This window comes from Pleurodeles waltl, chromosome 9, assembly GCF_031143425.1.
Source record: "Pleurodeles waltl isolate 20211129_DDA chromosome 9, aPleWal1.hap1.20221129, whole genome shotgun sequence".
Classification (NCBI taxonomy): Eukaryota; Metazoa; Chordata; class Amphibia; order Caudata; family Salamandridae; genus Pleurodeles; species Pleurodeles waltl.
Window position 1 is genome coordinate 580,266,978 of NC_090448.1, and position 72,089 is coordinate 580,339,066.

Genomic DNA, 72,089 nt, shown 5'->3' on the forward strand with positions numbered 1-72,089 from the left:
CTGTACAATTCCTGTAGGTCAGCGCCCACTAGAAGAAGGACATTTGGCGTGCCATCGCCAAGGAAGTCCGGACCCTGGGGGTCTACCACAGACGGAGCACCCACTGCCGGAAAAGATGGGAAGACATTCGCTGATGGAGCAAGAAGATGGCTGAGGCCCAGCTGGAGGTGGCCTCCCTACCTGGGAGGGGTGCCCGTCGCACCATGACCCCCCTGATGTTCAGGATCCTTGCGGTGGCGTACCCGGAGTTGGATGGGCGCTTGAGGGCATCACAGCAGCAACAAGCGGGTGAGTACACTCTCATTCTGCTGATTCAGCGTGCATTGGAGGTGTCTGGGTGGGGGAGGTGGGCTGTGGGTTCCCCTAGGCCAGGGCAAGTTTAGTAGTTAAGGTCCCTTCTTCAGGCAGGCCCTGTGGCACCTAACCCCACCTGTATACAGTGCCAACTACACCTAGTCAGGCTCCTGTGACATCCATGTGTGCAGAAATCGGCCACAGCCTTGCAAGCCATGTCCCAGGGATTGAATAGTGGACTCCAAGTGTGCGGCGTAGTGCAGGGGCTTCTGTGTTTGTCGTGTCCGCCAACGGTAGCGGTATTGCATGCACTGAACATGTCTTTCTTTTGTCCCACCCCCTTTTTGTGGTCTCCCTGTTCTTGTGTGCATTAGCATCATCAGGTGGAAGAGCATTGGCACCAGAGCAGGAGGGAGCTGCATCCCACATGGCCCTGGAGGGCGACACAACAGAGTCTGAAGTCACCAGTGGGACGGAGGGCGAGGGGAGCTCCACGGTGGGTACAGGAGCTGACACCAGCGATATGGACTCCTCCTCTGATGGGAGCTCCCTTGTAGTGGCGGCCCCATCTGTGCCCCCCGCATCTACAGGTACAGCTGCCACTCCCCTACCAGCAGCGCCCTCCCAGCAGCCCCTCAGCGTTTGCCCCGTGCCAGCTCACCCAGGAGGGTGGGCATCACCTTCGCCCCAAGCATCTCAGGCCCTGCCCCAGTCATCCCTGCTGCCCTCAGTGAGAAGGCCATTGACCTCTTCAGGTCACTCACTGTTGGGCAGTCTACCATTTTGAATACAATCCAGGATGTAGAGAGGCAGGTGCAACAAACCAATGCATACCTGGAGGGCATTCACTCTGGTCAGGCAGCCCTTCAGCGAGCTTTTCAGACTCTGGCCTCCGCACTGATGGCAGCCATTGTCCCTATCTCTAGCCTCCCCCCTCCGGCTTCCTCCACCCAGACCCACACCCCTGTACCTCAGCCTATCCCAAGCACACCATCAGACCAGCATGCACACACCTCAACACACAACGGAAGTTGCGGCAAACATAAGCACCACACATCCCACAGGCACTCACGCAAGCATCAGACCCATGCAGACACACCAACATCCACTGCCTCCACTGTGTCCTCCTCCTCCTCATCTCCCTCCTCCCTCCCTGTCTCGTCTCCACTCACACCTGCATGCACTACATCCTCAGCCGCTACGTCCATCACCAGCACACCCACCACCCCACCCCGCTCACGTGCAGTCACCACCCCCACCACCATTCACACATCCCCTGTGTCCTCTCCCAGTGTGTCTGTGAGGCCACCTCCCAAGGTACACAAACGCAGCCACACACCCACCCAACAGCCATCCACCTCACGACAGCCTCCAGCCCATGCACCTTCACCCAAAGTCAGCAAACGTACACCTCCTACAACCACAACCTCTTCCTCCACTCGCAAATCCCCTCCAGCTACCCGTCCCAGTGTTCCTAAGAAACTTTTCCTGGCCAGCCTTGACCTCTTTCCCACACCTCCCCCACCCCTTCAGTCTCCTAGGGCCTGACTCTCCAGGTCCCAACCTAGCACCTCAGCCACAACATCGGCGGGACCAGTGGTACCAGTAGTCACCGGATTATGGAGTGCACCAGGCAGCAGGGCAGCCAGTGTGACAAGGAGCCAGAGCACGTACAGTCCCCCACCTGTCAAGCATAAAAAGTTGGCCAGTGCCCGGCAGGAGAGGGGAAAGAAATCAGCCACCATAGCCGCTCCCAGGGGTACAGTTGGGAGTGTGGAGACAGCTGCGACACCATCCAAGGTGGGGAAGGGGCACATTCAAACCGGGAAGTCTGGGAAGATCAGCACGGCGGACAAGACTGCCAGCAGCACCGCTGCCCAGGAGAAGACCGCCAGCAACAGCCCCGCTGCCCAAGACAGGACCGCCAGCAGCAGCCTCGCTGTCCAAGACAGGACCGCCAGCAGCATCGCTGCCCAGGAGAAGACCGCCAGCAGCAGCCCCGCTGCCCAAGACAGGACCGCCAGCAGCACCGCAGTCCAGGACAAGACCGCCACCAGCAGAACCGCTGCCCAGGACACCGCCACCAGCAGCACCGCAGGCCAGGACAAGACCGCCACCAGCAGAACCGCTGCCCAGGACACCGCCGCCAGCAGCACCGCAGGCCACTGAGCGCCAATGATTCTGACGCTACTGAGGCCGCCAAGGGCAGGATGAAGCACTCTGGGCACCAAGCCCCCTCCAGAACCAGTGGAGAGTTACATCCACTACCTCAATCCTTGGCAGGAAGATGCACTCTGGGCACAAAGCCCCCTCTAGAACCTGTGGAGAAAGGCATCCACTACCTCAGTCCTTGGCAGGATGAAGCACTCGGGGCACAAATCCCCCTCCAGAACCAGTGGAGTATCACATCCACTACCTCAGTCCTTGGCAGGATGAAGCACTCTGGGCACAAATCTCCCTCCAGAACCAGTGGAGTATCCCATCCACTACCTCACTCCTTGGCAGGATGAAGCACTCTGGGCACAATGCCCCCTCCAGAACCTGTAGTGAAAGGCATCCACTACCTGAGTCCTTGGCAGGATGAAGCACTCTGGGCACAAAGCCCCCTCCAGAACCTGTGGAGAAAGGCATCCACTACCTCAGTCCTTGGCAGGATGAAGCACTCTGGGCACAAAGTCCCCTCCAGAACCAGTGGAGACTGTTATCCACTTGAGAGACTGTGGCTTTGCACTCCCCAGGATTGAACAGTGGGCAAACCACCCACTGTAGAGACTTGAGAGACTGTGGCTTTGCACTCCCCAGGATTGAACAGTGGGCAAACCACCCACTGTAGAGACTTGAGAGACTGTGGCTTTGCACTCCCCAGGATTGAACAGTGGGCAAACCACCCACTGTAGAGGCTTGTGAGACTGTGGCTTTGCACTGCCCAGGATTGAACAGTGGGCATGGAGCCCCCTCGTGGATCTGGCGTCATGCACTCAACCGGCTGAGTTGCCCCCCCCTTCCCTTCCCCCTGAGGTGCCTGTTTTATTTCTATCCGATGCCCCTGCAGTGTTCTCTCCGTCTTGTTCGGGTATTGAGTGTGGGCCTTGCCCATGCCTTTTGGGCCCAGTGACCCACAGATTATGACAGTGGAATCCCTTGGACTTGTGTTATTGGTGTATATAATTGTATATAGTATAAATGTATATATTTGTAAATATTTTTGATTTATGTAATTGAATATATCACAATTATTCGACTCATTTCCTTTTGTCCTTGCATTCTTCCAGGGGGGGTTGTGGGGTGTAACTGTAATGTATCAATATGAATTAGTGTGTGTGTTGTAGTGGGTGATGGTGGGGGTGGGGGTGTTGCGTTCTGTGTGTGTGTGTCACTGTTTTTTCCTTTCCCCCTCGCCTGTGTCGTAGGTGCAGTACTCACCGTGGTCTTCGCCGCCGGCGTTCGTGCTCCTGGTAGAGGAGCAGGAAGATAAAGGCTAGGAGTATCTGAAGTTCCGGTTCCATGGCGTCTTGGTTCCTCGTGAGGTGTGTAGAGGTGAGCGTTTTCCCTTCGAAGTCCTGTTTCCGCTGTGTTTTTGTTCGCGGTGAATCCGCCTCGGAAAAGGTGGCGGATTGGTGGGTTGTAATAGTGTGGGCGGTACATTGTCCTCCGCCTGTCTGTTGGCGGTTACCGCCACGGTGTTTGTTTGTACTACCTTTGCGGTCGGAGTGTTAAAGTGGCTGTCTATGTTAGCGGTTTCCGCCACGGTCGTGATTCCATTTTTTTGTACCACCGGCCTGTTGGCGGTTTTACCGCCGCTTTAACACCGACCGCCAGGGTTGTAATAACCACCTATATGTTAATAGTGAATGGTTGGGAGAAACAAAGTAGGGATATAAAACATAATGTGGTGATTGTGGTCTGTGTGCTAACAAGACTTTATTATTTCCCATGGGAAGGCTTTTTGCACTGTTAGAATAACAAAAGATTGAGAAATTAAACAATAAAGATCTAAACCCAATCTAAACAGTTTGCAGGGAGCTCTTTGTTGTCGGTAAATAAATCACTGACCTATATTATGAACTGAAGTAACAAGCTGATCTCAGTGTCAGGAGCTGTAGCCCACTTCCCTATCTAAATAAAATACAAATCTGTGATGTGATTGTTACACGATATGCTTTGCAGGAGGTGCATTAACCCGCTATGCTACTTATTGAGTAAAAACTGGTACTGGACAAAACACAAAACTCTCCCAGAAGTGTGTTAACTGCTACAGTTATCTCATGCTATTATAAATCCCTCAAAATAGCTGGGCGCTCAATAATCTCTGAAGTAAATGCTAAAACTGCATTTTAAAATACAGCCTCTTTGTGACCAGTTAAGTAAGCTAGAACAGATTTACTATCACATTTGTTAATTTCTTTGCAGCACATTTATTGTTAAATAGATGTTCAAGTTAAATGTCAGACTCTCCTTTTCAAGCTCTACCCCTTGTGACTTTACCCTCTTTCCTTTGCCACACCTTGAACCCAATGTATGGGTTCCCAGAGTACATTATTTCGAACTCCAGAACTGTGAATAAATGCATACATGTATCAAACTAGAGAGATAAAACACAATGGCCCGAATTTAATAAAAGTGGTACTGCATCGAATGCAGTGCCACTTTCCTTGCACCCCTCAGCGCACCCTACTGCCACCATGTGTGCACTGTATTTAATCTACGGTACACCGTGGCGGAGGGTAAAGGCAATAGAGTTAACATTTCTTACGCTATTAATGTACTGTGCAGGATTAGCTCCAAAATGTTGTTTGCCGCTAATCCTGCAGAGTACATAGAGGCCAATTGAAAACAATGGTATGCCCCCTTTTAAACCCTGCTCTGTGCAGAGGTTAAAAAGAGCAGCTAAAAATGATGCAGTAGAATCTCTTAGATCCCACTGCACCATTTTCGTGGTCCCACAAACGGGGGAATGCCCTCCTTTCATACATTATGCATGGCACAGGCATAATATGGTGCAAAGGGTTACAAAGTGACACAATGTATGCTTTGCACCACTTTGTAAATATATTGCTGCAAATTTGGCCTCGTTGGGCCACAATAGCATCATAACAAATTATGCTGATGTGGCTAATGGAGGCGCAAGGCCTTCGTAAGTCTGGGCCAATATTCGTTAATAGTAAATAGTAAACAGAATAATAATAAAGTGGGTAACAATGTGGGTACAGTGGGGGTGAATGAAACAGTGGAGCAGTGCGCTACTAGGCCATACCCCACTACAACTTTGGGGTTGACCCCAGGAGGTAACTGGGCATGGGTGCTGCAACAAGGGAACGTTTTGAGAAAAGGGCTAATAGGCTGGTAAGTGTTTGGGGATTCTGACTATTGCATAGAAGTGTAAAATAAATTTCGACGGGCGCATGGGCCGGGAATGGGTGCAAATTCAATCTGTCTGGAGGAAGGGAGAAACTAACAGATAAACAGCTTGCACCTAATATAGAATGTGTATTATTCTTCTGTTTGGATGCTGCTTTGGCTTCCACTGACTACACTACTTTAGCAAGCTATCTGAAGTTTGAAAAATTGTGGTCTGTCATTGAGTGTGACACATGCAGTTGAAAAAATAACAGGCTGTACTAGTGGTTAGCAGTATGATTAAACAATCTGGCTCATCAAGTTCCTTTAGACAGGTTCCGTTTCTGGCCTGCTTTCAAGTTTTACAGATTACAATATCTGTTTTTTCTGTAAATGCAAACATACCCCTAATAATTCATTATTAGGTACCACCATAAATTCTTGACATACTAGTCAATGTCAGATCTTGACCATAGGCCTGTGAGCGATGAATGGATCTCGATTCCACCTGATCTGGTAGTGACACTGTGATAACATTGATTTTGTTACAGAATTTGTGGTAATGGAGTAAAGAGGTACCTGGGACTAGATCCTTCTAAGACTTAGTTGGGCAAAACTATTTTGTGACTGAAATCAGGAAATCTGGTTTAAAGCTGTTTTTCCCCCTAGGGACTGGTTGAGTAAGTCACCTATTGACACGCCCTCTTTGGCCCTTTTCCCAGGGAAGATAAGCTGTTGTGCCTCAGGTTGTAAACCAAAAAGATGTTGTTTTTATATCTACCACAAGCTGAAGTAAAACAATCTCAAAATAAAACAATATTAAAGTGTGCATTTTCATTAAAGCTTAACATAGGCACCACAAGCTTGGCACCCACAGAATCTCAAATTCAGTACTAGCACATAACATCATTAAAATCTTACTTGGAACTAGAAAATGTAAAATGAAAAAGATTGGAAGGATTCCAGAATTAACACTTGTTTGATTCATTTTACTAGAGGTTTTTGAAGATTCCCTTGGTTGGAAACACCAGTCTCTTTAAAAAATCCATGGGATTGATTTTGTCCTGTGTGCTCACAAGTCTGTCTTTCCTTTGTGTCTCTTAATAGAATCCCTCCCCCATAGAGCCATTTTGGAGAAGAGGTCAGGGTGCACTAGGTTTCATCAGGCTACTGCCTGATGTGCAATTCCTCTGCCAATTCGAAACCAGCCCCTTCTAAAATTCTCATTCTTCCCAGAAACCAGAGCTCAGCTCTCTTGCTACCTTTAATTCTTTGAGGATCTCTAAACTCCAAAATCTTTAATTAACAGTCAATGAAATCTCTTGTAAGGAAATGCATCTTTTTGCATATTCACCACCACGTTTTGGGACTAATGGTGATGGTTTTTTTACTTTGAGAGTGCACTGAGGCCTGCTAACCAGACCTCCGGGCCAGGGTTTTAACTATCCCCCATTGACAAGCACTGCTTTGCTTATAAGTCCATAGTGTATGGGACCCAGGTACCCAGGACATGTAAGGCAGAGTGTCCACACAGAGGTGCAGTACTGTCTGTGCCATCCTGCGGGTACAAACATTAAAGACACCTCAACCTGCCACTGCAGAATGAAACAGCAGTGTGCAACACTGCTAACTTGACTTTGCCATTACCCCTAATGGCAAAGGGACCACTTCCCTAAAGTCTAAATGTCAGACTGTCCTATAGTAGGCCTACCAAGTACTATCGCACAGAACAATATATTCTTATGCGAGACATGTGTTTCAATATGTCTTTCTAGCAACACTTCCAAGTTGTTGTTTTGCTGGGAAGATTATTAGTCCCATGGGATAACACAGGGTTAAATGGTTTACACTTAAACGTGTCTAACTTCTGAATGGGACCACCTAACCAGGCCAAGTAATGTATCAAATTAATGGGAAAATTAAACCCGATCCGATGGTCAGATTAGGTTTAATGTCACTATTAATTTTGAGTTACTTTTAGAAAGTTGCTATCCTGCACTACAGCTAGTACAGTGGCTTCACAGAGGCCATTCACACATAGACGTGTTTCTGACTGCCTGGGGAAATGTGTGAACATTAGCCCAGGAACGAGCTGTGACCTCCTCCCCCAGGAAGGCTGCAAAGGGTGTTGGTCCCAAAGGTGAGCTTCAAAGGGCCACCGACAAAAACACTCCTGAGCAGGATGCCTTTTATTTCTTGCTGACATCTAGGTGACAGGGCCAAGAGGGGGAAACCAGTGTTAGAACCAGTTTTCCCATTGGGTCTGTAGCCCACTGGTAGCCACACCTGACGGTGGGCCGCTTTGAACCTCATGACCAAGAAAGGGTTGTGCCATCTTGGAAGTGGCAAGAATAGGGCACTCTGGGATAGCCAGGTGCCACACATCACAGCAACTTTGTGACTGGGAAGGCAGAGACCCAGTAGCCCATTGGCTAGTGACTGTGTGGCTCCCTCCAGGCATGTGTCTGTGATAAAATGGGCATCCCTGGCACCCTGACCCGCAGTTCAGGTTTGGAGAAGAAGACAGGACCAAAGAAGTCTTGTCCTGCTGGTCATGGATTGCGCACAAAGAGGTTGCACCACAGAGAGGACTGCACATGATGCACTTCTGGGCTAGTGAGCTGGGACCCTGCCTGTGACACCTGATATTGGGAAAATTTGATTTCCCAACTTCACCAACACCAGTGATCTCTGCAGCAGGTGTCTTAACCCTGTAACTCTGCATTTTAAAATGAAGCCTCTTTGTGACCAGTTAAGTAAGCTAGAACAGATTTACTGTCATATTTGTACATTTCTTTGCAGCAGATTTATTTTTAAATAAATGTACAAGTTAACTGTCAGACTCTGTAAATAATTTTCAATTCCAGCACTGTGTATGCATGCATACATGTATCAAACTACAGAGATGTAACACAATATTCATAAACAGTAAATATTAAACAGAATACTAACAAAGTAGATAAAAAGTTGGTTAAGGTGGGGGTGAACAAAACAGCAGTACTTACTGCTCACACATAATATTTGCACATTCAAAGGTGAATTCACAAATGAAGGAATGTATGAGACTAACTTTAACCTCTTGTTGATACCTGGGATGAGGTAAAGAGATTTCAGGAGGAAGTGTCTGAGGAAGAACAACATAGATGGGTCAGAGCAGGTTGTGTTAAGAGGGATGATGACATTTGGGTTTCAATGGATGAACGACCAGTGTTACCAAATAGTCTTTTACCTCCTATGGCTAGACATTTCTATGGTCCAGGTCATATTGGTAGGGATGCCATGGTGAGATTGTTTAGATAGAATTTGTTAAATCCTAAATTCAGATTGATGGCTGAAGCATTGAGTCATAGATTTGTTGTGTGTCAGCAGAACAATGTGGGCAAAAATAATTGCAGTTACACTGAGTCATATAGGAAGATCAGGAGGACCTTTTATTAGGATACAAATAGATTTTATTGAGATGTTGGTGTGCAGTGGATTGAGATATGTTTGGGTGTAGTGTGTATTTTTTCCCTTTGGGTCGAGGCAAATCTTGCCCTGTGGTGAATGAGTCAGACTCAGAATGAGACCCCCAAAGAAGTGGTGGAAGAAAGTGAGTATAAGCTGTAGACCGTTTGTCCAGAAAGAAAGAAAGAGGGAAAGTGAGACTGGCCAAAGAACTTGTGCCACCAACGATTACCGAAGAAGAAGAATGCTCTGATCTGAGTGATAGTGACAACAAAGGTGTGGCACTGAGTAGATCAAAAAGAACAAGAGCGCCTAGTCGGAGGTATTCTTAGCCGGAATGGACCTACTTTGCAAATGACCCAGTCACAGATAAAGAGTTCTGGGAATGTTGAAGTGAATTTACTGGTTCAGCTGAACCTCCATGAACTGAACATCGTGGTTGCATTGTATTTTGAATTTTCGCTGCCCTCAACAGATTTGGTTTGTGTAGATGTTAGATACATTTTTGTTGATTGGGATAGAGAATTTGGAAGGTTTCCTAAGCCCCAGTAAAAGAAGAAAGAGCATTGCCATTTAGAAGAACACAGAGTAGGGCTAGGGAGGTCTCATTAAGATTTATACGCTGTTGCTCAATGAGCTTTGAACTCTGTTGCTGCTCGCATTTGTGAAATCAATGAAGATATATTTTGCTGCTGCAGCTTTTACTTTGATAATAAATCTGTTTTGAAACATGTGATGGAGCTAAACAAGGAAAATAAAAGTTGATAGCTAATAGGTGCTTTTCTGCTTATTTCCCTTGTAGTATTAGTATTGTTGCTAATAGGTGTGTGTCCCTCTACACACACTGAGGAGAAGAAGTTACCTCCCAGTATTTCCCCAAAAACTCTTAGTCCTAATGATAATAGTGTTTACATTTTTGATGATAGAGTATTACACCTAGACAAATCCAGAGGAGATTGCTCAAATAACGTATACTTTAAGCTGTTGTATGAGTATATAAATACCATGAATTCAAGCGACTGTATGTCTGCACACAGTTACCTGTTTCCATGTCAGAAGGCATCACATAGCATCACATCCCACTGTCACATGGTATTTCTTGTAATTAGCTTTTAAGTATATTACACAATGAGGAATGTTTGCAATATTATTTTTCAAATTATGATTAGTGTTGCCAGAGCTTCCTCTGTTTAAGCACCTGAATAAGAATCCATATTTTAAAGGTGCGGAGACTGCAGGAATATATTTTGTGTCATTAAATCTTATAGACACTGCATATGCACATAGACACAATTTGATCTGTTCCGTGAATGAAATAGAAAATACATTTTTAAATTTAGTAGAAGATCAAAGGAGGAAATTAGAACCTAAATCCAAAACAGATATAAAGATCTTTCAACACAACAGATGGAAGAAGGAAGAAATAGAACAACAGGGCTTATATTTATCCTTTGGTTGTGCCGAATTTGCATCACTTTTTGACGCAAAAGCAGCGCAAACGTACAAAATTTAATTAGATTTTGTAAGTTTGCGCCACTTTTGCATAAAAAAATTACGCAAATGTGGTGCAAAAAAAGAATAAATATGGTCCCAAGTGCAAGGGAATTTGCCAGTTTTAACTTTCGAGTGGCAACATAAAGGGAAATTGTGCATACACATTGATCAGAGCTATATAGATCCATTGCTTATAGGGAAGAGCGAGTGTGAACATGTTTCTGACGTAACAAGAAAGAGTGAATTATTTTTGGATAGAAAGGATCCAGTGATTCCCAGAGTGTATTTTATTTGTGGAAAGTATGCATATTTTAAGTTGCCGAAAGGATGGCATGGTACATGTTATCTAGTATTTCCAAAACTCTATCATGTAGAACATCTTGAACTAAATGAGGAGCTAGTGCTGCAGAATTAGTGGGAGACGTTTTTGGTGCATTGATTTAATCAGTGGTAGTGATTTGAATGATCTGAAGATTAGAAAGCTGTCAGCAATAGGGAATGAACTGGCTACTAACACAGCAAATTTGTTGTTGTTTGTAAATACTGAGATGGTTCTGATAAGATCAATGGTTTTCCAAAATCGGCTTGCGCTAGATTTGTTGCTTGCAAAAGAGGGCAGAGTCTGTTGGATGCGGTAGGTTCAACATTGTTGTACCTTTATTCTGGATAAAAGTAAGGATTTGGAAAAGTATGCCCGGAATATTTTAGGGTTGGCGAAGGATTTGAAGAAGTTGGAAGCAACTCTGCATGGAAAGCAATTGGAAATTGATTTTCTGCTATAGACAGGTGGTTTGGGAATTTGGGAAGTGGAATTGTAGGTTTTGTGTTGAGACCATTGTTGATCATTTCAATAGTGGGAATAGTTTTGTTGATTGTATACAAGGTCTTTCAGAGAAGAAAGGTCCTGAGAGGTCAGAGGAGAAAAAAGTCTGAAGTTGAATTTGAAGACAGTCAGTGTAGATTATGATGATTTGAAGCATTTGGAGGAGTCAAGGCGAAAACTGTTTAAAACAAGCAGGTCTTAGGGAGTCTCATTCAAGACTGAAAGGGATTTATGATGAATATAAAAGTCATCAGAAGGAGGGTTGAGGCAGCGTAACCTGGCTGTGCCATTATGCCTCTTTAATCATGAAATGGAAGAGTGGTTCTTTTTCCGCTGAACACAAAGTAATGTTTCTTCATCGTGGTGCATGTTGAAATATACGAGTCAAGTGCACAGAAGTATACAATTTTTCATGTATGCCCTATTTTATCATCGTATGAAAGAATGTTTATGTTATCATATTTTAGAAATCATATTCTTGATAATCTTTATATGTTTGACATAAAAGACGTATAGAATTTATTTCACTGGAATGTGTATTCATGTTTAATTAGTTTGGCCAGAGTGAAGGCCCATACATTTTTCTGTGTTTTAACCTTCAATGTGCAGGTTGCTCTTGAATGTTTTTCTAAAGTTGCAGGTGTTAGGATCTGAGATCGAGTTAATAGGGAGCTTATTGTTTGAGATGATAAAAAAAGTCCAGTGGAGTGCATATCGAGGATGTGAGGAGTATCCTGAGCGGAAAGCTGTAACTCTTGTGAAATTCTAAAGCATGAGTGTGTACCAAGGTCGACGCCAAAAACCAAGAAGGCCGAAGTTCCAAATAAGCAAACTATAATTTGGGGTTCTGTTTTTGAACTAAGGAAGGTATTTGCCTATGAGATCATCCTTGGACGAAAAAGGATTTAAGTGTGGTTTAGTTACCGGTGAAATTGAGATTCCCTCTGCCCTTAGCTGAGAGGGGACCTAATTACATACTTCTCTAGAACTCTAATTGCTATGTGGCTTCATTCCGCCATAGCACTGTTGATGGAAACTTCTCCAGAAGTTCTGTTGTGCTGTAGAATAGTAGCATAGTTAGGATTTTAGAATAAATGGATAGGCAGGAAAACTTGGATTCAAACTCTATGCATCAATTGTTTTTCCTTATTTTCTGAATTATCGCTATTGAATTAGTGGTACTTTACATGTTAGTTAAATTTCATATCGTACCACGTTTTGATTCACCTTTGGTTATTCTGTAAATTTATACTATGATTTTGAGGCTCATATATGTAAGTTTGACTGTGACTCTAAATAAAACTCTTTGATCTGTGAGTTGGTCTCTGGATTTGAATGTGTGACCATCGAGTTACACTGTAATTAATTTGACCAATTTGCTTAATTGTCTCCTTACCGTTTGGGACAGAGCAGAAAAAAATCATTGGACCCTGAAATTTAGAATTAGAGGCCAGAGCTGGATCAGACCACTCCTATTCCATATTCAGAGGCATCAGTCTGGACTATGAACTGCTTAGAATAATCTGGAGCTTTCAGAATGGGTGCTGAGCACATTGCTTTTTTCAGAGTGCCAAAAGCCTTCTGACAGCTCACTGTCCAGTTTACTTTCTTTGGCATCTTTTTGGAGGTCAGTTCTGTGGGTAGTGTCACAATGGTACCATAGCCCTTCACAAACCTTCTATGGTACCCAGAGGAGCCAAGGAATGCCCTGACTTGGGTCTGGGTGGTTGGAGCTTCCCAGTTCAGAATTGTGATAGTGAGCCCTGCATTTTATAGAGCTTCAAAACCTTACCAAGGTGGATCAAGTGGTCCTGGCAAGTAAGTACAGCTAAAGAAAGCAATATCACCAAGACATGTGGCTCTAAAGGCTTCACACACAGCAAGGACTTTATTCACCAACCTTTGGAAGGTGACAGGGACACTCTTTAAACCAAATGGCATAACAGTGAACTGGTAATGTCCATCTGGGGTCAAGAATCCTGATTTTTCTTTTGCTCCAGTGGTCAGACCAATCTGCCAGTACCCTGATGTCAAATCAAAAGTACTGAGAAACTTGGCTGCCCCTATCCTGTCAATCAGTTTGTCTGCTCTTCGAATAGGGTGTGCATCTGTCTTGGTGACAGCAGTAAGACCTCTATAGTCCACACAAAACCTCAGCTCTGGTTTACCTCCCTTGGAATGAGGTTTGCAGACCAAGAACACTGGGCTGGCCCAGGGGCTATCAGAGGGCTCAATTACCCCTAAATCCAGCATCTTGCTTACTTCAGCTCTGATGCTATCCTTCACTTGATCAGATATTCTGTATATTTTGCTTTTGACAGGCATGTGGTTACAGGTATCAACATCATGGACGCACCAGTTAGTCTGACCAGGGGTGAGGAAAAAGAGCTCAGCACACTGCTGTAGGACTTGTCTGCAGTCAGCTTGCTGCAGGGCAGTGAGGGTGCCTGAGAAGACCACTGCATCAACTGACCCACCTTTGGGGCTGTGGGAGAGGAGGTCAGGAAGAGGTTCACTTTCTTCTTCCTGATCCTCATCACTGACCATCAGCATGCCACATCAGCCCTGTCATGGAAACTTTAGGTGGTTCACATGGATGACCCTGTGAAGGTTCCTGGATGCGCCTAGGTCAACCAGATAGGTGACCTCACTCTTCCTTTCAAAAATGGGGTAAGGGCCACTCTATTTGTCCTGGAGTGCCCTGGGAGTCACAGGCTCAAGTACCCACACCTTCTGCCCTGGTTGGAACTCCACCATGGCAGCCCTTTGGTCATACCAGAGCTTCTGGAGCTCTTAGCTGGCCTCAAGGTTTTTGGATGGTTTTTCCATGTACTCAGCCATCCTTGAAGGTCGGCCAAGCACATAGTCCACAATGTCTTGCTTGGGCTTTGTGTGAGGTCTCTCCCAGCCTTCCATCACTAGACACAGTGGTCCCCTTACAGGATGACCAAACAGAAGTTCAAATGGGGAAAAACCTACTCCCTTCTGCAGTACTTCTCTATAGGCGAAAAGCAAGCATGGTAACAGGATATCCCATTACCTTCTGAGTATTTCAGAGAGACCTGCAATCATGCCTTTCACGGTTTTGTTGAATCTCTCAACTAAACCATTTCCTTGTCGGTAAAAAGGGGTAGTGAACTTATGGCATTCCACATTAATTCCACGTGACCTTGAGATATGCAGACATAAAGTTGCTGCCTTTGTCTGTTACCATGTACTTAGGGAAGCCCACTCTATTAAAGATACTCAGTAGGGCCCTACCAAATGCAGTAGTCCTCAGGGATATAGCTTCTGGGTTCCTGGTGGCATGATCCACTACCACCAGTAGAAATCTGTTCCTTGATGCTGTGGAAGAGTCTAGAGGGCCAACAACGTCAACCCTACCCTTTCAAAGGGTCACCCAACCACTGAAAGTGTAATTAAAGGGGCCTTTGGGTGGCCACCCGTCTTGCCACTGGCTTGACAGGTGACACATGAGTTACAGAACTCCTTCACCTTCTAGGACATGCCTGGCCAGTAGAAGTGAGGTACCAACCTACTTCACGTTTTGGTCTGGCCAAGATGCTCAGCTAAGGGGATGTCATGGGCCAAAGTGAGCATGAACTTTCTATATATCTGAGACACTACCACTCTCCTAGTGGCACCAGGTTTGAGGTCTCTGGCCTCAATATACAGGAGTTCTTCCTTCCAATAGGTTCTGTGGCGCTACAGACATCTCTGTTTTCCTGGTCAGCAGCTTGCTGTGCAGGCTCCCAAAAATAGGACAGGTCCTCTGTTCCTGGCACAGCTCTTCCTTAGAGGTGCCTCCTAGCCCAGGAGCTGTGCAGTGTAAGGCCCAAGTTCCTGAGGCTCATTTCCCGCAAGGGCTGACAGGTCTTCTCCCTGAGGAGAGGGCACCTAAGCTTGGGGTTGGGCCATAATTCGAGGCTCCAGCACCTTTTTTCACCCTTGACTTTGCATTGTGCTCTGGTTTTCACACACACACACACAATCAGGTATACCCATGCTGATGACTCCATATCATTTCCTAGCAGACAGGCTACAGGAATTGCAGAGGATGCCATCACCTTCTACTGGCCAGTAACCCCTCCCCACTCTAAGGACACCATTGCCATTGGATGGACCTTAGCGTGGTTATCAGCATTTATGACTGTAAAAGTTTCACCAATTAGATACTGTTCTGGGTATATCAGTTTTTCCAGGGACCATGGTGACACTTGCAACTGTATCTCTCAGTGCTTCAACTCCGATCCCATTTATATGAGGTTGTTGTCTGTATTTCTCCAGATTACTTGGCCAGACAGCCAGAGCAGCTACATCCACCCCTCCTTCTGAGACTAAAATTGTTTCTGTGAACTCTGTGACAAAGTCAGGGCCCACCTGGGATCCCATATGGAATCTTATAGCTGCAGCAGCCGCTGCAGTTGCACTAGGGGATTCTTTTTCGGACAGGTAGGGTCTCCAATTTGGTGCCCATTGGCTTTGCAATTGAAGCACAAAGTCTTCTTATGGTCAAAACTCTTACCCTGATTTGTCACAGGGCCCATGCTTCTGAACAGGTTTTTGGGGGCCTTTAGAAGACTCTTTGTTTTTATCTTTAGAATTATAACCATCTGTCCCTTGGGGGGGATTAGCAACCCCTTTCTTTTTCTGAGTTGTCTTGGATACCCTGGTCTTAACCCAGTGGGCTGCCTTCTTTCCCAATTCTTGGGGAGAAATCTACTAGGTACTGATGCAATCTTTCAGAAACACAGTTACGTAACAGATGCTCTTTCATAATACATTTATAAAGCCCATTATAGTAAGCACCAGGTTCCATTTTAACCAGCCACCCAGTATTTGAACTGAGAATTCAACAAAATCTACCCAGGATTTACTAGAGGTTTTTCTAGTTTCCCTGAACCTGATCCTGTATTCCTCAGTTGTGAGTCCAAAGCTCTTAATCTGGGCATCCTTCATGCAGTTATAGGGCTCAGCATCTGCTCCATTGAGTGTCAGGAATCTATCCCTACATTCTCCTGAGAACAGTTCCCAGAGTAGAGAGCCCCAATACTCATGGTTGGGATTCCTCATGGTACAAGCCCTCTCAAAGGCTGTGAACAGTTTGGTGATATCATCATCCTCTGAATATTTGGGGACAATCCCTTTCTGGAAATGAGGGTCAAAAGCTTCTTTTTTTCCCTATTTAAAATGTTGCTGCCATAAGATATGGGTGCTAGGCCCATCTCAGCTCTTTCTTTTTCTATAGATAAGAGTCTATACTCTAACTCTATCCTCTTAGCTAGTTTATGGATTTCAGCTTCAGAAGTGCCTCCAGTGGTATTACTGTCAGTGGAGTTGTGGAGGGATTCATCATCCTCTTCCACCGCCTTCCTCGTTCTCCTGAGGAGCTCCTTTACTAGCCATGGCTCTATCATTTTCTGCAAGCAGCTGCAGCAGATGGGCTTTTGTGGGCTTAGCGCCCCTGGCAAGTTTCCATGCATGGCAGACGGCCTAGAGTAACTTTGAGGTGTTTGTTGAGCTCCTGAGATAAACCTGCTGCCTCAGTCATGGTTATAACGAGGTTGGGACCTTACTAGAAACTTAAAAATCTAGGTGAATTACTAAAAAGTCTTAACTTAACTAAAGTATTTTACATTCTAAAAGGTTTGGACTGGGGGACTTAACACAAGCACCTACAGCTAATTTTAAACAATTTAAAAAGATAGAAAGCTTGGAAAATGTTTCCTAACTAAAGACAATTTTGGATTCCTTCATACAATCACTCATTAACTGAGTGGTACTGCAAATGTCAAATCTTGTCCACCACAGTTGCACCACCAATGTAGAAAGCTGGCTCTTTATATGATATACCAAAAGGAGATATATTGTGCAAAGAGTTCAGGGGTTCCCTTGCTAGTGGCCAGGGGCTTGCTCTAGCAATACCAGGTGCTCTTTCGGGGGTAGTGTGGTCGAGCAGCCTAAGGCTTATCAGAGAGGAGTGTTAGACATTTGAAAATATGAAAACAGTCAATAAATGAGACACACAACTCAAGAAGGAGATCCTCACCAATTTACAAAAAAAGCATCTTTCTAAATGTTTTGGCAGCAGAATCAATATGATAAGGTAGGTACTTTTTGCAAGAAAATAATCTTTACAGTTTTGAAAAGTCAACAGTGAAATTTCTGAAAAGCTGCAATGCTATCCTATGGAGAGCAAAACAAGTACTACCCTCAGGTATAGTACAGCGACTTACGGGACCAATCCCCTGGACTTAAGTTAAGTATTGGGCAAGGGTCACAACCACACCAACTGGTCACATTGGCCGGCACTGGGGTGGACGGGTGCAGAGGTGTAATATGGCATCGGTGCCCAATCTTAGTCAATGGGGATTGGTCCGGGTGAAAAGATGCATCCGGTGAGGACTGGTGATCCAGTCGTGGGGAACCAACAAGTGGGTTCCAATCTTGAGATGTCCAGGGATGAAGGGACACTTTCAATCCTCTTCTCCACGTGCCAGGGGCAATGGGTGCAGAGGCATCCTGAGGCTTTGAGTTTTCTCCAAGGGAGCACTCGCGGTTGAGGAGGCCTGCGAGCAGAGACTGTAGGCCACATCTGTGAGTCCAGAGTGGGTCACAGTGGCTAATTCCAAGGTGGACTTTGTCTCTAGAGGGCTGGGGGACCATGCTGACACCTTTGGCCCACATCAACTCAGGACAGGCGGCACAGGTGCAGTGGTGCTTTCCGGTGTCGGGTTTCCTGTGGTCCTCACAGTTGTCTTGGGGTGCCTACAAGTTGCAGGGAAACAGCTCCACTGCTCCATAGGAGTTCCTGTGTCTTTGTTGAAGTCAGGCAAGCCTCCCAGTCTTTTGGAGGCACAGCAGCTTGTAGGGCAAGTCGACTTTGGCACAAATTGGCAGGAACAGCAGACAGGCCAGCAGGGCTAGGGCCAAGTAAGGTACTTTGTTCTCTGGCTTTGCTTTTGCGGCTCTTTGGGGTCCTTCTTCTTCATAGGTCAGCAGAAATCTGTTTTCCTGGTACCAGGAGCTCTGCTAAATAATGTATTTAGGGGCATTTCGGGGGAATGTAGGGTAGTAGCCAATGGGTTACTTACCCCTGGGGCCAATAGACACCCTATATAACCACTTCCCGTGGAAAGTTGGCATAACGCTGTCCCACTGTTCCTAAATCTGCCAATACCAAGATGGCAGATTTCTAAATGTTGTGTCCACATCAGGCAGTTCACCTTAGAAGGACACACCTCTCTGAATACTAAACTTCCTGTCTGTCCAGGTGCGAAATAGGCCCTGGAGAAGGGGGGTTGGCATCCCTCCTGTTAGACACAAGCACACATTTGTTTACGGTCACACCTGAACAGACTACATGGTGCAAATGCAGCTGTTTAATTTGTTAATGTTGTTGACTTCACCTTGTTCTACCCTACAACCCTTTCCACCCACCCAGCCTTTCTTCTTTCCCCTTGTTTCTTGGTATTCCTTGACATTCTACTGTGAAATGTTTGGTTCTATGCAAAGCACCTTAATAGCTGAAACTTCAAATAAAAGAAATAAATGAAAATTACCCATCTGGGGGGTTGTTTTCGGAAACCAAAAAATGCAGAATGGTCCACCATAACATAACAGCTGCCAGGCATTACATTATTAGTGAAAGGCCTCCCAGGCTGTCAGTGTTGACACGGTTATTGAGCCATAATTTGCAATTCTTTTATGACTTTGACATCTTAATTCCTGGAACAAAGATTAGGAGGAGGAATTTCACATAGGCTGGGAAGGGTGATAGGTGGGTGATAGGTGGCTGTAGGTGCCCTTAGCCAGCATGTATGGCAACAGAGGAAAATCCGGAACACGAAGGCACTCCAAGCTCCTCAGCAAGTGAGTTCTAAATGACACGCTAATTTAAGAGAATAATCCTTGGGTGGAACGTACTCCACCATACTACCGTAGCTATTTCAACCACGCACAAGATCATATTCTCACAGTTAATCCAGCGCTTGGTTGCCAAAGTGGTTTAGCACAAAATAAGAAACAATTGCTTGGATACTGCAAATATTTTCAAGGAATTCCACTGGTAGATCCAACTCTAAATTAGGGCATCAGGCCCAGATTATGAGGGAGCTGGCAAAGCTAAGGTATTTACTGCACACATTAAATACCACCACCCAGGGTGAGGTTTCATTGGACCTAATTAAAGGTTTTGCCCTTTGTCTGGCTTTTTCTCCCTAGGTTTCAACTGCCAAAATCAGGAGATACAACGGGGTGCAAAATTATGCCAAAAATTGGAATTCCAAACCCTGTGCATACTCCTATTGCTCAAGGATCAGAATTCAACTCTCAGCTCCGAATCAGGACTTAAACGCTCATGCATGGACACAATCAACGAATGTGAGAACCTGCTTCTCTTTTTTGTTCAGGTATTGGGTCAATTAGTGAACCACCCTGGCTGCACCTTTTAAAACCCCAGCTGTGTGTACTTTGTGTCAGATTATACTGCTCTTTGTAACATTTTGAAACAAAACGCACTAGTACAGTGAGCCAATGTCAAAGAGCTGGTGGTTTGCCCAGCTCCCAAGATAAATGTCAAGTGGGCCGGGGGCACACAATTCCCACCGGGGAGTCTGAGAAGAAAGCCTTCAGGGAGGATGCTGAGCAAGGGCGGGAATTACTCTAGTAACAGCGCTCCCATCCCATCCCTTGCCGGCTGATCTGAGGAGCACAGGAGCTGCTAGGTTTGAGAAATTAATGATGCAGGAGGGAGCGCGTTTGGCCCAATTTTCATTTTCTGTCTGCGAGATGTGACAAAAAACAGAGCTTCTCTACTGGCCAAGTTTTCCAGTGTGTATCCTCAGCTGGATCTGGCTTTCAAGGGCTGCAAAGCGGAGGAGATGTGTGCCAGCACTTAAATTAATGTAGAATAGACGAGAAACTGAAGGATTAGCTGAGATTCAAACACAATGCGACAAGAGGAACAGATTGCCTGGGTAGTTCTAGCCATCTAGTAACCTTCCCAGTAGGGGAACGAGAAATAAAAAAAAAAGTTTTAGAGTAAAAATGTTCTACTGGAAAGTTATTACATGTAAATCTATTAATTACACGTACATTTATGTAAACAAAAACGCAAAATGCCACTTCCTCTGCTTTATAGTAGTACTGTTGGGACTACACTGCGAATTCAAAAACAGCTCCTAGCGACACCTTAGTGCCGCCGTAGCGTCATTTTTTTTAATGTTAAGGTGGCGGTAAAGTGGCATTTTCTATGCGCCATATTTATAAAGTGGTACAATGCATGCATTGCGTCACTTTGTAACCGCATGCGCCACATTATGTCTGCGCCAGGCATAAGCAAGGGGTGTTTCCCCATTAGGGGGGCTGAAAAAATGGTACAAGGAAATCTTAGAAATTTCCTTGCGCCATTTTTTTCAGCACTTTTAATGCCTGCTAAGAGCAGGCGTTAAAAGGGGGCATACCATTATCTATAAAGGGGCCCTATGTACTCTGCAGGAGTAGTGCCAACATTTTGGCACTACTTCTGAAGAGTACGTCAATAGTGTAAACAAATGACGCTATTGCCCCCTACCCTGCACCATGGTGTGCCGTTTTTTAAATACGACACACACATGGTGGCGGTAGGGGGACGCTGAGGGGCTCAAGGAAAGTGGCACTGCACTATTTGCAGTGCCAATTTTCTTAAATTTGCCCCTTAGAATTTTACTCCCACCTAAGCATTAGTCTAAGAGAGCAAAGTAAAGAACTATTTTAAGAAAAGGCCCTAATGGAGCAAAACTTCAGATTTAGGGCCTGATTACAACTTTGGAGGAGGGTGTTAATCTATCCCGAATGTGACGGATATACCACCCGCCGTATTACGAGTCCATTATATCCTATGGAACTCGTAACACTGTGGGCAGAATACCCGTCACATTTGGGACGGATTAACACCCTCCTCCAAAGTTGTAATCAGGCCCTTAGTGTAGAATCACAACATTTTGAAAGTAGATGTCAGCTGGCCCTTACATCCTGATCTTTGCTAGGGTGTTGAAGTGGCAACAAGGTCATTATTCTGAACATCCTAGTAGTCGTGATTTAGGCACAAATACATTGGTGCTGCAAACAATGTGTAAAATTGGAACTTTTACAAATTTCATGAGGAAAAACATGTTGAAATGAAAGCATTGACATATGGTGATATTCATATTTCTGCAGTATGGAATATAGCCTTAGAACCCGCCGTAGCGGGCTCTACCGGCTATTAACCGGCTATTAACCGGCTCCCCGCGTTAAATGCCCGAGCCGAAGGCGAGGGCATTTAACAAGGGAGAGGGACTTTAATAGCCGGTAGAGCCCGCTACGGCGGGTTCTAAGGCTATTAGAACATTCTGCCACACTCGGCAGAATGTTCTATCAAAAAAAAAAAATGTTCACGGAGCCCGAGGGGATTTAAATCCCCTCGGGCTCCTTGAGGCTTTGTTCACAGCTGTTGCTGTGAACAAAGCGAACATTGGAATGTTGGGGCTGCGGGCTTTTTACCGGCCTGTAAAAGCCTGCAGCAGTCCATTGTCTTCAATGGACATGCCAACATTCCAATGTTCTAATATAGAATAACCATGTTCATTGCAAGGTGTGGGAGGTAATACTACACCATGTAAATATGATATCCTGTAGCATCTGTATTTGTCTGGTGTTGTACTACCTCCCCGGCTCCAAGAGACAAACTGAATTAATGTGCACTCCACAGTCACTTTGCGAAGCAGAGAAAAAACCTGGACTGCAGCATTCTTAGAATTTGACTTTGAAGGACAAAACAGGCTTTCACTGGTTTAGGGTACATCTGTGGCTTCACACTTGCAGGCTCACACTAACAAAAACCTGATTCTCATGCTCCATAGCAGTGCACTTGTAGATCTATCAATATTTAGATGTATATTTTAATGGAGGGGCAGGTAAGGGCCACCCTTCAGCATTCTCAGTTACTAGCCATGGGAGAGGGTCCTTGTGAATAACTGAAGACGAGCGTTTCCTCTGCCCATATTATTATCAAAATAGCTTGAGACTGCACACTTTAGGGAAGACAATGGAGGCCGATGTTCATGAAACCTTTTCAGCCACTTGGTCTACAATCACTAATCCCCAAAAGAGGAGCTTCCTTTAACTGGACATGAGACGAGTGAGGAAGGATCTTCTCACTTGCATGGTCAATGCCCCAGGTAAATGCGGGCACTACTTTCTGAGAATATATCAGCACAGGACCTCCGCTGGTACTTAGAGCAACAGTGTAGCATAAGCAGACTTGCAGACAAAAGGTAGCCAAAACTCTGCAATGGGAATTGCAACTCAGTAATGGAAAGTCTAGGCTGTAGCACAGAATTCAGGGATCGATGTTGGATCCAGCACTGTGTGCAATATTTGAATTTGGGACTTTGTTATCAGTAAACGGGGACCAGGTACAATACAGTAACATACAGTCATCCAATGAGTTTTAAGCATTGATGGGAATACTTGGTGCTACCTATATGTGGACACAGCAGCACAGGTAGAATGTCTCATTTTGAACGGTTGTTCACTAGCAAAGATGGATTAGGAAACTGGAAAGAGTATCAGCTTTTTTGGCTGGAGGGTTGAAAAGTGTTAACAGTCACAATTGGTGCTCTGACGTTTCTTTAGAAACAAAACACTAGGGGTCGAATGTAGAAATTGGTTTTGGCGTTGCAAAGCCTGAGAATTGCAACATCACAGGCTTTCCAACAGTAGAACTAGAAATTGCAATATGCCAAGGCATATGGTTAGTGAGGAAAATCTTTTCTACTCTCAGTGTCAGCTTTGGAAATCCTTGTGAATTGGAACAGAGGAGGGAGCTGAAAGAAGTGTCCCCCTGTTCTTTCTAAACTGCAATGCCATATATCAATGGTTTGTAAACAGAATGTAAGGATCCAGCAATCGTATCTGCTACCCTAATCAGAACTCACCTCTGCCATAGGAAGCCCTCCTCCCCACTCCCATACTATGCGTCGGTCCGCCCACTAGTGCTTTAGACCAGTGCTTCCCAAACGTTGTAGAACCATTGCCCAATTTTTAGAATGACAAACTTTTATGACCTGCTTAGCTTTAATGGGCATGAGGTGTGTACATTTCATTTACAGGTATTTACATTTTGTTGTGTTACAAAAATGTCATCCTACATCCTTTCCTTTCACACTCCCTATACCCCAGCAAGATTGACATTATTCACTTTATTTTTCTTTCTCTGACTGCAAAGTGAGACGAATTTGTAAACATCAACGCCCATGTTAAGAAAACATAAGCAGCGTTTTGGCAGAAGACATAGTTTGACATTAGATATTGGTCTTTGAAGTGCAGCAAATATGAAAATGTAAATACAGAGTTTAAAGGAATCTTTAGTTATTGCTTGAACTTCCGCGACCCACCAGAAATTAGTTTGCGACCCACCACTGGGTGGTGACCCACTGTTTGGGAAACGCTCCTCAAGATGCAATGAATGCAGCAGACTCTGAGATTCCACCGAGACTCTGTTGAGACTCTGATCGCTCATCTGCGTTTTGCCATTGATTGTTGAATGGACTTTGGTCTTTGGAAACTTTTGGCACCCTCGAACCCCCAATGCATTTTGCATTAGGACGCTAACTTTTGGAGGCTTTGGGAAGACTTTGTCCATCTCCCAGCTCCAGCCCAGCTCTAACACCTCCAACCAACTGCACGTTTCCCTAAGATTTCCTGATTCTCCCACCCTCACCGAGTTTGCTTTCACTGGGGGGCTAGGGGTGGGGGTGAATGTGAGGCAGGGTGGTTTGTTGCAGTGTTTTACTGCAGCAGTAGCCGCAGCTAGGTTTAGCCACTTACAAGAGAGGAAAAATTAAAATGTAGTGTTGGGCATAACTGGCACACAGAGCATACTTCGGCCCTGAACTGGAACTTCTTGAGTTTGCTTTCCATGACCTGGACATTCACTTGGATACAATTGGTCTGGTGAATAAGTATTCAAAACATCTGTAAACAGCTAAGTGCCCTGAGTCATCAGAAGAATAGGATAGATAGAGTGGGCATTAAATAGGCATTTCTTAGCTGAGGATAGAGGCGGTGGTCGCTGAACTAAGTGAGAAAAGATGATGGGGAACAGGAATAAATAATTGAGATTGCTAAATTGTTTTAGCACTACCTGTTACTTTACGGGGGTCGTTGGTCATTTCCAGCTTTCCCTGATTCTTGTTACCCCCCGAACACAGCTTTCCCTGATTATGACTCGAGCCAGAACGTCAAGGCTGGTTTGACATTCAAAGATTGTCACAAGAAGTTGAACAGCCCTAACAGGGAAAAAGCTTCCCTCAGCTAGCAAGGCTCTTTCACTTTCCACTTAAATACAGTGGCGGCTGGTACCCACAACATTTGGTGGAACATGACTGGCTTAATAAAAATGAGAAATAAAAATGCACTTCCCTCAGCTGGCTCGCCTCCAACGGTCCTTTGGTGCTCAGACTGCAGCAATGGAATTCTCCACACCAATCCAGACACTGCTTTCATGCTGCTGATAATGTTCAGCATCATGAGAGCAGTGTCAGGATTGGCTGGAGCAGGCTGCCTAGATGCTCCTGGAGGCAATGGGGGCCTGTGTCTGCTTTCCACCTAGCTGTCTTACACAGCTGGGTGAAAAGGTTTATAGTGCGCATGTCAGGCTGGCCGTCGCAAGATAGCCGGCCAAAATGACATGTGCAGCATGGACTGGTGCAGTGAATACCAGTCCCTACTGCCAGTGAGCAGCAGTGGCCTGCCCCCAAACACAGCTCGGCTGGGGAAAGGGAAAAATAAAATGGTAATAAATGTATTTTATTACCATTTTATTTTTCACCTTTGCAGCGGCACTGGCAGCAGGGGGGCAATGCTCCTCTGCCCTAATGGAGGGGCTGCGTGCTCTGGTTTCTTTTTTCTCCATAAAAAGTACAGAAGCAGCTTCGGACATAATTTGCCCTGGCCCTACGGATATGGCGGTTCAAAGTAGTCAATCTCCCAACAAACGAGTTCCAGTATTTAAGGGTCAGGGAGTATTTAGCCACACCCAGTTGTATATCCAGGTTAAAATCAATGCTGCACAGGACAAACCTTCACCAATTTTCACACCTCAGATATTAAATCAAAGCTCACGTTGTGATTTGTTTTCTTACACTATATTACCAGCCATTCAAGTCCCTCTAAATACAGACAAAGGAGTAAACACTACATCAACGACCACTCCTTCCATTACTAAGGCAGATGTCTCTCCAGATACTGAATTTCTGCCTTCCTGCTTCTGTCAGAATACTGATGCCAGATAAGTAGACCAGAGGGCCCAGTTGTGACTGTCCCTGCCTGCTAGAAATAAGAGTGACCCCGTTTAGCAGCCACAATGCCTCTGACACTAGGTAGCGCCTAGTAGATACTGCATCCAGAAAGGACCCCCAAATGGAGGGAAAAGCAAGAGGGCAAAAAACATCCTAATGACAGTGAGACTTGAGAAGCAATAAGACTAGGGCAGGACAACACAGCACAGGAGGCAGGAAGACTAGGAAAATGAACTGGAAGTGCCAAAGGAAAATAAATACTCCAGAAACTGACAAAACTGCTGGACAGGAATCAGGAGCAAGGAAACAGACCTAACACATAGAAGCTTTGTGACGCAAAGAAGAAAGGACTGGATCCCTTGTATACCTTGCAAACAGGAAATGTCATCAGTAAAACTGGTGCCGCCGTATAGGTGTGGGAGATTCTGGTAATTAAGGTAAGCAAGGCAATTATTTTAGTTTAGGCAAGATATGTTCTTGTAGAATAAAACAAAATGAATAAAAGCTGATGGCCAGTTCTCTGCAAGGCCCCCTAAGTGATAAGAATGATGGCGTGCGATATTATACCATTTGGTCAGCCGCTTACAGGTAAGTCTGAATAGGGAACATGGCTGCCTACCAGCTCTACCCTGCCATGACTAGAGCTCGCACCGCTGGGCGCCATGCCTGCCCAAGGCAGCCTCTGGAAGCCATGTTGGCTGGATGCCAGCAGTACAACAGTATGCCCCCTCCCAAAACTCTAGGTTTATCCATGAAGTGGCGAAAAAGGTGGCAAATCAAAACAGGGGCATGAACCAAGAAAGCATCCTCCCAGGATCGCTCACTAGGAGGGTAGCCCTTCCAATGAATCAGGAATTTAAATTTCTTTTTTTTAAAAGCAGGAATCACAAATTTCCTGAACTTCAAATTCAGGAACCTCAATGACCAGAATGGGAGGAGGTCTGAAAAAGAGTTGCTGAAAAGGATCTGCCCTGTAACGCTTTAACTTGGAAGAATGGAATACAGGATTGTTAGACCTGGCATCTTTTTCCGCGTTTACCCTATCTTTTTGCCTTCTGACCGCCTGTTTTTATGGTATGCCGAACTCTTCTTTGGCTGGTTTCTTGTCTCTGCACACTTTACCACTGCTGATCAGTGCTAAAGTGCAAGTGCTCCCTATGTAAGTTGTTTTGGAGATTGGCTTATCCATGATTGGCATATTTGATTTACTAGTAAGCCCCTAGTACAATGCACTAGAGGTGCCAGGGCCTGTAAATCAAATGCTACTAGTGGGCCTGCAGCACTGATTGTGCCACCCATAGGAGTAGCCTTGTAAACATGTCTCAGACCTGCCACTGCAGTGTCTGTGTGGCAGTCTTGCACTGCCAATTCGACCTGCCAAGTGTATCCAGTTGCTAGACCCAAACCTTCCCTTTTACTACATGTAAGGCACCCCTAAGGTAGGCCCCAGGTAGCCACATGGGCAGGGTGCTGTGTATGTTAAAGGTAGGACATGTACTTATGAGCTTTACATGTCCTTACAATGAAATACTGCCAAATTCGGTTTTCACTGTTGCAAGGCCTATCTCTCTCATAGGTTATCACGGGGAATGCCTTTAAATATACTTTAAGTGCAGTTTCCCATTGGAAGCAGATAAGATATGGAGTAAGGTGGCTCTGAACTCACAATTTAAAAATACATCTCTTGGTAAAGTTGATTTTTAGATTGCCAGTTTGAAAATGCAACTTTTACAAAATTGGTCATTTTCTTGCTTAGACTATTCTGTGTCTCTGCCTGCTTGTTTATTCCATGTCTGGGTCACACTGACAGTTGGGCTGTTGTGAATTTCCCTCTAGACAGTAAGTCAATGGGAGCTGGGGTGGAGCCTGCATATCCTGATGAGTCTCCTGAGCTAGAGTGGAGCGGGAGGAGCTGACACTTACACCTGAAAAGGCTGTGCCTGTCAACACACAATGCAGTCTCCAACCCCTGGAGTGTGTCTGGGGCCAGGCCTGGGCAAGGCAGGATCTCGTGAACAACAGAGACTTTATTTTGAAGTTTGACTACTTAAAAAGCAGAAAGGGGTATAAGTAGTGGACCCAAACCCCCAGAATTTCAGAACACATGTGGCGCAAGAGGAACCTCTGCCAAGAAGAAGAGCTGAAGAGCTGGAGGAGGAGTACTGCCCCTTTGCTGTGTGTGCTTTGCTGGGTTGGTCCGCGGTTGCTGCTTCTGCCATAAAGAGGACAAAAACTGAACCTTGCTGTGTATCCTGCTTGTGAAGTTTCTCAAAGGGCTTGAAGTACAGCTTGCCTCCTATTGGAAGTCCCAGGGATATCAAAGACCTCAGCTTCATCTGGCTACAGCACTGCAAACAGTGTTTGGTGCTGCAACAGAAGAAAAGTCATAGCGACCCTGTCAACGACGCCGCTGCCTGCACCGTGACCTGTGGGCCCCATACTCCGCATTGCCTTGCTCACATTGCAGCCTTGGCATTCCTGCAGACACTGATCCATGCTGACACCGACGCTGCTGCCTGCACCGTGGCCTGGGGACACCGCTCGTGAGGTACATGACACACCATCCCGCTCGCAGCCCCAGTCCCCCGACACCAGCTCCATTGACTCCAGTGTTGTCAACAGACACCCCTGTTTGCACCACAACCCATGGACACCACACAGAGACCATCCTGTGCTGCACCTCCGCCTTGGACCTACCGACAACAGCGCTTCAGCAATGGCGACACCGCTGCCTGCACCGTGACCTGGAGACATGTTGTACCGCCCCACTTCACACCGCAGCTCTGGTCTCACTGACACCGCAGGATACCGTCACTGAGCCGCTGCCTGCATCGTGACCTGTGGGCACCGCATGTCACATCGTCCCACTTCGCACCACAGCCTGACGCGATCCACGCCAGCACTCCTGACTTCGTCATCAGCCCGGAGTTCAATCTGCAACACATGTGACTTCAAGGGCCTGACGACCCTGCACCAATCTCCGGAACAAACGCCTGGACCACCTCACTCTGGATCTCATTGTGAGGATGATGATGCCCTACATTTCCAAGGTACTGTTTGTGGGGCTTCCTGACACAGTAGCTGGCCTGTGACGCCGTGGCCGGCCTGAACTGTTGGATTTGTTGTTCACAATGCCGTAATAGCCCCAGGCAGAGCTACTGACTTCAAGGATAAGACTGACCTCTTGTGCCAAGCTACCAAGGGAGTGAGCAGGGGTTATCTGAGCTGGGTATCTCCCTTATCCTGACTAGAGAGAGGAACCCTACTTGGACAGGGTGCAACTGACTGCCAACTGGAGGCCCCATTTCTAACAGGGACTGATCTTCCAATGTAAGGGCAATTGTACCCTAAAGTCCACATGGTTAAAGATCTGAACAATTTTCAAAGGACTGTAAAATCTGGGTTTGAATTTATTATGAGAAAGGTGAGCTATACCTTGTCCCCAATCGTATAAGTAGGCAAACAGAAGAAATGGGGATCAGCAAAAGATTTCATCTTGGTTTATGAGTCGACCAGGTTAGAATGACTCTTACATTTGGTGGTCTGCAGTTGCCAGAGGAAATCAGCAGTAGCAGGGACTTTTACTGGACTAGGAAGGGCTGAAGGAAAATATCTCAGGGTGGAGATGATATAGACAGAAAAATGGGGAAAATGTAGTAGCACTATGAACAGCATTGCTGTGAGAGAACTCAGCTAAGGGCAAATAAAAAAAAACAATCATTTTGCATGGAGATACAAAAACAAGGAAAAATGGTTCCAGACCTTGATTTACATATTCTGCCTGGCCATTGGTTTGAGGGTGGAAACCAGAGGTCAGTGGCACTTCAATTTGAAGGGATTTGCAGGTAACCATGCAACTCATGTAACTAGAAGAGTTCTTGTTAAAATTTCTGCCCCATTTCTTTGGCAGAAGGTAATTTCTTTAGAGCCGTGTTATGAGCCACTTTGGAAAAAGAGTTAACAGTAACTAGTATAAAACTATTTCCTTCAGAGAGGAGTAAAGCTGTGATAACGTCGGTGAAAATGGTATGCCACAGCTTGTAGCCCTGAAAGTCGAGTATGGGATATCTTATTTTGAGCAAAGACAAGACAAATAGATGGACACCAAAAGGTACACAACATGAGTTCTGGAGTTGATTTGACACCCCTGTGACCAGCCACTGGAGAGTTGTGACACACCTTGAGAATCTCAAGGTGGAGTGCATTAGATGGAATGAGTAGAGATCTTCCTTTGATCAGAAAATGTTGTCTTTTAGCAGTTAATCCTTATTTAGAGTAATCAGCTTGAATCTTCTCAAGAAATGACTGAGCTGTTCTTACTAGTTGTTGTGGTAGAATGATGTACTGATCAAAGAGTGATGGCATTTCAGTATATCTGCATGATAGAGCATCTGCTAGAGTATTCTTTGTGCCAGGAATATAGGTACTACAGAAGTCATACTGATTAAAAAGTAAGCCCAAATGGACTGACAGCTATTTCTACACTGCATATTCCTGAGGCACTGGAGATTGTGATGACCCGTTCAGATTTCAAAGGGTTCTTGGGATCCACTCAGTACAGGCTTTTTTTTTATGGACAAGAGCTCTCTTTCTAGGACAGAATATTTTGTTTCCCAGTCAGACAGGATATGGGACCAACAAAAGAAAGATTGCTTAAGACCATCATTTTCCTGATGTTATGGAAGGACGGCTCCAATGGCTTGGTCTAAGGCATTGGTTTCCACAATGAACTTTTAGTAGAATCCGGGATGAAACAATATTTGGGCTTGTGTAAAGGCCTTTTTTGAGCCTAGAAAGGTTTTCTCAGCTTGATCATTCCAGTGAAAACCATGATGAAGCATGTCTTTCTTTAGGATTTGTGTAATTCCACTGGTTAACTGTGATATGTATTCAATAAACTGCATGTAGAAGTTATCAAACCCAAGGAAACAGTGAGTTGTTTTTCCTTTAGGAATAGTTGGGCAATCCAGAATGGTGGAGATTCGGTACTGTTGATCCGGTAGACTGGGTATTCCATTTCAGGTTGATCAAATTCACACCTTTCCAGCTTACAAACAGCTGATTCTGGTGAAATCTAACTAATACCTGCCTGACATGCTGATGATGTATGAATGGAGAACACTAGAATGTCATCAACATAGACCACCATGCATTCTTTAAGCATGTCTGCCAACATAGGGTCCATGAAAAGTTTTAAGACTGCTGGAGCATTGCTAAAACTGAAAGGCATGACATGGTATTGAAAATGCGCAAGTGGTGTTTTAAAGGCTGTTTTCCACTCATCTTCCTCCTTAGAGTATAACAGGTGGTATGCTCTGTGCAAGTCTAATTTGGAGAAGGCTTTTGAACCCCTGATGGCTTCCAAAATGTCTTTAATTACAGGAAACGGGTACCGATAATTCACTGTGATCTTGTTTAATCCCCTTTAGTCAATACAAGGTCTTAATTTATTTGACTTCAGGAACAAAGAACATGGAAGCACCAGCAGAGGATATGAACCAAGTAATAAGGCCACTCTGCAAGTTCTCCTCTAGATATAACCTTAGAGTTTCCTCCTCAGATTGGAAGAGGGAGTAAATGCTATCAAGTAGAATGGTGGCACCACGTTCAATGGTAATGGTGCAATCACATTCCAGATGAAGTGGCAAATTCATTTTCCTTGGCTTCTCAAAAAGATCTACAAACTCCTGATATAGGTGTGGCACTACCTGTAGGGACGTTATTGTACTTGAGTCAGTTCTAGGAGGTTTGACTAGCTCTGCATGGGCCCCTTAATCCTCAGTGGAACAACAGAAATTATGACATAATTGGGAGGATAAAGAATTAGTCCGGGTTTCCAGTTTATATATGTACTGTGTCGTGTCAGCCAGGGAATTCTTAGCATAACTATGAGGTTAGGAGAGGAGATAAGATCAAAGGAATTGGTTTTGTGATGATTTCCAAAATTCTGGGTCAGGGGTGCTTCAGTTCCTTTACTGGTCGAAAAACCAGGGGTGCACCATTAATAGCGTGTACCTGTTCAGGTATCGTGAATAGAGAATGTTTTGCTCTTTAGCCATGCTTTCTTCAAATACAATCCACTGGCACCACTGCCTAGGAGTGCCAAAATCCGTTTCCCACCCCTATTGGGAGTTTCATGGACATACGCAGGAGAAAAAGTAAAGCTTTGCATTTTCCGTACATTCTAATAAAAGAGAATTGAGGTCTTCCTGTCCTTTCCCCCCTTCATAAGGGACAGTAACCTGCATTTTCTGACAACTTCCGGGTATGCCCTAGACAGACTCAAACTAGAACCTCCAAAGATCTGTAGCACATACAGAGCCCATGTTTACATTGGAGATCTCTTTCGGACTCCGTGTGTGGTCTACGAGTCGTGCATATTTGCACTGGTTCTTCAGGAGAAGAGATGGCAGATTCTTCAGAGTAAGCATTTACCTTATGTACCGATGGTCTAGTACAGCCAAAGGCTGAGGCGGGCCTGGCTCTATGTCTTTCAGACCGAGCTTCCCGCAGTCAATGCTCAAAATGTAGGGGCTAGTCCATCAGCGCAGAGACCTTGCCCACTCGGGTAGAATGGAGCAACTCCTTATTCTCCTTTTTAAGATCCCTGGGAAAAAGAGCACCTAGTGCTTGTTCAACCTGTGTAGTTTCTGCCACCGACAGGACAAAATGGGTAAGGTAGGTCAATATATCTTTCCCTCCTTGTTTCATATTGCAAGGAGCCCCTTCACCAGATAATTCTATGACTGGTCTTTCAAAAATTTGTTTGAAAGTCGACAGGAAGGCGGAGTAATTTGACAGACAAGGATTTTCTGTGGCTACTAGGAGGGTCACCCAGGCTAGGGCTGGTCCGACAAGGCACTGATGAGGTGTAAGGAAATGGCTCCCTGTTGCAATTACCCCCCACTTTTTGCCTGATACTGATGCTGACTTGACTGAGAAGTGTGCTGGGACCCTGCTAACCAGGCCCCAGCACCAGTGTTCTTTCACCTAAAATGTACCATTGTCTCCACAATTGGCACAACCCTGGCACCCAGGTAAGTCCCTTGTAACTGGTACCCCTGGTACCAAGGGCCCTGATGCCAGGGAAGGTCTCTAAGGGCTGCAGCATGTCTTGTGCCACCCTAGGGACCCCTTACTCAGCACAGACACAACCCTTGCCAGCTTGTGTGTGCTGGTGGGGAGAAAATGACTAAGTCGACATGGCACTTCTCTCAGGGTGCCATGCCAACCTCACACTGCCTGTGGCATAGGTAAGTCACCCCTCTACCAGGCCTTACAGCCCTAAGGCAGGGTGCACTATACCACAGGTGAGGGCATAGGTGCATGAGCACTATGCCCCTATAGTGTCTATGTAAAACCTTAGTCATTGTAAGTGCAGGGTAGCCATAAGGGTATATGGTCTGGGAGTCTGTCAAAAACAAACTCCACAGCTCCATAATGGCTACACTGAATACTGGGAAGTTTGGTATCAAACTTCTCAGAATAATAAACCCACACTGATGCCAGTGTTGGATTTTTTTAAAAATGCACACAGAGGGCATCTTAGAGATGCCCCCTGTATTTTACCCAATTGTTCGTGCAGGACTGACTGGTCTGTGCCAGCCTGCTGCTGAGAGACGAGTTTCTGACCCCATGTGGTGAGGGCCTTTGTGCTCTCTGAGGACAGAAACAAAAGCTTGCTCTGGGTGGAGGTGCTTCACACCTCCCCCCTGCAGGAACTGTAACACCTAGCAGTGAGCCTCAAAGGCTCAGGCTTAGTGTTGCAATGCCCCAGGCCACTCCAGCTAGTGGAGATGCCTGCCCCCTGGACACAGCCCCCACATTTGGCATCAAGTCCAGGGGAGATAATGAGAAAAACAAGGAGGAGTCACTCACCAGTCAGGACAGTCCCTAAGGTGTCCTGAGCTGAGGTGACCCCTGCCTTTAGAAATCCTCCATCTTGATTTTGGAGGATTCCCCCAATAGGAATAGCGATGTGCCCCCCTCCCCTCAGGGAGGTGGCACAAAGATGGTGTAACCACCCTCAAGGACAGTAGCCATTGGCTACTGCCCTCCCAGACCTCAACACACCACTAAATTCAGTATTTAGGGGCTCCCCAGAACCTAGGAAACCAGATTCCTGCAACCTGAAGATGAAGAAGGACTGCTGACCTGAAAGCCCTGCAGAGAAGACGGAGACACCAACTGCTTTGGCCCCAGCCCTACCGGCCTGTCTCTCCACTTCAAGAAAAACTGCAACAGCGACGCGTCCCCCAGGGTCCAGCGACCTCTGAAGCCTCAGAGGACTACCCTGCATCTAAAAGGACCAAGAACTCCAGAGGACAGCGGCTCTGCTCCAAAGAAGAAAGAAACAACTTTGCAACAAAGAAACAACTTTTAAATGACTGCACGTTTCCCGCCGGAAGCGTGAGACTTTCCACTCTGCACCCGATGCCCCTGGCTCGACCTGCAAAGAAACAACACCACTGGGAGGACTCCCCGGTGACTGCGACCCTGTGAGTAGCCATTGTTGACCCCCCTGAGCTCCCCTAGCAACGCCTGCAGAGGAAATCCAGAGGCTCCCCCTGACCGCGACTGCCTGCTTCTAAGAACCCGACGCCTGGTAAAGACACTGCACCCGCAGCCCCCAGGACCTGAAGGATCCGACCTCCAGTGCAGAAGCGACCCCCAGGTCGCCTTCTCCCTTACCCATGTGGTGGCTACCCCCGAGGAGCCCCCCCCCTTGCCTGCCTGCTTCGCTGAAGAGACCCCCAGGTCTCCCATTGAACTCCATTGCAAACCCGACACCTGTTTGCACTCTGCACCCGGCTGCCCCCGTGCTGCTGAGGGTGTACTTTTTGTGCTGACTTGTGTCCCCCCCGGTGCCCTACAAAACCCCCCTGGTCTGCCCTCCGAAGTTGCGGGTACCTACCTGCTGGCAGACTGGAATCGGGGCACCCCCTTCTCCATTGAAGCCTATGTGTTTTGGGCTCCACTTTGACCTCTGCACCTGACCGGCCCTGAGCTGCAGGTGTGGTAACTTTGGGGTTGCCCTGAACCCCCAATGGTGGGCTACCTTGGACCCAACTTTGAACCCTGTAGGAGGTTTACTTACCTTCAAAACTAACAAATACTTACCTCCCTCAGGAACTGTTGAAAATTGCACTGTGTCTAGTTTTAAAATAGCTTATTGCCATTTTTGCCAAAACTGTACATGCTATTTTGCTGATTCAAAGTTCCTATGATACCTAAGTGAAGTACCTTTCATTTGAAGTATTGATTGTAAATCTTGAACCTGTGGTTCTTAAAATAAACTAAGAAAATATATTTTTCTATACAAAAACCTATTGGCCTGGAATTGTCTTTGAGTGTGTGTTCCTCATTTATTGCCTGTGTATGTACAACAAGTGCTTAACACTACCCTCTGATAAGCCTACTGCTCGACCACACTACCACAAAATAGAGCATTAGAATTATCTCTTTTTGCCACTATCTTACCTCTAAGGGGAACCCTTGGACTCTGTGCATGCTATTTCTTACTTTGAAATGGTGTATACAGAGCCAACTTCCTACATTGGTGGATCAGCGGTGGGGTCTAAGTCTTTGCATTTGCTGGACTACTCAGCCAATACCTGATGACACAACTAAATTCCCAAAATTGTCATTAGAAACTGATTTTTGAAATTTGAGCTATTTTTCTAAATGTTTTAAAGTTTTGCTAGGGCCTTGTGTTAGTCCCTGTTAGCATTTCTTTTAGAGTTTAAACTTTTTGTAAATTTTGAATTAAGTTCTGGAGATAGTTTTAGATTCTTTAAAAGTATCCCAACTTTTAGAGAAATAATGTCTGCTGTAGAAGAGATGGTGGTAGAGCTCAACCTCACCCCTTCCCTGCATCTCTGGATTTCAGAGTTAAGGTCTCTGCAAAATCAAAAATATAAAAACTGGTGAAAACCCTACCAATGTACAGCTTCAGGAGCTCTTGGCAGAGTTTGCTAGAGACAACCCCTCTGAAGATACCCTTACAGAGGGGAAAACTAGTGATGTGGAGGAGAATATCCCCCCTCCAGTCCTAGTTAGGGAGACCAGGGTTTCTCCAACCCTGACTCCTCAAGTAATAGTCAGAGATGTTGCTTCTCTCACAGGAGAGTCCAACAACTCTGAAAGCATTGAGGGCAGCCTCAATGAAGATGACCTCCTGTTAGCCAGGATGGCCAAAAGATTGGCTTTGGAGAAACAGCTCCTAGCCATAGAAAGGGAAAGAAAAGAGATGGGTTAAGCTCCCATCAATGGTGGCAGCAACTTAACTTAAATAGGGTCAGAGATACTACTGACATGCGGAAAATCCGCAAAGGGATTGTAACAAAATATGAAGATGGTGATGATATCACCAAATGGTTCACAGCTTCTGAGAGGGCTTGTACAACCAGAAAAGTAAACAGATCTCACTGGGGAGCTCTCCTTTGGGAAATGTTCACTGGAAAGTGTAGGGATAGACTCCTCACACTCTCTGGTAAAGATGCAGAATCCTATGACCTCATGAAGGCTACCCTGATTGAGGGCTTTGGATTCTCCACTGAGGAGTGCAGGATTAGGTTCAGGGGGGTCAAAAATTCTCGAGCCAGACCTGGGTTGATTTTGTAGTCTACTCAGTGAAAACACTGGATGGTTGGGTAACTGGAAATAAAGTGCATGACTATGCTGGGCTTTATAATTTGTTTATGAAAGAACACATTTTAAGTAACTGCTTCAATGAAAAGTTGCAAAGGTATCTGGTAGACCTAGGTCCAGTTTCTCCCCAAGAATTGGGAAAAAAGGCAGACCACTGGGTCAAGACTAGGGTAACCAAAACTTCCACTGGGGGTGACCAAAAGAAAGGGGTTACAAAGCTTCACCAGGAGAAAGTGGGTGACACTAGAAATAAAGAAAAAGAGTCCTCTGTAGGCCCCCAAAAACCAGACCAGGTGGGTGGGCCCCAAGACACAACCCAAAACAAAAGTGGGTACCAGGGTAAGAACTGGGATGCCACTAAGGCATGGTGCCAAAACTGTAGACAGACTGGGCACCACACCAAGGACACTTCTTGTCCCAAAAACAAACCCCCTAGCAAAATCCCGGGGGTTACCAGTGTAGCCATTGGGGATGACTCCTCAGATGAGGAGGTCTTCATAGCCTTCAACTGGAAAAAGGGCCCAACGGGTGAGTTGGAGATTCCAGAGAGAAGTAGACACTTCCACCACCTACTGGTGAATGGAATCCCAGCCACTGCCCTGAGAGACATTTGTGCCAGTCACACTATTGTGCATGACAGGCTGGTGTTCTCAAACCAGTACATCCCAGGTGAGACTGCCAGAGTAAAAGTTAGCCCAGACATGGTCACTGATAGGCCTGTGGCTTTTGTGCCCATAGAAGTGGGTGGGACCTTTAGCTGGAGAAGGGTGGTAGTCAGTAAAGACCTCCCCCATGATTGTCTCCTTGGAAATGACTACCCAGAGGTTAGTCAGAGCCCAAGAGAGGGACTGGTCCAGTGCCAGTCCTCTCCCAAGGATTCTGGAGGTGCTACCCCTGCAGGCACTGCAAGTAGGCCCCAAAAGAAAAAGAAAGGAAAACAGAGTAGGAAGGGTGGACAAACTTTAGCCAAGGTTCCAGCAAGCCAAGGAGATTCTGCTCCAGTAGGGGAGAACCCCAAAAATGGCACTGGTAAAGTCCAACCTGACCCACAAGAACTCCTGGCTAGTCAGGCAACTGTTAAATCTGAGTGGGTGGCTCCTCAGTTAACAGAAGAAAGAGTGGAATAAGGGTGTTTACTACAAGATGTAGTAACCCCCCACTCTAACATAGCAGACAGGCACCCTGAACCCAAAGAAGCCTGTAACTTAGCTCCTTCGCTTGCAGGTGAAGAGCTAAAGGTGTGGTTCTGGGCACTGACAGCTGTCAGTGGCCTCTGCTGGGTGTTAGCCTTTATGGCTGCACTATCCTTGGCATGGTGGTCTGACCCCATGCCAAATAGCAAGTTAGGCCCCCTGACCCTGTGGATCATGGTGGGGTTACTCCAGCTCTGGGTAACCTCTTTGGGTAAGCTAGGGGTGACCCTGGCTAAGATAAGATTAGCAGAGGTGGATACCTCTAACCCCAAAATAGAGAGAATGGGTGAAGATATTAAAAGCACAGACAAGAGGCAATTCAGACTAGGTCCTATCACTGTGGAAGTGGGTCAGTTCCCCAGAGGGAATGACCTGAACAGGAGGATGTAAGGCAGAGTAGGCCCTGCAACAAACCAGCCTATTTCCTCTACTCTTCCTCGCCTGACAGACTAGGAAGACTCTCTCAGCTTTGGCTGAGTCTCCTGGCCTGTGGGCTGGTGTGGGGGGCTTGTGTAAGGAAATGGCTCCCTGTTGTGTTGCAAATACCCCCCCACTTTTTGCCTGATACTGATGCTGACTTGACTGAGAAGTGTGCTGGGACCCTGCTAACCAGGCCCCAGCACCAGTGTTCTTTCACCAAAAATGTACCATTTTCTCCACAATTAGCACAACCCTGGCACCCAGGTAAGTCCCTTGTAACTGGTACCCCTGGTACCAAGGGCCCTAATGCCAGGGAAGGTCTCTAAGGGCTGCAGCATGTCTTATGCCACCCTAGGGACCCCTCACTCAGCACCGACACACTGCTTGCCAGCTTGTGTGTGCTGGTGGGGAGAAAATGACTAAGTCGACATGGCACTCCCCTCAGGGTGCCATGACAACCTCACACTGCCTGTGGCATAGGTAAGTCACCCCTCTAGCAGGCCTTACAGCCCTAAGGCAGGGTGCACTATACCACAGGTGAGGGCATAGGTGCATTAGCACTATGCCCCTACAGTGTCTAAGCAAAACCTTAGACATTGTAAGTGCAGGGTAGCCATAAGAAAATATGGTCTGGGAGTCTGTCAAAAACGAACTCCACAGCTCCATAATGGCTACACTGAATACTGGGAAGTTTGGTATCAAACTTCTCATAATAATAAACCCACACTGATGCCAGTGTTGGATTTATTAAAAAATGCACACAGAGGGCATCTTAGAGATGCCCCCTGTATTTTACCCAATTGTTCAGTGCAGGACTGACTGGTCTGTGCCAGCCTGCTGCTGAGAGACGAGTTTTTGACCCCATGTGGTGAGGGCCTTTGTGCTTTCTGAGGACAGAAACAAAAGCCTGCTCTGGGTGGAGGTGCTTCACACCTCCCTCCTGCAGGAACTGTAACACCTAGCACTGAGCCTCAAAGGCTCAGGCTTCGTGTTACAATGCCCCAGGGCACTCCAGCTAGTGGAGATGCCCGCCCCCTGGACACAGCCCCCACATTTGGCGGCAAGTCCAGGGGAGATAATGAGAAAAACAAGGAGGAGTCACCCACTAGTCAGGACAGCCCCTAAGGTGTCCTGAGCTGAGGTGATCCCTGCCTTTAGAAATCCTCCATCTTGATTTTGGAGGATACCCCCAATAGGAACAGGGATGTGCCCCCCTCCCCTTAGGGAGGAGGCACAAAGAGGGTGTAGCCACCCCCAAGGACTGTAGCCATTGGCTACTGCCCTCCCAGACCTAAACACACCCCTAAATTCAGTATTTAGGGGCTCCCCAGAACCTAGGAAACCAGATTCCTGCAACCTGAAGACGAAGAAGGACTGCTGACCTGAAAACCCTGCAGAGAAAACGGAGACACCGACTGCTTTGGCCCCAGCCCTACCGGCCTGTCTCCCCACTTCAAGAAAAACTGCAACAGCGACGCGTCCTCCAGGGTCCAGCGATCTCTGAAGCTTCAGAGGACTACCCTGCATCTAAAAGGAACAAGAACTCCAGAGGACAGCGGCTCTGCTCCAAAGAAGAAACAACTTTGCAACAAAGAAACAACTTTTAAAGGACTGCACGATTCCCGCCGGAAGCGTGAGACTTTCCACTCTGCACCCGACGCCCCCGGCTCGACCAGCAGAGAAACAACACTACAGGGAGGACTCCCCGGCAACTGCGACCCTGTGAGTAGCCAGGGTTGACCCCCCTGAGCACCCCCAGCGACGCCTGCAGAGGGAATCCAGAGGCTCCCCCTGACCGCGACTGCCTGCTTCTAAGAACCCGACGCCTGGTAAAGACACTGCACTCGCAGCCCTCAGGACCTGAAGGATCCGACCTCCAGTGCAGAAGCGACCCCCAGGTGGCCCTCTCCCTTTCCCAGGTGGTGGCTACCCTGAGGAGCCCCCCCCCCCTTGCCTGCCTGCTTCGCTGAAGAGACCCCCGGGTCTCCCATTGAACTCCATTGCAAACCCAACGCCTGTTTTCACTCTGCACCCGGCCGTCCTGTGCCGCTGAGGGTGTACTTTTTGTGCTGACTTGTGTTCCCCCCCCGGTGCACTACAAAACCCCCTGGTCTGCCTTTCGACGTCGCGGGTACCTGCCTGCTGGCAGACTGGAACCGGGGCACCCCCTTCTCCATTGATGCCTATGTGTTTTGGGCACCACTTTGACCTCTGCACCTGACTGGCCCTGAGCTGCTGGTGTGGTAACTTTGGGGTTGCCCTGAACCCCCAACGGTGGGCTACCTTGGACCCAACTTTGAACCCTGTAGGTAGTTTACTTATCTGGAAAACTAACAAATACTTACGTCCCCCAGGAACTGTTGAAAATTGCAGTGTGTCTAGTTTTAAAATAGCTTATTGCCATTTTTGCCAAAACTGTACATGCTATTTTGCTGATTCAAAGTTCCTATGATACCTAAATGAAGTACCTTTCATTTGAAGTATTGATTGTAAATCTTGAACCTGTGGTTCTTAAAATAAACTAAGAAAAGTTATTTTTCTACACAAAAACCTATTGGCCTGGAATTGTCTTTGAGTGTGTGTTCCTCATTTATTGCCTGTGTGTGTACAACAAATGCTTAACACTACCCTCTGAAAAGCCTACTGCTCGACCACACTACCACAAAATAGAGCATTAGAATGATCTATTTTTGCCACTTTCTTACCTCTAAGGGGAACCCTTGGACTCTGTGCATGCTATTTCTTACTTTGAAATAGTGCATACAGAGCCAACTTCCTACATGAGGTAACCGACTTTGTGCCACAATTAGGTTGGATGGAAGGTGAAGAAAACTGTAAAAGAATCCAGGAATTCCTTCCACGTACTTGGATCTCCTGAGAAGAGTGGAGTTGCTGAGGAGACAGTTGGAAGATCAGATGCTCTAGCCACCAGGGATTGGTGAAGAGCCAGATTTTTGTCTTGCAGTTGTTGTAGCTTCTGCATCTGTTGCTGGAATGGTCTGGACTTCATCAATTTGAACTGCCAGGGGAAAGCTTGTCATATCTTTAGAGTCAGACCTGGATTAAAGGCATTGCAAACTGTCAGAATACTGACATCAATGTAGAAGAGTTAGATGACATGTAGGTTGTAGAGCTGCAGTTTTGTCTGTTTTTGTGTGCCAGCAATAAGGGTGACCCCTTCTGGTAGTCACAATGCTGCCAACAGTAGTTAGCACATAGCAGATAGTACCTACAGGAGGAGCCCCAGTGGGAGGAAAAAGCCCAAAGGCAAAAAACCTCCTAATGACAGCAAGACTGCAATAGCAGGAAGATCAGGAAGAGGGCAGCACATTACTGGAGGGAGAGAGACCAGGAAGATGGTGTAGGAGGCTAGCCTGGCTTATAGCGGGTACCTTGTGGTACTTACACCCTGTGCCAGGTCCAGTTATCCCTTATTAGTAGAATAGAAGTGTTTCTAGCAGCTTAGACTGATAGAAGGTAGCTATGGCAAAGCAGCTTATGCTGAACTGGGAGACATGCAAAGCTCCTACTATACCACTCATATCATATAGCACAATATCATAAGAAAACACAATACTCAGAGTTACTCAAAATAAAGGTACTTTATTTTAGTGACAATATGCCAAAAGTATCTCAGAGAATACCCTCACTTAGGAGGTAAGTAATATACACAAGTTGTATGTACACAAACCCAAAACAGGTAAGTAACAGTAAGAAAAGTAGTGCAAATAATGTAGATTCACAATTGGATGCAATAGGCAAACATAGGTCTAGGGGCAACACAAACCATATACTCCAAAAGTGGAATGCGAATCACAAATGGACCCCAGACCTATGGGAAGTTGTAGAGGGCGCTGGGCCTGTAAGAAAACAGTAAGGGCGTCCAAAGACCCTAGAAAGTAGGAGTAAAGTTACCCTACTGCCCCAGAAAGACACAATAGTCGTGATAGGGGGATTCTGCAAGAACCACAAGCACCAGCAAAACACTGAAGACAGATTCCTGGACCTGAGGACCTGAAAAGGAGGGGACCAAGTCCAAGAGTCACGATAGTGTCCGGGGGGGGCAGGAGCCCAGGAAACCCTGGATGAAGGTGCAAAAGGGCTGCCTCCAGGTGAAGAAGTCGAAGATTCTGCAACAAAGAATAGGACTAGGAACTTCTCCTTTAAAGGGAAGATGTCTCACGGCGTGCTGGATGTTGCAGAAGTGTTTCCACGCAGAGATACCGCAAACAAACCTTGCTAGCTGCAAGGGTCGCGGTAGAGGTTTTTGGGTGCTGCTGGGGACCAGGAAGGACCAGGATGTCGCCCCTTGGAGGAGGAGACAGGGGGGGGCGTTCAGCAACTCAGGGAGCCCCCACAGAAGCAGGCAGCACCCGCAGAAGTACCAGAGCAGGCACTTGGAAGTTCTGTGAACTCAGAGTCACAAAAGGAGGGTCCCACGATGTCGGAGTCCAACTCAGTGGGTTGAGCACTGCAGGACGGAGTGCAGGGGACCCGGGCTAGGCTGTGCACAAAGGAATCTGTGGAGAAGTGCACAGAAGCCGGAGCAGCTGCAAATCACTCAGTACACAGGTTTGCTGTCTGGCGTGGGGAGGTAAGGACTTACCTTCACCAAATTTGGACAGAAGGGCCACTGGACTGTGGGAGACACTTGGACCCAGCTCCTGTGGTCCAGAGACCACGCTCATCAGGATGAGAGGGGACCCAGAGGACTGGTGATGCAGTCTTTTGGTGCCTGTATTAGCAGGGGGAAGATTCCGTCGACCCACTGGAAATTTCTTCTTGGCTTCCAGTGCAGGGTGGAGGCAGACAGTCCTCAGAGCATGCACCACGGGTAAACAGTCGAGAAAGCCGGCAGGATGAGGCGCTACAATGTTGCTGGTAGTCGTCATGCTACTTTGTTGCGGTTTTGCAGGCGTCCTGGAGCAGTCAGCGGTTGATCCTTGGCAGAAGTCGAAGAGGGAAGTGCAGAGGAACTCTGGTGAGCTCTTGCATTCGTTATCTGAGAAATAGCCCAGAGGAGAGACCCTAAATAGCCAGAAAAGGAGGTTTGGCTACCAAGAGAGGTAAGAACCTATCAGGAGGGGTCTCTGACGTCACCTGCTGGCACTGGCCACTCAGAGCTGTCCAGTTTGCCCCCAACACCTCTGAATCCAAGATGGCAGAGGTCTGGGACACACTGGAGGAGCTCTGGGCACCTTCGCTGGGAGGTACTGGTCAGGGGAGTGGTCACTCCCCTTTCCTTTGTCCAGTTTCGCGCCAGAGCAGGGCTGGGGGATCCCTGAACCGGTGTAGACTGGCTTATGCAGAGATAGGCACCATCTGTGCCCATCAAAGCATTTCCAGAGGCTGGGGGAGGCTACTCCTCCCCAGCCCTTCACACCTATTTCCAAAGGGAAAGGGTGTAACACCCTCTCTCAGAGGAAATCCTTTGTTCTGCCTTCCTGGGCTGGGGCTGCCCAGACCCCAGGAGGACAGAATCCTGCCTGAGGGGTTGGCAGCAGCTGCAATGGAAACCCCGGAAAGGCAGTTTTGCAGTACCCGGGTTCTATGCTAGAGACCCTGGGGATCGTGGAATTGCCCCCCCAATACCAGAATGGTATTGGGGTGACAATTCCATGATCTTAGATCTTAAATAATATGGCGGACGACTGGTAGCTGCGGCGACAGTCTTTTGGCAGCCGTCGCCACGGCAGTAGGAGGTTTTTACCATCACTGTCATAATGAGAGCCATAGTGCCATTTGAAATTATTGCAACAATAGAAGGTGAGCAAATGTCTTAAATATTACAACTAACAAACCAGCCATTGCAATGTAACCAACTATAATGTATTAAAAAGCCTTTAATGGTCTCAAACTCTAATAGTATCACAAAATGGTTAGACATGTGAGGCGCGTTGACACAAATTATGTCTCTCTTGGAAAAGGGGCTCGTACAAGCTAATTGCAAAAAGGTTTGGACCAAGCTTACATAGTTAATGTTCCAAAATATCCTGCAGTTTATTGAGAAATAGACCTCCAACCAATAAAAACTGGTACACACAAAAACTAAAACAGCAGAAACAGAAATTAATAGTTCCTTGCCTCCAGCAAGAGTACTGCTGGAAATCAGAACTATAGGAAACAATATGAACAGCAGGTTTAAGAGGTTTAGAAAGCCTATACCAATGTTCATTGAGTGAGAATAATACAAATATGTTGTTTGTGATGCCCAAAGAAATGTTGGCAATGTATAAATAATCTTAATTGTCAATATCCAAATTAACCAGGTTATTACATCTGGATTACCCACAATAATACACTATGGGGGTCATTACGACCTCGGCAGTCTTTTCAAAAGACCGCCGAGGCCGCGGGAGACAGAATACCGCCATTGCCGGCGGTATTTCTGTCTCCCTATTATGACATTTCCGCTGGGCCAGCGGAAATGTCACATCAACATTGCAGCCGGCTCGTAATAGAGCCGGCGGCAATGCTGATGTGCAGCGGGTGCAGTAGCACCCATCGCGCATTTCACTGCCTGAAATTCGGGCAGTGAAATGCGCACTTGGCTATGCCTAGGGGCCCCTGCACTGCCCGTGCCAAGTGCATGGGCAGTGCAGGGGCCCCCAGGGGCACCCCAAGTCCCCTTACCGCCAGCCTGTCCATGGCGGTGTGTACCGCCATGGACAGGCCGGCGGTCGGGGACTTATAATCACCGCTGCCCTGGGGATTATGACCGCCAGGCGGAATCCTGGCGGCAAAGTGGAGGGGCCGGCGGTATGGCTGTGGCTTTTCCGCCACGGTCATCATTGCTGGCGGAACACCGCCAGCCTGTTGGCGGTGTTACCGCCAACATACCGCTGGCCGCCAGGGTCATAATGACCCCCTATGTGTGGACAACACCGAAGAATGAGCCTCCCCTTATAAATGGCTACTGTGAAATCAGCTTTCAGTTGCAGCTCACTATGGGCCAGATGTAGGAAATTCCAGCTTTGCGACTCGCAATTTGCGAGTCGCAAAGCCGGATGCAGGATGGTGTCCCTGACACCATCTGCGAGTCGCAAGGGGGTCGCAAAAGCCCACCTCATTAATATTAATGAGGTGGGTCGCAATTTGCGACCCCCCTTGCGAGTTGCAGCACTCACAGGGATGGTGACCTGCTGGAGATAGCAGACCACCATGTCTGTGACTGCTTTTAAATAAAGCAGTTTTTTTTTTTTGTAATGCAGCCCGTCTTCCTTAAAGGAAAACAAGATGCATTACAAACGAAACAATGAAACGTGTCAGTTTCATTTTTTCAGAGGCATTCACAAAGGGTTACTGGTGGTAACTGCGAATTGCTTTGCGACCGCGTTCTGCATGGTGATGCAACTCGCAAATAGGAAGGGGAACACCCCTTCCTATTTGTGACTCGCATTCCCATTTTGCGAGTCGGTAACCAGCTTACCGACTCGCAAAATGGGAATGGGCATTGCAATGTGGCTTTTGCGCCTCGCAAACAGCGTTTTTCGCTGTTTGCGAGGCGCAAAAGCCTTGCTACATCTGGCCCTTTGAATTATTATAAAAATCTTCAAAAACTGTTGGAACCCCAAGCCCCAATGGCCTCCCTAACCTTCTTCTCAAATCCATGGCCTGATTTAGTTATCAGCAGAAGGGTTACTCTGTCACAATGGTGACGGATATCCTGTCCGCTTAAATCTTAATCCCATTGTTTCCAATGGGATTTCGATTTCAGCAGATGGGATATCTGTCACCGCTGTGACGGTGTAACCCCTCAGCCGAAATCTAAATCAGGCCCTAATATTGATGTCCTGGCCCCTACTGTTCTAACCCTGTATAGTAATGCATTTAAAACCCAAAGAGTCCCCTCATCTTAGCAAAGAGTCTATACTGCATCCAATATACAAAAGTGGAGATCCAGGACTGGTTACAAACCACAGAATGATAGCTTTATTGGATGTAGAGGCCATGTTTTACGTAAAGTTGTTATTGAGGGAACTGGAAGACTGGATCAAAACCTCTAATACAAAATAACCCAAACAGGGATAAGCGGGAACAGTAATATTTTGGTACTATGCATGCTAATACACTAGAAAACAAAATACAAGAGGTGCAATCTGTTTGTCTGCTTCTTTGTTTACCGTTTGGCTTTCATTATTCCTGACTATGAGATGGTGTGCTCAGGAAAGCACCTCAAGAGAGGTAACAACCGGCAACAGACGTGCGGTCCGAACCGCCAAATAATGAACCAACTGAAACACAGGCATCCTAAAAACTACTCACCGCCAGCAGAGGAGTGCCGACAACAACAGCAGAGCCTGCCCACAGGCCGACAGAAAGGCCCTACCCGCCCATCAAATAATGAAGCACTAGACAGCCCATCAGTTCCGCGGTGGGAACCACCGCCACGCAAAGCCAGGCGGAAACAAACCAAATATGAAGAAACACTCACCAGAGACTTACACAACATGCCGAAGCAGACATGGAGAGAGAGTTGCAGCCCTGCTCCTTGCCATATACCACGACGACCAGACCGCAGACGAAGATGACAACGATAAGTCCTGCAACTTACTGAACAAGAGAAGAAAGGGCACAGTTACATACCCACCCACTCCACCCACCCTGCAACGCTCCCACAACCCTTCACAGCAGCACAAGCCATACCCCCCACAGCAAGAGGTACTTACCCGACACAAGGCAAATCCAGCCTGCCCAAAGTGCATACATGTGCCCAACACCCCCAAACAATGAAACGAGAGACCACGGATCCAGAGTGTGCCTTAAACAACACAGGCCACACATTAACCTTTATTCTGCTCACTGAGCAACAGAAGTGCACATAAGGCCAATGGCCAGTCCATAGTTAAAGAAGTCCGAAGGGCCACAATGGCCCCAACTTGACTCCCACAAGTGCAACGGACTCCACCTCATAGGGGCAACAATGGGGCATCCAGGCACCTCAGGGAACAGGGGCAGAGGGTGGTGGGGTGGGGACTTACGACTGGGAGGGGGGGCTTAGATTTACATTTGGAAGGTGGAGGGGGCTTGGGTTTTGTGACAGCAGCTGGTGGAGCGGACTTGGCCTGGGGTGTGGCAGATGTTCCTGGGCCAGCATGGGGTCTCTTCCTCACAGGGGCAGTAGCAAGGGAATGGGAAGTGCGGACAGCGGCGGGCTGTGACATGGGAGGAGTGGACAGGGCAAGGAAGTGGGCACGGTTAGGGATGAGACAGGGTGGGCCAGTGGATTCAAATAGGCCTACACGGGATAGGAAATTGGGGTGGACCTGGAGGAAGGCGTGGGAGTGGAGGTAGAGGGAGTGATCGTGACAGGTGTAGGTGTGTGTGACGTGGGTGCAGGTGACTGGACAGTATGCTGAGGTGTGGTGGATGTGTGATGAGTGGGTGTTTTGGTGCGTTTGAGTGTCTTGGGAGGAGTGCGGTGGACAAAGTGGGACAAGATAGGCTGCCAGTGTAAATGGATGTTGTCTGGGTGTCTGCAAGTCTGGTTAGTGTGCTGCATGTGTCAACTAAAGTCGTTGTGGTGAGTGCAGGTGTGATGTCTGGGGTTCAATAATGAATGTTTGCTATTGTGGTGACTGCAGGAATAGGGTCAGCAACATTGAATGAGGGTGCAGTGCCTGTGGATGTGCATGTACAGGGTACAGGCAGGGAGGTGGAAGTGGTGGACACGCTGGGGGAAGTGGATGTTGGTGTGTGTGCATGTGTATGTTGGCTGTGTGTATGCCTGTGGTGAGAGGTGTGGTGCTTGTATTTTGAAGTGCGCTTCTTGTGTGTTGAGGTGTGTGCCTGCGTGTCAGAATGTGTGCTTTGGACGGGTGCAGGGAGTGGGGTGCTGGAAGGGGTAGAGGGGGTTGGGTGGGGGACGGAATGACCAGGGACAATAGCTGCCGTCAAAGAGGAGGCCAGAGCCTGAAATATGTCTGTAGGCCAGACACGGCACCGTAAATGCCATCCAAATAGGAATTGGTCTGCTGCACCTCTGATGCTAGCCCCTGGATGGCATTGACGATGGTTGTCTGCCCTACAGAGATGGTTCTCAGGAAGTCAATAGCCTCCTCCGTGAGGGCAGCAGGGCTGACTGGGGAAAGGGATGAGGTGCCTGGGGCGAAGGAGAGGCTCATCCTTCTGGGTGAGCGGGCACGGGCAACTCGGTGGGGAGCAACAGGGAGGGCGGTGATGGTATGGGGGGTGGCGGAGGATGACAAAGTAGGGGTGGGACCACTAGGGTCCGCCACCGCCAGGGAGCTCCCATCGGAGGAGGTATCGGAGTCTCTACCTCCAGTGGTAGTTGCCTCCCAGGTGGTACTCCCCTCACCCTCCAACCCACTGGTCCCCTTGGCGTAGGACGACTCTGCCTCCGAGGATCCGTGGGCCGCTGCCTCCCCACTCGCTGGTACCTCAGCTCCCTTGCCAGATGATGCTGATGTACACAGACAACACAAGAGAACAGGGATGGGGAGACAAAACAGGAGAGACACTTGTAAATAGCTGTGCAGCCTTAAAGCGCCTATCCAGGTCTGGGTATGCTACCGACAGGATTCGTTGCATAAGAGGGGTCAGTGCCCGACGGGCACCCCTTCCTCTTTGAGAGGACTTCCCCAGCTGGGCCTCACAGATCTTCCCCGCCTAGCGCCGCAGGTCCTCCCACCTATTCCTGCAGTGGGTGCTCTGCCGGTTGTAGAACTCCAGGGTGCGCACCTCCTTGGCGATGGCAGGCCGAAATCCCCTCTTTTGGTGGGCGCTTACCTATAAGGGACACACGGGCAACACGTAACACTGAGGTCAGACTATGGCCAATAATATACAGCTGGCTATACGTCCACTATGGGAGGGACACTTCAAACAGCCTAACAACACACACACATGCAGCATGTCAGGAACCCTGGACTATACAGTGTCACACGTGCACACATGTATGCAGCCATCTACCACTATTACACACATCCATGCCCCCCAATCCTCCTACTCACCTGTACCTCTGGCTGGCAATAGAGCTTGGCGTACAGGGGCAGGACCCCCTCCACACGCTTCTCCAATTCCTCGTTGGTGAAGGCCGGGGCCCTTTCCCCTGCAACACGTGCCATTTCCATTACCAGAGGCAGGACACAGCAGTACACTCAGTGGAGTACCTGCATGCATGAGATCCGGGAGTAAAGTGAAGTTGGGGTGACGAGTTCGCGTACGCACCGTGGCGGTGTGCACCATCACTGCCGGCGGCGATCATGATACGCTAAGAATGCCCACTGACAACCATGTTAAACAATGAATTTGCGCACGGCGCTAAACACCGCCTTACGCTATTATGTCAACTGCTGGCGGTATGAGGTCACTTCCACCACGACTCTTCTGGATTACAGGGGGCAGACATTTTGGCCTTACCTACGCAGTTGTAAAGCCCTCATCATCACAATGCAGGCCCTATTGTCCCTTAAACACCCATAGGCATGTAACAATATACATTACCTCACCTGAACAGTCCTGATATATCATTGTGGTCATTTTGCTGTAATGTCACACATACTAAGCATTTGTGCCGTTGACAATCATGCCAGCAATGCTGAATGAGAAACAATGTGTGCAGATGTATATGTGCTCCTCACACGTGTTTTCAACTCCTCCTAGGTACAGACCCTTGTGGGGAGTGAGGGCCCAATTGGTGTACAGACCACTTGTGGATTTGCGGACCATGGTGGAGCGTCACATCATTATCAATTACAGACTCACTCGTGCTACCATTCATGAACCTTGTGCATTACTGGATCCAGCACTGATACCGGCTAATTGGAATCAGCATGCCATCCCTACTGAAGTACAGGTGCTCTCTGCACTCCATTTCCTGGCCAGGGGCTCATTTCAAGTGACACTGGGCATGGATGCAGGTTTTTCACAGCCAATGTTTAGCATTTTACTGTCCAGATTCCTGAATTCATTTGTACAACACCTGCAGTCCTATGTGAGGTTCACCAAAGTGCTGACCTACCTGCGATCAAGTCGGACTTCTATGCCTTTGCCAACATACCCCATGTGATAGGTGCCATCAATGGCACCGACATAGCTATCATCCCCCCAACAGTCAGTGAACACATGTACAGAAACAGGAAGAACTTTCATTCCATGAACATTCAATTGGTGTGTACTGCAGACCAGTACATCTAACATGTCAATCCCATGTTCCCTGGATCAGTTCATGATTCCTTTGTGCTAAGGAACAGTAGTGTGCCACACAAGAGGGAACAACTAAGAAAGGACAGAGGATGGATCATAGGTAGGTGTTTCTGACACTTATTGCCACATCGCATACAGCCAGGCTGTCTGCCACTGAGGTTTGTCATTGACAGTCCTGTTTTGCACCATTTTTTAGGTGATTATGGCTACCCCAACATGCGTTGGCTCCTGACACCAGTGAGGAACCCTGGAACAGATGCTGAGAGGAATTACAATGAGGCCCATGGACGTACTAGGAGGGTGATAGAGCGCACAATAGGTCTCCTGAAGGCTAGATTTCGTTGCCTACATATCTCTGGCGGTTCCCTGGCCTATGGGCCTGAAAAAGGTGTGTAGAATAGTGGTGGCATGCTGCATTCTGAACAACGTGGCTGTGAGGAATTCTATCCCCCTCTTGGAGGAGGAGGGTGCTGTATATCCAGACCAGCTTCCTCAAAGAGGGGGGGAGAGTGATGGTGATGATAAGGAGGGGGAAGATGTAAATTCCAGAACCCAACTGATACAACTCTACTTCCAGTAACTTTGTAGGACTATTCGATGAGATTGCTGTCTGTGCAGCTTACTGTCAGTGTGCCTTTTCATCTAGATGGGTGTTAGGTCAATAGTCATTGCCACTGTGACCAGGTCTGCATAGGAAAGGTAACATTATAATATAATAGTTCAACACATCTGTAGGCACAACAACATGTTATGCGTGTGTGCATTTCCTGCTACTCAGATAATAATAAATGATTTATAATACAGTTGCATCTATACTTCACTTTGTTTAAACATAATAACAGGGGACATTGTAATAGGTGAACTGGTGATTTATTTGGTGCAGGGATTACATCTTGCAGATTACAGTGATGGGAGTGGGCTACTGGTAGTTGTACAATATGGAAACACGGTTTCAGCATTTGTTGGCAGTAGTGGTATGTCCATCTATGTTTATAAGAGTTTGTTGTTGTTTTCACACGGTTTGGTCATTGATTCAGTGGGACACTTGGAGGACAGTTCTTGACAGAGTCACTTCTTTGAGGGGGCCTTGGTCTTGGCAGGTGTTCCAGTGCCATATCTGGGCCTGAGGGACAGTTTGGGTGCCTGCTGTTTGTCTGTACGGATTGAGATGCATGTCTCCTGTGTGTCCTGAGAGGGTGGAACATGTCCAGTTGCTGCTGATGCTGTTGTTGTACGGTCTGTAGTCTTGCCTGTAGTAGGGGCTTCCTGGTCTGTGTGGGCCTCAGGCTGTGTTCGGACAAGGTGCAGCAGCACACCTGCTATGCTGGCCATTGTGGCATTGTGCAGTTTCCACTGCTCCATGGCCTCTTGGTGGTGTGCTAGCTGTATCCTTTGACTCTGCTGCAGGGTGGATACTATCTGGACCAATCTGTCCTGGGTATGGTGATATGCTCCCAGGACCTCAGAGATCACGTCCTGGGCTGCAGCTTCAATCCTGTGGCCTCCCCCCTGGGCCACTGATGCCCTTCCACTGGGCCTAGCCTCCTGTGCCTGTGTCCCCTGCACAGGTCTGGCGGTACCACTTGTACTGGGGCCATCGTCTTCCTGCCTATTGGTAGGGGGTGATTGTGGCCTCAGTCCATGTGTCACACTAGTCTGTGGCCTGGATACACAGGTGTGAGGACGGTTGCCCTGGGCTGATGTTGTGGGCTGGATGGTAGGGGTGTCAGTGGTGTCCTGGGTGGGGCTGCTGGATGATGACAGTCCAGGACTGTGTGAGGGTCCAGGGTGATCATCAATATCCAGGGTTCCATCCCCAGTATCCTGGGAGGTGCCTCTGTCTCCCTGTGGGGCACTGCCACTCCTTGTCCTGTCCGTCAGGGTGGCATGGGTGGTGGTGCCTGTTGGGGGGAATGGACATTTCTGTTACAATTGCATGATCAGATTGGGTGCACAGGAATGGGCAGTTTTGTGCAGGTTTTCACACTTTGGGGCCATGCAGGGTGCTTTTGTGAGGTTTGCATTGCATTTTGCTTTGGATGTGGAGGTGCATTGTGGGTGCTGAAGATCATTGTGATTCCTTGCAGGGGTGGTTGGCTGTGCACAGGGTGAGGGATGTGGGCCTGTTAGTGGGTTTGTGGGCATGCAGGGGGACTGGTTGTGGCCGGTGTGGGGTAATGGTCCTAGTGGGTGTTGGAGGGGTGGGGTAGTGCATGCATTACAGGTGTGATGAATATGAGGTAAATGTAGATGGCTTACCCGAGTCCATTCCTCCAGTGAGTCCCTCAGGGTGCAGGATGGCCAGTACCTTTTCCTCCCAGTCAGTGTAGTCGGTGGTGTTGGTGGAGGTCCTCCTCCAGTCTTCTGGACTACAATGTGGTGCCTGGATGCCATGGACCTGACCTTCCCACGCTGGTCGTTCCATCTCTTGCGGATGTCATCCCAGGTGCGTGGATGGTGTCGCACTGCATTGACCTTGTTGACTATTGTCTGCCATAGCTCCATCTTCCTGGCGATGGGTGTGTGCTGGACCGGTGCCCCGAATAATTGTGGCCCGACCTTCAGTATCTCGTCCACCATGGTCCTTAGCTCCCTTTCTGTGAAGCATGGGTGTTTGGAGGGTGCCATGGTGTGTGTTGTGAATGGTGTCTTGTGTGAATCTAGGTGAGGGTGCTGTTGTGTGGTTGGGTGTGTGAGTTGTGTGATGTGGCATTCAGTGTCTGCCTGTTGTGTTGTCTGTCTGTCTTCTCCTATTGGTGATGCAAAGGATTGTGGGGTGTGTCTGTGAGTGTTTTATAGTGTTGTGGATGTGTTTCAGGTGTGTGGGTTTCAAACTTGCCAAAGTGTGCATTTCTTACTGTTGGGTCCACTTGCCGCCCGTGGCGGTCTGAACTACAAAACGTCGTTCAGCTTCCACTGACCGCCGCAGTGATTTGTGCTTCATTATTTGGAGGGCGGGGTGTTTGTGTGCTAGGCAGTGGCGGGGTGGGAGGTCCAGCATTTCCGCTGACAGGGTCCTGGCGGTGACCGGTGGCATGGAGATTTTTGTAGCTTTCTGATTTTTGCATCATTATATGGCGGGTTTCTGTTCATCGCCAATGGCGGTCTTCTGTTCGCTGTCGCCACGGCGGTCGACGGTGTTTACCACCGTGTTCATAATGAGGGCCATAATTTGGAGCCCTTTGTCAACTTCCAATAAAAGATCTCATCCATGGTTATCCTATCTAAAAAGTGATCTTCACACTTTTCATTGGAAAGAGCTATAGGATGAAGGAAACTCTGAATAACTATTCAAACAGATAGGCAGACAACTGGTAAATGTCCTTTCACTTACAGGGGATATTGAGAAAGTGAAAAAATTGAAAATACACAGGCTACACAGCGGAGAACCTCTCTGGGAAGAAACTGGCCAACTACCTGTAATTTTTTTTTGACCAAAACAGTGAGGAAACACTTTATCTCAATCCTCTTTTTATGCACTACCCTTATGGAGTTCAGGCAGGGATGGTCAATATACAGACTACTCAAACCACTGCTGTCTGTGTAATTACAAACTGGGATCATTGTTGCATATTGCCTGTATGTGTCCTACTCTTTTACATGAATGATGGAGATGTTAAGAATACTCTTCCTTAAAAAGGAGTGTTGTAGGGTAATAGAGGCATTGAAATATTCATTGAGCACGAAGGACCTTCCAATAACAGCAAGCCTTGTAAAATGTATCTGAATGGAGCTTTGTCACTTCTGAAGGCCTAAGTGTCTGGCTGGATATTGCAAAATGTTCACTCAATTACTTTTATGTTTATAGGAGGGACTGTTTTGCTGTATATTTGTATATATTCTTTCGCTCAAAATTTGCAAACAAATCACTGCTCATATGTTAATAGGAGAGACTGTTTTTATTATTATATTTTTACATACTCCATCTCTTTTTAAGCTTACAATTTTGGTTGTGGTTATAATTATTCGAGAACCTTCACTTAAATCAGGATTGTATTCCTTGGGCATTGTATTGTAACTTGGTAATTTTTACAAATTATATATTGTATAATTTTAACTGATTTACAATAAATACTACTTTTACTACTACTACAATGGTTCGTGGATGCAGCTTGCGTTGCAAAGCATTGATTGGTCACGAAAACCCAAAAGGGAGTGATACCCAATCTCAAAGCCGTAGGGATAGCTTTGGCCATATGAATATAGACTGTTGTCATTGGAAGGGAAAACAGAGGTCCAGACCGCTATCCGCTTCCCCAAACACCATTCACATAGAATGGCTATTTAATTTTTAGGTCTGACTTGACAGCGCAGCTTTCATTAGGCCTTATGTGATGAACAAAAAAGATCATTTAGAATACAATTGAGAAAGGGGCTGAGGTCCCACTCACTTGTTGATTCCCCAGAATACAGGATTTTAATTGGGCCAACGTTGTGTGCTTACACTGAAGAGTGCACTTTCTGACTTGTGGTAAAGCCTATACGAAATGCTGTAGGACTGAGGTAGTTAAGGTGGCAAGCAAAGGATCATGGCTATAGGCCTGATCCGTTTATTATGAAATATTATAATGGCACTATGCCTGACGTATTTTCTGTAAAAAGGAAATGTTAAAATTAATAAATTTAAGGGAAAAGTGTTATTACTCCACATGAAAGCTTGCAGGGAAGGATTCTGATCAATGCAATCTCATGGATTATTTTTGTAGGGAAGGGTTTTGGTGTTGGTCACTGGCTTTGACAAACTATGGATATAGAAGATTGCTATGTGAGAATCCTTGTTAGGCACTCTTAGGATAATAAGTATTTTGCTTAGCCCACTGTAACTTTATATACTTGTTTAATTTTATGACTGTATGCCTGAAGATTTCCTTATGGGAAAGCTTCTGCTCAGGACAGTAGGCGTGAGTTGGTTATGATGATAAGCCAATGAAAACAGCTTTAAGTCTCATTAGTGTGCTGGAAAAAGTTATGCCATAGTTCTGATCTGTTTTTTATAAGACGTTATGACAGAAGACCTGATATATTTACTATGTAACACTTCAGGAGTAGTAAGTGCTATATGAATACATTAAGGGCCTCATTCCGACCGCCACTTGGCCGCTCCGCGGTCAAAAGACCGCGGAGGCCATTCTGGCTTTCCCGCTGGGCCGGCGGGCACCCGCCAAAGGAGCGCCCGCTGGCCCAGCGGGAAAGGCCCTGCAACAATGAAGCCGGCTCTGAATGCAGACAGTGAAAATCTTTCATTGGCCCTGTTAGACACTTTTTCTTAGCAGGATACTACAGCTATCTAGGCAGCACTAATGGACTTCTTACTTGCCGCTCATTTCATATGGCCACATTCCTCTAAAAAAATGACAATTACGAAATACTGTTGCCCATGTTTTAGCATTGTTTACCATTCCAAGAGGGCCAACAAGTTGGCTTTGAATGTGGCAGTCACACTGGAAACTTAAAAATAAAAATTGATTATATACAATATCATTGCAAGACGGGCACCCACTGCTATGTTTAGTTTTGTTATTGCAACGATATATGTTTAGATTGCAGCATGTTTTCTCCTTTCTACTTGCACTCTTTTAATTTATCCTGAATATGTTGTTGAGTTTTTGTGCGATTTAATGTGGGTGTGTCAGAGAGTGAATGTAAGAATGAGCAACTGGCTGATTTTTAGAATAAGGATGTAAGACATTTTTTATTTTTGCCATTTAACTTCTTCCTCTTAATCTCTATTTTTAAAGTGCCTAAACTTAACTGGTGTACAATTACCCAACCCTGATCCCCTCAGGTCCGTGTTTAGTGGCCTCAGGTGGCAACTAGCTGTTTTTCAGCATCGGCTGGGTCTGTTATCCTGATTTTGTTACGGGTTATATTGTTCCTGTCCCCCCTTCCTACCTGTTATTTGTCCGTGGCATATTCTGTCCCTGTAGCCACTCCTCCATCTAAGGAGCCGAGCACCCGTTAGGTCGGCATCTTTTTTTCCACCCGAGGTCCTTCTAGAGCTGCCATCTTGGTTAGCGCTTTAGTCGACCTTCCTGCCCTTCAGTCCCCATAAAGCAGGCACGATGCAGCAGACATGCAGCTGATTTTTAGAATAAGGATGTAAGACTTTTTTATTTGTGGTATTTCTCTTTTATATGGCTCTTAATCTCTATTTTTAAAGTGCCTAAACATAACTGGTGTACTAATAACGCAACCCAACCCCCTCAGATCCGTGTTTAGTGGCCTCAGGTGGTAACTAGCTGTTTTCAGAATCGGCTGGGTCTGTTATCCCAATTTTGTTGCGGGTTATTTGTTCCTAGCCCCCTCCCTAACTGTTATCTGTCTATGGCTTATTCTGTTCTTTTTTCCACTCCTCTGTCTAAGGAGCCAGGCGCCCATTAGGTCGACATCTTTTTTCCACCCCCAGGTCCTTCTAGAGCCGCCATTTTGGTTAGCGCTCTAGTCGACCCTCCTGAGCTTCAGTCCCCATAAAACAGGCACAATGTATCAGACGTGCAGCTGATTTTTAGAATAAGGATGTAAGACTTTTTTATTTGTGATATTTAACTTTTATATTGCTCTTAATCTCTATTTTTAAAGTGCCTAAACTTAACTGGTGTACGAATAACCCACCCCAGACCCCCCTCAGGTCTGTGTTTAGTGGTCTCATGTGGTAACTAGCTGTTTTCAATATCAGCTGGGTTTGTTATCCTGATTTTGTTACAGGTTATACTGTATTGTTCCTAGCCCCCCTCCCTACCTGTTATCTGTCTGTGGCTTATTCTGTGCCTGTAGCTGCTCCTCAGTCTAAGGACCCTCCTGCCCTCCAGTCCCCATAAAACAGGCGTGATGCAGCGGACATGCAGCTGATTTTTATTATAAGGATGTAAGACTTTTTTTATTTGTGATATTTAACTTTTATACTGCTCTTGATCTCTATTTTTAAAGTGCCTAAACTTAACTGGTGTACTAATAACCCACCCCTGACTCCCTCAGGGCTGTGTTTAGTGGCCTCAGGTGGTAACCAGCTGTTTTCTGCATCGGCTGGGTCTGTTATCCTGGTTTTGTTACGGGTTATATTGTCCCTAGCCCCCCTCCCTACCTGTCATCTGTCTGTGCTTATTCTGTCCCTGTAGCCGCTCCTCCGTCTAAGGATCCGAGCGCCGTTAGGTCGACAATTTTTTCCATCCCACGGTCCTAAGGCAAGTTCGTCTGCACCAGTACGGGCCCAGGGGTCAGAATAAATCTCTGGTCCAACTAGAAGAGACGGAGTAACTTATTCCACTAATGTTTTACATACCCGAAGACCTATTCGTGGGGAAGCCTGCCAACACTACTTTGACTTTGTAAATCCAGTATGGTCATGTAAAAATTGTCATTGGTCCCCTCAGCATGATCCTGGGACAGGGCCACTGGCTCAGGAGGAATCGACTAGCTTATTCCTCCTGACTAATTGTCGGTCACTGGCGGTGCATAAAATTGACATCTGCTTTCTCCTGAATGAACTTTCACTGACAGCCCTGTTCCTGACAGAGACATGGCTCCATGAGTAATCATCTTCGGATGTGGTCTTAGCACTCCCCCAGGGTTACTTGATAAATAGGCTGGACAGAAGCACCTTTAGATTTGGATGAATTGCCATTATCTATAGGGAATCAGTAAAACTTATCTGTCAGCCTTTATTGCTTCCTAGATGCGAGAGTAAGTTTTTTACCTTTACCCTTAATCCCCACTATACATTTGCAGGGGCACTGATTTATCGGCCTCGAGGACTCTCAAATATTTTCATACAATCTCTCCATTACCACATTTTAGATCTAATTTGCAAAAAACTAAACTTTACTCCACTTGGTGAATTTAATATCCATGCAGAGGACACTGATAATCCAGCTGCTAGATCCCTTCTTTGTGATCTAGCTGCTCTGGAACTGGTCCAATTAGTCAGTGGTCCTACACATGTTAAAAGCCACACAATTGACCTGGTCTTTAGTAACACTGGGGGGTTAACTTCCATGCCCCTTCTTCCTTTGGTTTGGTCTGATCACTCTTTAATAACACTTAACCTCTCCACCTCTGTTATCTGTATACCCCCTCCTACCACAACGCAACCTTACTGTTGTTTGCACAAACTTAAGGCAAGCGATTGGGTCAACACCCTTGGAAATCTGAAACCAACCTTTATTGATCATACTGCTGGTTTCTCAGAGACATGCAATGGCTGGATTGCTGAAACCTTAGATGTTGTACTCCCTTACTCAACTAAAGCAGGGACCGACGAAATAAAGGTGCTCCTTGGTTTTCCCCTCACCACCACCTATTAAAAAAAGAATGTAAGCGCCTGGAAAGGAGATGGAGAAAATCCTATGATGCATCTTTAAAGGGGGATTATAGGAATGCAATCAGACATTTCCATTTGGAAATTAAGTTAGCCCAGTCTACCTATTATACGTCATTAATTTAACAGGCCTCAAACTCACCCAAAGAGATTTTTCAAATACTTAAAGAAGTTGCACAGCCTAACATGCATTGTGATCTCCTGGACGCCTCCCAAGAACATAGTAATAATTTAGCACTCTTCTTCCAACAAAAGATAGTAGATATCTATTCAGCTTTTTCTAGAAACCTATATCACTCCCCTAAAAATACAGGTCAGGACATACCACAAGGCATTTTATTTTCACACTTCCCTCCCCTTACTTAAGAATTGGTTTCTAGCTTACTGGCCACACTGAAATCGGGCTCTCCCCTTGACCCAGCCCCCCTCATGTTCTTGCTTTGGGTCCCTCTGTTATAGTTCCGGTTCTTAACAATCTTCTGAACTTCTCCCTTAATGGGAGCCTTGTTCTGGATCAGTGGAAGCATGCCATAGTTAAGCCTCTACTTAAAAAGCCTCATCTTGATGCAGCCCTTTTGAATAACTATAGGCCTATCTCCCTGTTGCTAGCAGTGTCTAAAATAATAGAAAAGCATGTGACTATCCAGCTTTCAGGTATCCTTGAAGATAACGACACTCTCCACACCACCCAAATGGGTTTTAGGTCACTCCATAGCACTGAGTTGGCTTTGCTAGCAGTCAGCGAGGAGGCTAGAAGGCTTTGACCAAGGTGCTGTGACGGCCATTGTTCTTCTTGCCCTTAGTGCTGCTTTTGACACAGTTGATCATGGCAAACCCCTTTTGAGATTGGTGGAGCTCGAAATTACTGGCAGTGCCCTGGGATGGCTCTCCTCCTTTTTGGAGTGGAGGACCTTTCAGGTACTGGACCGGTCCTTTCTATCTAATCGTCTATCGATCAACTGTGGGGTACCCCAGTGTTCTTCCCTTAGCCCCGCATTATTCAATATTTATATGTCCCCACTCTCAGAGATCGTGAAGCCTTATGGTCTTTCAACTGTGTCGTATGCAGACGACACTCAGCTGGTAGTTTCTCTTTCCACTAATTCCAGCACTAATTGCTCTGTACTCATGCTCTGCCTACAGGCAGTGACCAGATGGATGTCGGAATGCAAACTCAGGATAAATGAAGATAAAACTGAAATAATGGTATTGGGACATTGTCCCCGCTTGGGGTTCCATTCTTCCATCCTGGACCCTATAAGGAATTTGCCTCCCCTTAAAGAGAATCTTAAGGCCCATATTTATACTTTTTGACGCAAACCTGCGCCAGCGCAGGTTTGCGTCAAAAATATGAACGCCAGCTAACGCCATTGCAATGCACCAGTCGGGCGCCATATTTAAGGAATGACGGTAGCCGGTGCTGCGGCCTGGTCAGGGTCAAAATAAATTACACTGACCGGGCAGCGGAGGAGTAGGGAAGACTGAGGGTTATGTGTCAAAAAATGGTGCAAGTCAGGTTAGAGTAAAAAATATTTGCTCTAACCTGACGTGCCATTTTTTGACGCACAACCCCCATTGAAATGACTCCTCTCTTAGCAAAGACAGGAGTCATGCCCTCCTGCCCAATGGCCATGCCCAGGGGACTTGTGTCTCCTGGCCATGGCCACTGGGCACAGTGGCATGTAGGGGGCCCCAGTTAGGCCCCCCTATGCCACTAATTTTTTTTTTTTTAAATATACTTACTTGCACTCACCATGGAAGGGTCCCCTGTCCATGGGCGTCCTCCAGGGGTGGGCTAGGGTGGCAGGGGGTGTCCCTGGGTGCAGGGAAGGGCACCTGTGGACTGCTTCCATGGTCGGAGACCATGGAAATGAGCCCACAGGTCCCTTAATGCCTGACCTGACCCAGGCGTTAAAAAATTACGCAAATCCGTCTGGGCGCCATTTGTTAAGGCCCGTCCCTTCCCGTGCATCAAAATGACGCAGGAGGATAAATAGGGCGCACAGGCCTTAGAGTAATCTTTTGGACGGGAACGCCTACCTTGCATATCATTAGCACAAGGTAGGTGTCCACGCTAATAAATGACTCAAACTCCATGGATTTTGGCGCTAGACAGTTCTAGTGCCAAAGTATAAATATAGAGTTGAGTTTGCACCGGATTTGTGTAAATAAAATGATGCAAATCCGGCACAAGCAGAGTATAAATATGCCCCTAAGAGTCTAGGTGTCTGGCTAGACCCTTGGCTCATGATGGATTACCATGTAAAAAATATCCCTGCAAGTTGTTTCATTCTGCTTAGATTGTTGAGGAAAGTCTTCTAAATTTTGCCATTCATAACTAAAAGATTTAGGCCTCATTACGACCCTGGTGGTCGGTGATAAAGTGGCAGTAATACTGCCAACAGGCTGGTGGTAACTACCGCCAAATTGTAACCATGGCGGAAAGATCTCCAAAATACAGCCAATGTACCACACCGACCGCCAGTGTGGAAACAACAGCCACCACGGCAGTAGCCGCCTACAGCCAGGCGGAACACTGACCGCCCACCATATCATTACCAGACAAACCGCCACCTTTTCCAGGGCGGTACCAATGACATCAAAAGCCTGGCGGAAACACTGCACAGAAGTGAAAGGACTCACATTTGGAGACACAAGGAAGAACCACGCCGCCTTGGAACCAGAACTGCATGTTTTTCCGATTAAATTTTACATTCTGCTCCACCACGAACACTAACGCCGGCGAAGGCGACAACGGTGAATACAGCCGCCTAGCACACAAGGCAGGGGGGAGGAAAACGAGGGTGACACACACACGCACAACACACACCCCCTACACACACCCCATGCACACAACCAGCTGCACAAGAAAAAAAGTTAATCCCCCTAAATCCGCTGAAAAATGCAAGGAGAAAATGATTACGCCAAAGTGTTTGTAATAAGATCAACACAGTAGAAATAACAAGTTAGGCAATATAACACATATGTACAAATTTACAGAAAAAGGGACACAGCACAGTCCTCAATTTGTGTGGGCCACATGGCCACAGGCCAAAGTCCAAGGCCCCCCTTGTCACCTGCTTCAACACGGAGAGAACACTGCAGGGGCATCAGTTGGTAAATAGGCAGGCACCTCAGGGGGACGGGGTTGCACCTCAGCCTGGAGATGAAACAAGACCACGGGTTCTAGAGGGGGCAACCTGCCCTGTGCTTGATCCTGGCGAGTGATGGACCACATTCTCTCGAGTGGGTGTCTTGCCCACTGCTTCTGGAGGGGGAAACCTGCCCTGTGCTTGATCCTGGGGAGTGATGGGCCACAGTCTCTCGAATGGATGTATTGACCACTGGTTCTGGAGGGCGCAGCCTGCACAGCAGCCCATGGAGGCAGGATTACATTGCGTCTGCCAGCAGTGACAGCCGCACTGGGGTGGTGCTGCTGGAGGGGGGAGGCTCCTGCACATACCCTGCACCCTCGGACAGATGCATAGTGGTGGTGCTGCTGGTGGGGGGAGGCTCCTGCACATCACAATCGGACAGATGCACAGTGGTGGTGCTGCTGGTGGTGGGAGGCTCCTGCACATGCCCTGCACCCTCGGACAGATGCACAGTGGTGGTGCTGCTGGTGGGGGGAGGCTCCTGCATATCCCTTGCACCCTCAGACGGATGCACAACCATGGTTTGTGGTGGGGGCTCCGTCAAAGCTGCTGGTCCAGGCTTCTTGCCCTTGCTGCCTGCTGGTGCAGGCTCCTTGGCCTTCCTGCCTGCTGGTCCAGGCTCTTTGCCTTTCCTAGCTGCTGGTGCAGGCTCCTTGCCCTTCCTGCCTGCTTTTGCAGGCTCCCTGGCCTTTCGGGTGGCAGGTGCAGGCTCCTTGGCCTTTTGGGCGGCAGGTGCAGGCTCCTTGCCGTCCTTGCCTGCTGGGGCAGGCTCCTTCCCCTTTAGGTTAGCTGGTGCAGGCCCCTTCCCCTTCAGTACATGTGGCCTGGATCCCTTTCCACCACGAGTGGGAGCGGTTAGGACTGGGCCTGTGGACTGTGTGGCTGAGGTGCTTGGCTGGGTTCGTGATACCGTGGCCATACATACAGGACTGGGGGAGGGCTAGGGAAGAGGTCAATGGTGGATAGGAACAGTTTTTTAGGAACATTTGGGCAGGAAGAGGGAGAAGGAATGGGAGTGGAGGATGAGGGAGTGGTTGTGAGAGGTGTCTGCTGGATTTGGGTGCAGGTGCATGTGCTGTATGCTGTTGTGAGGTGGATGGCTGTTGGGTGTCTGAGTGCTTGTGTTTGTGTACTTTAGGAGGGGGGACAGAGACAGTGGGAAAGGACACAGGGGACGTGTGCATGACTGTTGTGGAGATGTCTGCTAGTGAGGTGTGTGTTCTGCTTGGTGTGGTGATGATGCAGGTAGTGGATGATGATGTACTGCATGCAGGTGTGAGTGTGGACGTGGTTGGGAGGGAGGTGGTGGAGGGGAGGAGGGGAGACAGTGGAAATAGAGGATGTTGTTGTGTCTGCAACCGGATGGTGTTTGTGTGAGTTCCTGTGTGACGAAGTGCGGTGCTTGTGTTTGCCTGTGACACTCTTGGGTGTTGTCTTGTGTGCATGCTCATCTGTATGTGTGCCTGGGCTGGGTTGGGGTTGAGGAGAATGGGACTGGGCAGTGGAAGTTGGAGGGGGGACAGTAGAAACAGGGACAATGGCTGCCATCAGAGATAAGGCCAGAGCCTGAATCGATCTCTGTTGGGCCACCAATCCAGTGTGAATGCCCTACAGGAATGCATTAGATTGTTGCATCTGGGCTGCCAGCCCTTGGATGGCATTCACAATGGTTGACTGCTCTACAGAGATGGACCTCAGGAGGTCAATAGCCTCCTCACTCAGGGCAGCAGGTCGCACTGGGGGAGGGCCTGAGGTGTCTGGGGCGAATGAGATGCCCACCTTCCTGGGTGAGCGGGCAAGGGCTGCTGGGAGGGCGGTGCTGGTATGAGGGGTGGCATCTGTAGCTGGGGTGGTCACAGAAGTGTCCATCACCACCAGGGAGCTTCCATCGAAGGAGGTACCTGTGTCTGAAGTGTCCCCTCCAGTCTCCGCCGTGATGCTCCCCTCGCCCACCGTCCCACTGGTGCTCTCACCGTCGGTGCACATAAGGACAGGATGATGACAAAACAAGAAAGGGGGGGACAAAGGATACACTGGGTCAATGGCTGAACCAACACCACTGTTGCTGTACACAGCATACTCACACACAGGGAACAGCCCTACGCACTATGCATTGCACCACCAGAGAAATTGCTAGCCACCAAGGCATGGGGAGGGGCAAACACTGCCAAATGCAGCACACCTGGGACCCACGCAGCCCTGGCCAGTATTAGATGCCTACGAGCTAGGTAGCAGGATTATCCCTTCAGAACCATAGCCACCAGGGGACCTACGCTGCAATGTCAGACCTGACCTAGGGGCACCCACTGACACACATCCACCACCCGGATACCACGCTACCATGCGCAAGTTGTAATGATGGACACTGTACTCACAACCTTGTGGCTGCTGTGATGCCCTCGAGTGCCCATTCAGCTCTGGATAGGCCACCGCCAGTATGCGGATCCATCAGGGGGTCAGGGTTCGACAGGCACCCCTTCCTCATTGGGAGGCCATCCCCAGCTGGGCATCCACCATCTTCCGTGCCCAGCGTCTCAGGTCCTCCCACCGTTTGCAACAGTGGGTGCTCTGTCTGGCTTAGACCCCCAGGGTCCGAACCTCCTTGACGATGGCATGCCATATACCCTTCTTTTGATGGGTGGTGACCTACAGAGGCAATACACACAGGAAAATACCATTAGACAAACAGTCCTGCCTGTTACACATATGGCCCACCTTGCCTGTTCCCATCACCATTGCCACACACAAAGCCCAGCACACAACCTGTATGCCGCCAAGATGACATCCACCCACCCCCTTACACAAGGCCTTCACACACACAACTCCATGCATTCATGCCACTTGCATTGTGCCCATAGTGTAATCACCTGTTGGGCTGGAGGCCCATACAGCAGTCCGTACTGGGCTAGGACCCCATCCACCAGTCTCTCCAACTCCTCTGACATGAAGGCTGGGGCCCTTTCCTTGGTCACACGGGCCATGGTAGGTTCCAGACACAGGTCACAGTAGCACATGCAGTGTAGGTCCCCTCCTGTGGAAGGTCAGGTAGCAAGTGAGGAATATGATAGAAAATGGAGGTCACGTCCGTGGCTGTGCATACCGTCACCGCCGATGTAGATCACTATTGGCCACTGTACCCCATAGGGCTCAATGTTAAACAATGAGGAGTTGCACGGTGGTTCCTGACCGATTCCCGCAATGACGCACAACGTCAGTGGAATTACCTCACTTCCACCTGTCCCTCCACACAGGACAGGCGGATGCCATTTTGGGGGGGCAGGCCCTGGAATAATGCTGCGTCGGACAGGTGGATGCCATTTCGGGGGGGGGGGGCAGGCCCTGGAATAATGCTGCGTCACAAGAAATATTAGCACATACTGGACAAATCACACTGACCCATTACATGTTTACAGGATGCATACTACTGTTGCAGCTCCATTGTTCAGTTTGTGACCGGCTCCTCACTCTTTTGTCCCTTAGATTCCTATTGCTGTGGATGAATAGGGGATGGAGACATACCCCGTGTACAGACCCCTGGTGGACTTGGCAACACTGGAGGATAGGCACATTAGCCTCACCTATAGACTTGACAGGGCCACAATCACAGAGCTGTGTGCCCAGTTGGAACGTGACCTCACATCTGCTATCCATCACCCCATTGGGATCCTCCCTCTTTTGCAAGTGCTATCAGTAGCCCATTTCCTGGCAACTGGTTCTTTCCAACTGATAGTGGGCTTGGCAGCAGGAATGTCACAGCCAATGTTCTCAATAGTGCTGACAAGGGTATTGTCTGCCCTGATAAATCACATGTGCAGCTACATTGTTTTGCCCCAGGTTGAGGATTTGGCCACAGTGAAGGCCGAGTTTTATGCAATGGGACATATCCCCAACATAACTGGGGCAATTGATGGAACACATATTGCATTTGCACCCCCCCCCCTGGCAGAATGAACAGTTGTTCAGGAATCGTAAGAGTTTCTGCTCCATGATGAATGTTCAGATGGTGTGCTTGGCGGACCAGTACATCTCCCACGTCAATGCTAAGTATCCTGGGTCAGTGCATTATGCCTTTGTCCTGAGGAAAAGCAGCATCCCAAATGTGATGGGCCAACTGCAGAGGCACAGTGTGTGGTTAATAGGTGCACCCTGGTTCCCACCCAGTATATGTTGGTGTATGGGTATGGTGTGGGCCATCTAGGATAGTGTGTGGCTAAATGTTGTCCCTCAATATTTGCAGGTGACTCTGGTTAACCGAACCTATCATGGCAACTGACCCCTGTGAGGAATGCCAGGACAAGGGAAGAAGAACATTATAAAGAGGCACATGGGTGAACGAGAAGGATCATTGAAAGGACCTATGGCCTCCTGAAGGCCAGGTTCCGGTGCCTCCATCTAACAGGTTCCCTGTGCTACTCACCCAAGAAGGTCTGCCAGATAGTAGTGGCTGCATGTTGCTTAACCTGGCCCATAGACGCCATGTCCCATTTCTGCAGCAGTAGGAGACTGGAGATGCCCATGTGCCAGCAGTAGACCCTGTGGACAGTGAGGATGAGGAGGCAGAAGATGAGGATGAGGATGAGGACAACAGAACATATGTGATCCGACAATACATTACAATGACTTTATGACTTTGGTTGTAATTTGTGGGGCAATGGCATGCTGATATTTACCACTTCTATGCCCACTTACTGTTCCCTTTGGCAATTCATTTTGCAGATGTTGGTGACCTGACATATACTCCCTGTGTGATCACTACAGGCAAGTACAGGTCATTAATCTATGCTCTTTCTCTGTACAGTTAATTTGCAATGTTTGTACCTGTTTCAGTGAATCCATATTTGATATACATGATATACTCCAAATGTTTTTTTTCAAGGGGTGTTTATTGAAGTACTAGTATATAGAGGGGCAAGTGCAATGGGATGGGGTGATGATGGAGGAAAGTCACGGATATTGTTCCAGTCTGTTTGTAGTACAGGTGCATTGTCCAAGGGGACACAGGAAGGAGAGCAATGGCAGTTCAAGGTGGACAAGGTGACTGAGTGGGACACAAAGGTGACAATCAGGAGAGTCTAATTTCCTGGCGGGGTCTTGGCAAGTGTCTCTGGCTTCTGTCTGGATCGCAGGGAACGTCTGCAGGGTGGTTCACCTCCTGCAGGGGGAGGGGTGCTGGTGGCCTGTGACTCCTGTGGAGGGACCTCCTGGCCACTAGAGGCAGCAGAGGTGGAAGCCTGTTCAAATATCTGGCTAGTGGCAGGGGCCCGCTGGTGTGAGACTGCCTCCCTCATAATGTTGGCCATGTCTGCCAGCACCCCTGCTATGGAGATCAGGGTGTTGTTGATGGCCTGCAAGTCCTCCCTGATTCCCTGATACTGTCCCTCCTGCAGCTGCCTGTTCTCCTGCACGTTGTCTAGGATCTGGCCCATCGTGTCCTGGGAAGGTTGGTAGGTTTTCGGGATCTCAGAGAGAGCCTCCGGGAGAGTCAGTTTCCTGGGCCTGCCCCCCCCCCCCGGGTGCACAGCAGTTCTCCCAGTGTCCCTGGTGGCCTGCGCCTCTGTCCACTAAATCGTATGCCCACTTCAACTGACCCCCAGGACCCTGATTGTCTTGGGTGTGATGTGTGCCATTGTGTGCCTGTAAAGGTGGACACACTGCTGATTGACGTGTCCTGGGGACAGAGGTATGGGTACGCAGGGTGGGTGCTGTGGTGGTGTTTCCTGACGGGGAGGCTCTGTGGTGGTGTGTGACTGGGCTTGGGGAACCAGCTGTCCAGTGATCCCTGATGGGCCAGGTAGGTCATCCAGATTCTGAAGACAAGAGTTGCTGTCATCACTGTGGGCCTCTTCAGTTGGGGAACTGGATAGTGCTGGCACTTCCTGTCCACTGACATTGGCTGGAGTACCTGTGCGGATGTTAATGATGTGTTATGGTTTCTGTGTCTGATATATTGTACATCTGTGGTTTCCCCTCCATGGTTGGATATGCCTTGCCAGCTTTCACTTGTGTATGTTAGTGTATGGTGGGATAGTTAATTCTCTGTGGTGTGCATGCTTTAGTGATGAGTGTCCATGCAGGGTTGTGAGGGGTGTCCATGCACTGGTACAGCATGCAGGGCTTGGCATTAGGATGAGTGGGTTGTGATGGTGGGGTGTGTGGGATGTTGTGGAGTGATGGGAGTGAGGGTGAGGGCGAGGTTATGTGATGGCATGCAGGTAGGGGGGTGATAATAGTGGAGAGTTGACTTACCAGAGTCCCGTCCTTCTCCGACTCCAGCCAGGTCCTCAGGATGCAGTATTGCCAAGACTTGCTGATCCCATACTGTGAGTTGTAGGGGAGGGGTGGGGGTCCACCGCCAGTCCTCTGGATAGGGAGCTGGTGTCTTGCTGCTATGGAACGTACCATCCCCTGTAGGTTGTTCCACCTCTTCCTGATGTCATCCCTAGTTCCTGGGTGCTGTCCCACGGCGTTGACCTTGTCCACGATTCTCTGTCATAGCTCCATCTTCCTGGCTTTTGATATCTACTGCACCTGTGATCCAAATAGCTATGGCTCTACCCTGACAATTTCCTCCACCATGACCCTTAGCTCCTCCTCTGTGAAACAGGGGTGTCTTTGTGGTGCCATGGGTGTTCTGTGATGTGTGTTGATGTGGGTGTGTTGGGTAGTGTGTTGGGGTGTGTAATGTGGAGTGCATGAGTGGTGTATAGGTGTGAATAGTGTGTGGCTCTAGTTGTGTCAGTGGTCTTGGCGTCTCTCTGCTGGCAATGGTTTGTAATCGGGTTGTGGGTAATGTGTGTGTGTGTGTGTTTTATAGTGGTGAGGGTGTGGTGTGTGTATGGGTGTCAGGTGTGTGTTGTTTGAATTGTCCAATGTTGTGTTGTTTTGTATGTGGGTGTCCATTTTGAGCGCGGCGGTATGTACCACCAATGGTTTACCGCTGTTGAATGTCCGCCGTGGTGATTCATGGGTCATAATGTGGTGGGCATTGTTCTGTTGGCGTAATGGTGTGGGTTTTGATACCGCCAGTTTATCACTGACCTTTGAGCTGGCGGATTTGTGTCTGTGGCAGTATTCTGTCGGATTGGTGTGTGTGTTATGATATGGTGAACGGATATCCGCTGTGGCAGTGGTAAGTTGGCGGCCGTCAGCGCGGCGGTAAGTGGGATTTACCACCCAATGGTGGTAAATCCCACTTACCTGTGATTTATGGCCTTATTTTTCAGGCCTTTATTATCTCCCGGCTTGATTATGATAATGCACTGTACCTCGGCTCTCCAAAGTACGTAAGTAGGCAACTGCAGGTGGTTCAGAATGTCTCTGCTCGGCTCCTTCTAGACATACCTAGACATATTTCTGCTAAAGAAGCTATCTCCTCTCTTCACTGGCTTCCTGTGTCAGAGCGCATAAAGTTCAAAGCTCTGTGCTATATTCACAGGTCCCTATACAATAGAGTTCCTTCTCTATTAAGGCCTTTAGCCTCCTTTCACACTCCTTCTAGGCAGCTTAGATCTTCGTCGGTTGCACTAGTTAGACTAACAATTGTAAAAAAGGCCACATGGGGGAAAGCTCTATGGCTTATTTAGGATGCAAATTATGGAATTCAATACCTTTCAGCCTTCGGCAGATCAGCCATGAGCTTTCCTTTTGTCGACTGCTTAAAACCTGCCTTTTTAGAGCTTAACTTTCATACTATATTCTGAAAATCCGTATTCAGCGCTGGGAGGCCTTCGAGTAGCCATGCACTCTATAAATCACCATAACATTAATGCATGAGTGCAAAGATGAGTGACTAAAGTGTTTGTATGATGACTTTTTGAATACCTACTGCCATCAATGACACAAAAGGCACTTCTATTCGTAATCTAGACCTACTAGCACTGCCAGTGCTTGCTTGACTATAGAGCCTATCCTTTTAGGGGTTAAGGGCAAATCAGATTGCAAGTGTAGAGGTGTGCTGTCCTTCTCCGTCTCACCATTCACAGACCATTCTGTGGGGTTTGCAAACATAATCCTGCCTCATTGATAATAATGCAACTTCTAAAGCATACTTTTTCACTACAATGGAGTAATGCATAGGTTGCAGTGCAAAATGAAGGTCTGGTTGCAAAACGAGTGCGTAAAAACACTGACAGCTTTGTGTATAGACGTTTTCCTCATCGGACTAACAGCTTCAAGTGAGCACCTCAATGGTAATCACTACACAGCTGTCATTCACACTAGGCAATACTGCCTTACTTATTTATGCAGGAGTATAATGATCACCTTGTGGTTACTGCAGCTAGCTTAAAATACACACTGGTGGGGAATGATCTATTTATAGAATACTTGCAGTCACCCCATCACAGCTGAACCATGTGTGGCCAGACACATATCAGTGTTCCTCAAACACCTGAAGCCAGATACCTTCTGACCACACTATGGGCCTGATTCTGACCCTGGCGGTCTATGACCGCCAGGGTGGAGGCCGGGGGTAGCACCGCCAACAGGCTGGCGGTGCTACATGGGCAATTCTGACCGCGGCGGTACAGCCTCGGTCAGATACGGGAAACCGGCGGTGTACCGCCGGTTTCCCGCTGCCCAAGGGAATCCTCCATGGCGGCGCTGCAAGCAGCACCGCCATGGGGATTCCGACCCCCTTACCGCCAGAACCTGGCTGGCGGTAACGGTTGTCGTGGGGCCCCTGGGGGCCCCTGCAGTGCCCATGCCAATGGCATGGGCACTGCAGGGGCCCCCTAACAGGGCCCCACCAAGATTTTCAGTGTCTGCCACGCAGACACTGAAAATCGTGACGGGTGCAACTGCACCCGTCGCACCCCTTCCACTCCGCCGGCTCCATTCGGAGCCGGCATCCTCATGGAAGGGTGTTTCCCGCTGGGCGGGCAGGCGGCCTTCTGGCGGTCGCCCGCCCAGCGGGAAACTCAGAATACCCGCGCCGGTCTTTTGACCGCGCAGCGGTATTCTGGAGGTTCCAGCCAGGCCGGCGGCTTCCGCCGCCGGCCGGGGTCAGAATGACCCCCTATATGCCATTGATCTGATATTAAGAAAAGTGTACATTGTGGGGGTCATTACAACATTGGCGGTAAAAGCCGCTTACCGCCGTGCAGAAGACCGCCAACACACCGCCGCGGAATTCCACCACAACCATTATGACCCACAGCTCGTAATCTGCCAAAATCTAGACACCCACACAAGTCCAGGAATACGCCCACACTATCACGACCCACGAATCCACGTGGCGGTCTTTTAACCGCGGTATTCTATTGGCGGTACACACCGCTGCGCTCAAAATACACACACATTTACAAAACACTACCACATTGGACAAATCGAAATACACACACCTGATACACATACACACACCACTCCCACACACCTAATACAATATAAAACACCCACCCACATCGCCCACAAACCCCTACGACAACAATTGCGACAGAAGGCCAGAGAGAGACACCACCAGAAAGAACAATAGCATCCACAGGCCCTCAACACCATCACTTACACCACATCCACGCACCTCATACAACACACCTCTAAATATCACCCCACACATCACAACACACACCACCCCACACATCACCCACACCACCCCATGGCACCACAATAGACACCCCAGGTTTTCTGAGGAGGAGCTCAGGGTCATGGTGGAGGAAATCATCCGGGTAGAGCCACAGCTATTCGGATCACAGGTGCAGCACACCACCATAGCTAGGAAGATGGAGCTATGGTGAAGAATCGTGGACAGGGTCAACGCAGTGGGACAACACCCAAGAACTAGGGATGACATCAGGAACAGGTGGAACGACCTATGGGGGAAGGTGCATTACGTGGTCTCAAGACACCAGATTGCGGTTCAGAGGACTGGCGGCGGACCCCCACCTCCTCCCCCAGAACTCACAACATGGGAGGAGCAGGTCTTGGCTATACTGTATCCTGAGGGCCTCACAGGAGTATCTGGACGAATGGACTATGGTATTATGGATGATCTGGCACACCTTCTTTGGTGAGTAGAATAGGGAACCACCTGTCATATGGAGGCACCGGAACCTGGCCTTCAGGAGGCCGAAGGTCCTCTCTATAATCCTCCTAGTCTGCCCATGGGCCTCCTTGTAGCGTTCCTCTGCCCTTGTCCTGGGATTCGTCACTGGGGTCAATAGCCATGACAGGTTGGGGTAACCAGACTCACCAGCAAATGTTGAGGGACAACTGTTAGACACACACTAACTCTTAGGGACATCCCCAGACCCAGACACCTAGTCACACTGTATTGGGTCCATGTCCTCACCTAATAGCCACACACAGTGCCTCTGGAGTTTCCCCATCACATAAGGGATGAGGCTATTCCGCAGAAGGTAAGCGTCATGCACTGAGCCAAGGCCACATGTGTCCCATTAATGGCACCTATGATGTTGGGGATATGTCCCAGGGCATAGAAGTCATCTTTCACTGTAGGCAAATCCTCCACCTGAG